Here is a 53,803-nt window from a genome sequence, read left to right as displayed (position 1 = left end):
GAACACTGACATCTTTTCAACAATTAAAAATAGTAATATGTTTGCATTTGCTCTCACTAATTTATGCATGCATGCATGCATGTATACTGAATCAAATGAAGCAACCTAGCAGGTATAAATCATTAAACAATCAATGATCTAAAAAGCTAGCAGGGCATGGTCTTGTACAGTGAATTTTCCACTTGTGCACGTGAGGACAACGTAGCTGATGACATGCGCACTCTTCTGATTTTCTTTTTCACACGTGTCCTTTAAATAATTTGCTGGAATACGTAACCGATTCTTTTCCTCCACTCATGATAAATATTGGTGCCAAGATTACTATAAAACCGACTTTTGAAAATATTATCATGTAAAATCAAAGTCAAACCCGTAAGATAACATTCCCCTTCTTTTTGTTTTTAACTTTTTAGTCAATTTAAACTGAAGAAAATAAAAAAATATTTAATTTGGTATTCGCAATACCTAACACATATAGCTCTCTAGCAACAAGCATCATTAAATTTATCTTGGATTTATACTGACTGTTTTGTTCGCATAAAACTTCATAGCTTTATAATTTAATAGTTTCGTATTCGTCTAAAACACTTTGTAAAATTATTGTTTCTCCAATTAATTAATATGATAAACAGAATTAAACATATATAATCATAAAAAATTCCGGCCATTTATGTCCCCCAGGGTCAAAAGGAATTTTTGTTTGAAGGTGAAGACGTCGTAATAAATTAAATAGAAAGTGTTTTCAGAAAGATCGAGCATACTTGTAAACAAATTAAATTTAAGTTACAAAATTTCCGACTTATTTTATATAATTTTTTAAGCCTCCAAATTCAAAGCATATATTAGAACTCACATTTTAATTTCGAGTTCGTTAATGAAAGCGAACGTAAATCAAATGTGGAAGCCTTGGGTCATCTAAATTATTGAAGTTTAACACATTCTGTTTGGAACTGACCACACAATTCGAAAGTAATGTTATACCAACCCAACATAGACATCACATATATTATGGTCCTTTATTTGTTTGTTAGGTAAGTATTGAGTTCTGATATATAACAATAAGAGTCTTAATTAAAGCTCATGGGTTTACTCATAAAAAAATAAATATTAAAAAGTTCATGTCATGGGTTTACTTTCATTTCATGTTTCTTTATTGGTTTATGTTAGGTATGCTTCTATCTCTTCGCTACTCTGACAAACTGATTAAAAAACAAAAAGGCATGTGTTGAGCTTTTTGTTTTAACTTTATTAGTTTAATTCTAAGTGGAACTGTTTAGTTTTAGTTAAAACCTTCTAAAAACATGGAGGCCAAAAGTAAAAGTTATATATATATATATATATATATATATATATATATATATATATATATATATATATATATATAAAGAAATTAAGCATATCCTTAAGCTTGACAAGTTAGTGGGATTTCTCGAGAATCCATGAGTTAAAAATGATTGATGATTCACACCTTAAAAACAAGGGTAAAAAAACCCCCCTTAAAATTAGCTCAATAACAGAAGAAGTATATTAGCTTTTCCAATTGACTCTAAAGGCTTAGGATTTTTCAGAGGATTTTGATAACTCTGAAGATGAAAATGGAAAAATTATTGAAGTTTTACGTATTATCAAACAAATTAACATACCAAGATGTGACAAAAAAAACAGAAAGAATGAAAAATAAGAATGACTCAAAAATATTTTTTTCATCCTTATAAAATAGGTAACATTTGAATTTTATTTATACAATTTTTTTTTTCATTTTCATAAAACTATAATGTGTCATATTTTGATATGAGATAAGATTTCAATAAATCTGAATCTACCTTGAGAATTTCTTGAAGATTAAAAATCACTCCAATGTATATATATATATATATATATATATATATATATATATAATTTATGATAATTTTTCTACCATTTGTGAAGAGGTTCTAATCTCAAAATTTACAGTCATCACAAATTGCAATAAGTAGGTCTGGATTTACTCAAACCTTACTCCCTACCAAACTATAACATATTCTGATTTTATGAGATCGAATAATGAATAATTTTTTTGCAAGGACAAAATATAAATTTTATCAATTTTATAAAAATGAATATTATATTTTAGTCCGTCAATATTATAATTAAACTGTGTATTTCCATTTTATTATTAAAATTATTTAATCTCTTAACGGAATTAATATTATCATAATTAAGTTTTTATAAGGATGTGGTAAGACTGACATAATTAGTTCATAACATATAAAATTATAATTTTTTTTGGATGTAAACTTACTCTACCTTTCAAAATGATTCATAATAGATTTTTTAAAATACTAGAAAAATATTTTTTTGACATTACTTATCAAAGGCATTTTCTGTAATCTTTTTAAGAATTCATAATTGAATGAAATACCACGTTAGCTCTATTAATAGAATTGAAATAATGCGATTTTATCCAATAAAAATTATTAAAATAATTGTAAAAAAATGTGTCACTAATTTGTTCACTGTCTTCAAACTAACTCCTATGTCGATTCTTAAACTACTAATTACAGCGTTCGTTTAGTCTAAAAATCCTGTTTTATTTCTGTATTTTTCTAATAAAAAATAAAAATCACTTTTATTTTTATTTTTTAAATATTTGCAAACAAAATTATTTTTTATTTCCTACTTTTAACTTTCAAAATCTCATGCATAATTTTTATTAAATTTTTTGATATTTTATGATTGTTTTTAAAAGTAAATGTAATATAAAAATGACAACTTTTTGCGTGCAGGCACAGGTCATGATGTACTTTTTCACAAACTACAAAATAATACAAATTTTGGGGTTGAAATGATAACACAAAATCATGTTTTAAAGTCTCTAAATAAAATATTTTTAACACGCAACTATCATTTTCCTAAACGGTTTACCGAAAGTTCGAAACAACTTGGTCATCTGTATCTTAATTGTGTTTGTTTTAACTGCTTTGTCTCTAGTGTATCTAGAATCTATGTCACACTATTATTATTAATTTTTTTTTACCAGCGTGTCACACTATTATTTGCTACTACTAAGTTCTTTGTACAACCTCACCGCTACCGCTAAATTCTCACCATTTTTTTTATTTTTTTAAAACTATTTTGTTTATCAGAGAAAAGAAAACTAATTTGGAATTTGATAAATAAATAAAAATTGATCATGAATTATTTCGGTTAAAAACTAGACTTATTAATTTAACATATTTGTCACACTTATGTCCCATCACTTTCATTTACTATTTTTCTTTAATCCCATTCCTACTATTTCAAACTTTTTTTTGTATATATAAATAAACTATTGGTCTCAGCATAACAACACTTGACACAAAAATCCTCTTACAGCAGCATTTGTAATTGTCTTGTTTTCCTACCCTCAAAATTCGTTCGTTCTTCTGTTTTTCCTTGTGTGTTTCTTTCAATCTTGTCTAAAGATAGTGTCCACTGTTTGTGTATCTCAGTGATTAAATGTAACTGCAATCTCTTCATCTTGTTCTTCTTCTTTGCTTTACTTGAATCTGTTCTTGTTCCTTTTTTAAGGTTCCTTGCAGAAAAATGTAATTTTGGTTTCAGATTAAGATACCCTTTTGCTTTTCAATCAATGCCCAAATCCTCAAAAGTCTTCTGAACATTCCCCACCATGTTCTCAGTGATGGAATCTCGTTAATCTATATGCCAGATTCCCATCGGGGTCCAGCTACCTCACCTTTTGACCTTTCTGTTCTGTTGATGAACATTCTTCTCAGTGCTTCTAAATTGTAGCAAATGCAGATTGTGATTATGGGTTTCCGTTAGTTAGTTGTGTTGGATTGCCCTCCATAGCTATACATTCAGAACTGAATTTTGATTAACCTTAGTTTTAAGTGTATTAATTAACTGTACCATGTAACTGAATGCTGCCAATCTGCTTCTACTGTGTTATTTCTGGGAGTTAGTTTGGCCTCTATGGATAGCATATGGAGGGTAAAGTAGAGAAAGGGGTGGTTTTGGATCTAGGATTTGTCATGGCTGAACGCTAGCCTTCTTGTGGAGAGTGTCTCTACTCTTCTTGTTCAAGTCTTGACTATAGCATAAATTCTCAAATATTCTTCGAGTTTCTCTTGAATATGTAAAGCCAAGTTCTTTTTGTTCAATTACTGACTTGTTCTTTTGTTACTCATAACAATACATCCAAAAGTTGTTCATAAATTATTTGAAATGTAAATTCTTTCCACTGGATTCATTTATTCAATTTTGCTTTGTCAAGGGCTAAAAAAAATGAGTATACCTTCTTCCACCTTTCTTGTTGTTTTGGATGATACGTAGGATTCTGGTGTCCCTGTCCGGAGTTATATTGATAGTTTCACATATGCATCTTTGATCACTATGTAAACCTCTAGAGCTCCTTCCACGTACATGTTTTTCTTTTTCTTGTTCCTTTCTGTTACCCTTTAGACCAAAATTTAAGATCAATATTAGTTCCGTATACCAAGACTTTCATGGAAGAAACATTTGTTCCCTTACGTGGGATCAAGAATGATCTCAAAGCAAGAATTCCATGCTACAGACAAGATTGGACCAGTGGATTCCAAGCTGGAATTAGGTTTGTGCTATCAATTTGCTGATTCTGATATCACATTTATAATCAAGGTTTTAAATTTTGGTCACAGTTTTGTCTTGATGACATTGTGGGAAATTGCAAATAAATGTAGTCTGGTTGCAGAAACAAAAAACCATCACATTGCAACCGAAATTATGGTGGTGGACTTTTTTAAAACCTTGGTTATAATATGACTTGTTGTAATTAGTTTTCAACCAAAAAGTCTCCTCAAACTTAATCATACCTTTTGCGTGCAAAGTTAAAGTTTTCCTTTTGGAACAACAGCTAGTAAGTTTGTCACTGAATTAATTTTAATTTTTATGTTGTCTTATATAGGATCCTTGCCCCAACTACATACATATTTTTTGCTTCTGCAATTCCTGTTATTTCTTTTGGGGAGCAACTGGAGAGAAACACTGGTACACATTTTTTTTTTTCAGGTTAAGTCTCCTGTATTTCAGTCATTGTTTGCTTGCTAAGTGATGTTTCTTTGGTTATATTAAACAGATGGAAGTCTCACTGCTGTGCAGACTCTTGCATCAACAGCACTCTGCGGTGTTATTCACTCAATCATTGGAGGACAACCTCTCCTCATACTGGGTGTAGCTGAGCCAACAGTCTTGATGTATACATTCATGTATAACTTTGCTAAGGATCGCAAGGATTTGGGACACAAACTATTCCTACCTTGGACTGGATGGTATCTTTAGAGCTCCTTGAGTGGCTTACTTTTTGTTTAAGGAATTACTGGTGAACTGAAGTAACTTGTCAAAAATTTATATATTTAATTTTATAAATTTAGGGTGTGTGTTTGGACTGCCCTGTTGCTGTTCTTGCTGGCCGTTCTTGGTGCATGTTCCATAATCAATAGATTCACACGCATCGCTGGTGAATTATTTGGTCTGCTAATTGCAATGCTCTTTATGCAGCAGGCTATAAAGGTGAGTAACTGAGCATGCATCAACGATGAACCATTTTTCTTTAGCAATCTGCAACTTGCATGTGTTTCCCCAATGGAAACCTTACATTGACAATTACCTAAAATGAAACTTATGTTTAAGAATCTCTATTTTAAAGGGTCTTGTGGAAGAGTTTGGTGCACCCAAGAACCAGAGAGAAGGTACCAATCAGGTTGCACTTCAGTCATCTTGGCTGTTTGGTAATGGAATGTTTGCTTTAGTTTTGTCATTTGGTCTTCTTTTTACTGGTCTACAAAGTCGCAAGGCTAGATCCTGGCGTTATGGCTCAGGTATTGATTATACTTCTGAATTATGCTTCTGAATTATGCTCTGAAAATCCAGTACGGAGTTTAAGTTACATTACAAGATTGACCACATGTTTGGGATTACTTTAGATAAACTGGTTTATATGTCCTCCAATGTTAACTCTAATGCATTCGTCTGATTTATTTTTGCAGTAAAATAACTTTGTCTTATCAAGATTTTCATTCTTATAAAATATTTTAGGTTGGCTACGAGGATTTATAGCTGATTACGGAGTCCCACTAATGGTCCTCGTATGGACTGCGGTGTCTTACATACCAGTCAATGAGGTTCCAAAGGGAATCCCTAGGCGACTTTTCAGTCCAAACCCATGGTCTCCTGGTGCATACTCGAATTGGACTGTTGTTAAGGTCACTCTGATTCTGATCATTATTTAATGTGCATATTTTTCTCATAGTACACAGTGGATAATGTCTCTATATAGAAAACAAGCATGGTTTGTTGCTCATTGTTATTACATTTTGCAGGAAATGTTGAATGTGCCCCCCTTATATATTGTTGGAGCATTTATACCAGCAACTATGATTGCAGTGCTTTACTACTTTGATCACAGTGTTGCATCACAACTTGCTCAGCAGAAGGAGTTCAATCTAAGAAAACCCTCATCTTATCATTATGACTTGCTGCTCTTAGGATTTTTGGTATGTAATTCATTAAAACTAAAATACTTGCCCATTCAATTGTAATACCAGTGCAGTCAATGACAATACATAACCTGTTTCTACTACACCTACCAAATATTTCCTTTTTAATTCTTATTCATTGCTGGCCAGACCATATTGTGTGGGCTTATTGGAATCCCTCCTTCCAATGGTGTAATTCCACAATCTCCAATGCATACGAAGAGCTTGGCTACTCTAAAACATCAGGTAATACAATTTTTACTGACCTTTAAATACAATATATTTCAACTGTTAATCATGGATCCTTCTCTCCTACATTTTTTTTAGTTTGAAAGAAAATAGTTTATGTTTCAGATTTCCCAGAATCTAACCATCTCATAGTTCTGCTTTGACTTCATTCAGATTTATTAATGAATGATTATGTCTATCTTCAGTATTGTGTTTGTATCTTTACCTTGTCTGATTATGCATGCCACACTAGTGGACAGTTATGTTTGGATAGAAGTGTTTGGAGGGGAACAGAGGAAAGTGGTAACATTTCATTTATAGAGATTAGAGAATCATAAAATGCTCATAAAAATAAATAAGGAATGATTGGAAGGTTACATATAATGTCTTCTTTTATTATCATTTTATAAAATTCTCAAATGACTTTTTGCTATCTATAGACAAATTGTCATCAGCCATTTTGTTTAGTCTTGTCTATATATAACCAAGCTAATTGACTTTCATATACATTTGTTTTGAATGGAATAGCTTTTACGGAATAAGCTCGTATCTACTGCACGAAAAAGCATGCGGAGAAATGTTAATTTGAGCCAGTTATACCAAAGTATGAAAGAAGCATATGATGAAATACAGACTCCATTGGTTCCCCAAATGCCACTTACCTTGGTAAATGTGCTTCCATGGTTTCCAATTTTGAAATTTGTGATATTCTTTCTCCTTATCCTTGGTTTGTTCATCCAGCAGGGGCTGAAAGAACTGAAGGAATCTACTATTGAACTGGCCTCGAGTCAAGGATATCTTGATGCCCCTGTTGATGAGCTTGTCTTTGATGTGAATAAGGATGTTGATGACCTGTTGCCAGTTGAAGTTAAAGAGCAGCGCCTCAGCAATCTACTGCAGGCATTGATGGTCGCAGCCTGTGTTGCTGCTATGCCTGTTTTGAAGAAGATACCAACTTCAGTGCTTTGGGGCTACTTTGCCTTCATGGCCATTGAAAGCTTGCCAGGAAATCAATTTTGGGAGAGAATATTGTATCTTTTCACTGCTCCAAGTCGAAGATACAAGTATATCAAAGTTCATTTTCAATTTTGTCATTGCCATAGTTCTAAGATTCATAGATTCAATTTATGTCCAAGCATTCTTCCTCTGTCTGCTTCTTAATTCTAGTGCACAAACAGCATGCATCATTTGTCTTTTCCTACTGATTCTTGGTCAAAATTTGTGAATGTTAAGTTGGTTATTAATTTCAGTTAAGCATGTGATGACCCTTTTTGCTTTCCTACTTTTCTAGGCTGTTGGAGGAATACCATGCCACCTTTGTTGAGACCGTGCCCTTCAAAACAATTGCCATGTTTACTGTGTTCCAGACACTATACCTGCTTCTCTGCTTCGGCATAACCTGGATACCAATTGCCGGGGTCCTTTTCCCATTGTTAATCATGCTTCTTGTCCCAGTACGGCAATATTTTCTTCCAAAGTTTTTCAAAGGTGCCCATCTTCAAGAGCTGGACGCAGCGGCATATGAGGAAGCACCTGCTATTGCTTTCAACATGTCCTTTGAAGTAAGTAGTTTGGACCATACTAGTTTAACTTTAGCCAATATCAGAATGAGAAATGCTAGTAAAATACTCTTTCCATCGCACAATCTCGTATTGGTTAAAATTTATTGAAAACTACAACAGGAATTTTGTGATTTACAACACGTTTCAACCAATAGTAGAGTGTTAATAAGTGTATTACTAACATTTCTCATATCAAATTAGTACAAAAATGAGGAGGCATATGTTTTTTTTGACTTATTTCAATAAGGTCATTTTAGTAAGCTTCAAAATCAAGCTTATTACTAAGTTTGCATTTGAATAGTAATTACTAACTACTAAATTAAGTTGCAGACAACACCTTTGAATACTTGCATCACATATATCTGGCAAAGCTCTTGTTCACAGTTTAACGTCTATAATCCTTGGCAGGGTCCAAGTAACCAGGCACCAACAGTCAATATCAGCGGTGGGGAAATTCTTGATGAAGTTATTACAAGGAGTCGTGGAGAGTTTCGCCACACTCAAAGCCCCAAAACAACAAGTTCAACTCCAACTTCAATGGGAGATATAAGACCAGCTAATAGCCCTCAATTAACAAGGAGGATTTCTAGCCCTCCAGTAACTGAATTGAGAGGGGAAAGCAGCCTCAGACCAACCAGGAAGGAGATCAAGTTAATGCAAACACCTAGTCCACGGTCACCAGGTCTTGGAAAAGTTACCAAAGATTCACCTTCAACCTAAAATATATTGTTAGAACCAAACTAAGTGGTGCTCTAGAGGTCATGAACTTGGTTTTGTAATAAATTGTTGTATTCTCAATGTCTCTTTTTTCTTCCTTTTTACCAGTGTTTGTTGTTTGATTGCAACATGCTTGGCAATATAAAATGGGCAGGGATACTATTGGATGTTTTAGTAATGTTGCTGTCTTTGAATTTTAGTTTTACGTGGTTCAGGTCATCTTTTAAAAATCAATAAAGGGGTTTCCATTTCCATCCTGGAAAAAGAATAGTTGATTTTGGTTACTAGTGAAATTGAGTGAATTGGTTCACGGTTAGAAGCATTTCGTATGATACAACTTAGGGTTAGATAAAATAAATCAGCGCAAGAAATCTTGTACTAGATAGATTTGCGCAAAGATTTCCGATGTTGGTATCAACATTTCGAATGATACACTTACATATTGGTATCAACTTCAATTCCTGACCCGTATAAAAAAAACATCTATCAAGATATATCAATCTTTTAAATGAATTTTAGTATCTCCGAGGATTAGGCTTTAATTTTAAGCTGAAAAAATACCTTCTCCCATCCCCCTCCAAAAATAAAAAGAGAATACACTTTCTATTATTTGTCCTTAGTGTTAGGAGTAGTCTCTCAACACGTGGGACCGTTATAAAGTTTTCATGAAACTTGTCGGTGTGACATTGGATTAAGTTCATGAAGGGTTTGTCAAGAAAAGTTCTAATTATAAATACACAAACAAACTTCATTTTACTCATTAAAATATTGCTTTTGCCTTTAGACAATTAGGTTCAAGTTTAAGTTAAACTTTGTTTCGCTTAAAAATGTTAATTTTTCACTTATTCATTTTTTTAGTATTTTAATTAGAGTTTTTTATTTCTTAATTAATGGATTCTGAGATTTTTTACAAGCTTCAGTTTTTGATTAACTAAAGATTAATTCTTAATTTAGGACTTAGTGATACCTAAGTAGAGAATATAATTTTAAATGAAATAAATACTATAGTTACCCTATAACTTTTCACAAAACAAAGCTTTTCATTTCATAAATGGATAGTGGCGTCAAGGGAGTCAGTCAAAAACTTAACTTGTCAGCTGCTCATTCATTGCCAAATTTAATGTATATGTCATGTGATACATACATAATCAAAAGTGCAAACTGACATTTTAAATTTGGGTCTTTGGTAATTAATATTATTAAAGTATTAATTAAAGAATTAAAATGAGAAAATATTTATTATAGAAATGATAGAAAAACATAAAAAAAGTTATAAACAGCATAATTTTATGCATTTTAATAATTTTCTCTCTTTTTAGTATCTTAACCTATGTCCTAAGACTACTGTTATCATTTGCCTTTTAATTTTAAAAGGATCTATTTTTTTATCCTCCTAATTATCTTCAATTTCAATTTTGATTTTCCTTTAAAATTATTGATACATTTAGTCATCCAATTATATTTGTAAATGTGGTGTCTAAGTTTAGATTTAGACGTTAACTGTCACAATGTTGAATGTCACGTGTCACGATTGATTGGACGATGACTGTCACATGTCACGTTCTGATTGGACGTTGACAACAACAATACATTTTCATAGTCTATAGAATCAACGTTCAATTAGAACGTGACACGTGGTAGTCAATGTTCCTGTGTAATAGTCACGTGGGATCACATTGAGATTGAACATAATTGGAGGACTAAATGCGTCAATAATTTTAAAGGGAAATTAAAATTGAAATTGGAGACAATTAGGGGACCAAAAATATAATTTTGCCTTCTTTTTATTATGTTCTTGTATAAGTAGGATGATGTTGGGATCTGGTGGTTCATAGTTTAAAGTGCTCGTTTATTCATTTTTATGATTGAGTTTTAAATAGATTCTTATATTTGAGTTTCTAAATTTATAATTAATTTATAATTGGATTTCTAATTTAGGGTTTTGTCATAATTAGATGAAATATTCTTATTTTTATTACTAATTCCAAACATAAATGTATCTATTTGATTTTTTTTAAATCACTTACCTTAAGGACCTATTACTAAATAATTAAACTTACTGAGATGATTCCTGAACTATTTGAGAATTTTTAAATAAGTTTTCATTTTATTTTGGTCTAATTATAACGGAACCCTAACCTATGAATTGAATAAAGAATAATTTATAAATTTGGAAATCTAATTACAACATTTTCAAGTATATAAATTTATTTTAAATTTTTTCAAAACAATTCAAGAACTAATTTAACCTCCTTTTTTTTTTTTTTACCGTATCTATTGGAAGTAGTAGTGGTAACATCAATGCCTATATAATGTACACATGCATTGGATTGTACATTTAATTGTGTAAAAAATTTCCATGAAGTACTGATTTCAATATAATGGCGATAAAGGCATACACGCAATGCCATGATATAATGGCTAGACATTTCGTTTTCCTGACTAGAGAACAAAAGTCTTGATATTTATGAATTGGATAGCTGACTGAACATCTGGTCCTACATCTTTCTTTCTCTTTTTTCTTTGAAAGAAAAATTCAAAATTAGATCTTGAGAGTTTATTTAGGACAAATCTTAAGATCTACAAGATTCATGCATTTAAAATAGTGGAATTTAAAGCGAGATCTTTATTAAGAAAATATTATACGTGAGTTATTATAAATTTTTTACATCAATACATGAGTTATTATATATTTTTTATATTAGAATTTGACTTTTTTCTTTGAAAAGAAAAAAAAAAACTCAGGTACGTGTGAAATAGTATTTGTCAAAGGTGGCTGCCCTACATCTTTCATCTCAACCTAAAACACTTAATAATAAGCGTTAAGAAGTTCAATCAGATACACCTGCATCTTTTCTGCTTTTCAATAATGGCTTGAGGATGGTACCTGAAAAGTTGAAAGGGGAACCTCGGCCGGGACCCTTCTATACCTGAACCCTTGTCCTATATATGGTTGCAGATGCCAGTAATTAAGAACTAATTCATGCTTTCGCCACTAGGACACTATTGAACTAAAAGGTTAATTAATATAAATGGGGGATTTGAGAGAAGGTTCATATATAATGATTACTAGCTAGTGATCCCGAACACTCTGGATGATAATTGAACATGTCAAACAGATACCAATATTCCTCAAAGTAACTACGTACATATATATTCCATAAAATTAATTAATTTTTTTACAATGATTTTTGTTAATTCGCATATAATTAAGTCGTTCCTAAAGTTCCATTTTAGAGTGTTGATTTTGATATATGATAATATCATCAAGTCTTAATCACCTGGTGGTTAGGAACTTGACCTTACCGACCATTATATTTGTCACAACTAACTAGAGTTGTAAGGGGCGGCAACTGATGAGTCTATCTTACCAAAAATTTTCTTTTTGTGCATATGTTTTTAGTAATGTTTTTACAACGAATTAATCTTGAGACCAATGATGGTTTATTCTTTTTACAACCGGATAAGTTATTCCACTGATAAAAGTTAATGATTTATAACTTATTGATTTAATCAATTGTAATTATATATTGTAGTTAAAACATAAGCCGATAATAATTAGATATTTACTTTATAATGTTATATTAATATTAAAGGAATCAATTTAGATTATTTTTTTATTCAAAAAGAGCAGTCAAATTCTGGTATTAAAAAATTTATAATAATTAACATGCACGTACACTGTTTTATTATTTGAGCTAGATCCTTAATATTTAGATTAAAATTTAAATCAATTCAAACAACTGTTATACACGTAAAGAAATATGCTACAATTTGTTACGAGGGAGTTGCTGTAGGAAAGACGTGAAAGCTTTTAAAGAAATGAAAAATAATTGAGTGTACCCTACACAGAATATAAGGATAATTGGGTATTTTAAAATGAGAAAAATACTTTTTTTTTTGTATTTTATATATTTTTCTTTAATTAAAATTTCAATTTTAATTAATTCATGTAATAAATGCTAGTATGATATATAAATATTGCTTATATTAAATATTAGTATGATATATAACTTAATTTAGTAAATTTCAATTTTGATTTGACAATAACACCAAAGATTTTTTTGTAAAGAATTACATATAAATTTTATCTTTTAAAAATGACTAATTACATTTTTTTTTGTGTTTCTTCGTGCAGTATTTTTTTTTGTAATACCAAACATTTTTCATATGTAAAAATTTGTGAAGTAAATTTTACATTTACTTATTTATATATGTCTTCTGAGATTAAAACATACAATTAAGAAATTTAATTAATATTCTCATTTATACACTGAAAATATTTTTTATTTTCTTATTACATTCTTTGTCTTTTATATATTCCTTCTTTTTATTATTTTCTTTATTTTCTTAAAACATACAATTAAGAAATTTAATTATTTTATCTCATTTATAAGTGATCTTGAAGTTTTTCTTTCTTTGCATGCTTTGAAGCATTCAAAACATAGAATTTGAAACAACTCCAAAAGAGACTTAATTAAAAGTGGCATATATTTTTTTGTGTATATAAAACTAATTAATAAACCTTAATAAAACTTGTGCCCTGTGAAGCCTTCAAAACCAACCAGCTCCAATATTCTATGTGCTAAGCTGATATAATCAAATGGATGATGATATCATGCATATTGCGTTTCCAAGCCAACAACATATATATCAAATATCAATAGGCTAGAAAAGTTGAACCTGAATTTAATTCATCCATAACTACCTTTAGGTATATGAATAAAACCACTAGACATTAATCACATTATAGCCTAATTTGGTCATCTCTGCTCTTCATTAATTAGGACACCCCTGCACGCAACGTAGAAAAGATTGAAAGGATAATTACCATCACACGTTTAGAGACCTATACTACTATAAACTCACTCAACATACTAATATTGTTTGCATGAGCAATTATTCTGATCAACGACCTGTATATCGATTATACGTAGATGCATTATCATGCATAAAGACCAAATGCAGCCGACACACGTAACCTCCCTCAACAGGTCACTACAGCAACCATCAATCTCCCAAATTAGGCAATTCCTGATATTTGACCTCTATGTATGATGATCAGAATGTTGGAGATCTCACGTTAATTAATGATATGATTAAAATAATATATATGAGTATTAGGAGACAATCCTTATTTTACAGGCTAAAATTTTGTGAGATTCAATTAGATTCAAATAAAAAATTCTAAGACGCAACGCCAACACCAATTCCCACTATATAGGCGTAGTTTGATGTACATCAAACTAAACACCTGGAAGAACTTTGAAAGAAACTCATCAACTGAAAACCTGAGAATGAATGAGGAATGCTAACTAAAGATAAACAAAATCAACTATATTTGGATTGAGCCATCAAAAACCAAAGTCTATCAATTAACAAACCCTTTTAAAAGACCCGGCCTCAAAACCAGAATGAAGAATCAATGCCTTCTAAGACACACTATACCTTAAAAATTCACATTTAGAATCAATGCCTTATAAGACACACTATACCTTAATAATAAGCAATAAAGGAAGAACATGACAGCAAATCTAACTAGTAGCACCTCCTCCAAAGCCAAAAACAAAGCCCATTTGTGTCTACACTAACGAAAAAAAGGTTGTTTAAAAGTCACCAAGTTATCAAGACTCAAACAATACATACAATAAAACATCTAACCATGGCAGCAGATCGAGAGGATTCTACCGTCACCAAATTTCCAAAACATTGTGTCTACTCTACTCATGCATTGGATCATCTGTACATTTACGTACGCAAAAAATTTCCATGAAGTATACTGTACTGATTTCAATATAATGAGTAATGATTAATAATGACAATGAAGGCATGCATACACAACATGACCATGATATGACATGTTAGTAGTAGGCATTTGGTTTTCCCTGGCCGGTTTGAAAACAAATTTTTGATACTATCAGTTTGAGAGCTGACAGAAAATGTGGCCCTACATTCTAATAAGCACTAATCATGTTCAATAAAAAAAGCTTTAGACACATGATCACTTGCATATTTCTCCTTTCAATTAATGGATTGAGGATTGAAAAGTTGAAAGGGGCGCCTCTGATCTATACCTGAACATTTGTCCTATATGCTGCCTCCCCCCTATGGTTGAGGAGGTCCAATTTCAAGGTTAATAAAAATGGGGAGGGTGGGGGTGTTGACATTAATTAAGAGTAGGTTCATAAGTAATGACAATCAAACAAGCTAGTGAACTGAACTTTAGATAATAGCTATATATAGCAAACAGATATTGAATAGATGTTCCTCAAAGTAACTATACATACTATGCCATAAATTAATTCTATGATGATGTTCAAGAGATATATAAAGTCGTTCTCAAACTTACATTTTCATGAGTGTTGATTTTAAGATGATAATAATTAACATCATCGAGTCTTCCTATCACACATGGTGGTTGGCAACTTGACCTTACCGATCGATATGCTTGTCACAATTAAATTAATCCATGTTGTACAGGGCGGTGTGATGAGTCCATATCTTACCGATCTATAAGTTTGTCACATAACAACAATAATAAGAATGATAAAGATAATCTATAACTATTAATAAAAGTATTTAATTTTATTTTGTGTATATATATTTTTAGAAATCAGCTTTGAATCAAACAGTTATTAGAAATTAAAAATAACTCATCAAATGTGACAGTTACAGGAAACCAATTTAGATCAAATAATTTAAAATAACTCAAAGAACCTCTCTCTCTCTCTCTCTCTCTCTCTCTATATATATATATATATATATATATATAAATATAAAGAATATTATTTTGAAAATCAGACCAATTCCGGCCAATTCGACTAATTGGACCGAGAATCAAATTGGTAACTAGTCCGTTAACTTAAAATCCAGGCATTTTTAGAACCGACAAAATCGGTCAAAAACCAGTCAAATAGGACTAAAACCGGTGTAGAGAATCGGTCTGAACAATTTTTATTTTTATTTTAAAAAATTCACATTTAATCTAAAACAATTTAAGATAGGTAAAAACACATATTTAGTATGGTTTACCAATTGGTATAAATTATTTTATCAATTATTATTAATTTTTTATTAATTATAAAACATATAATTTAGTCATGTGTATTAGATTATATTTTTCATATCTTAATTTCTTATAATTTTATATTATATTAATTTTTAATTGTTTTTATTCAATATGTAATCTTGTTATTGTTAATTGATATTGTTGTATTTTATTAAAATTTAAATCTAAGTATTATGATATATTTGATTTAAATTTTGATGTTTATTTTGAATGTTAAGAACCTATGAAATGACACTTTTATTTTTGTTAGTATTATCAAGTTATATTATTATTATCATTATTATTATTATTATTATTATTATTAATTTGATTACGATTAATCATTAAATCTTAAATTAGTTTCTTAACCGATTCAATAATCAATCTAATTTTAAAAATATTGGTAAAGAATGATGTTATTTATTAAGAGGGAGTTGTTGTAGGAAATACATGAAAAGACGATATAACTTTAAAATAAATGAAAAGTAATTGGTCCTACGTACCTGGTGACCGTGGATTATCTCTATATATAAAATCCGTTTTATATGGTGTGTTAATTTTTTTTATAATATTCTTAATTAATTGCAATATTCTTTATCTAAATATTAATTAATTGGATAAGAAACAACAAGTAAAAAGATAAATGAAGGATAATTTTTAAAAAGTGGTATAAATTTTTGATAAATTTAATGTGATTAATTTTTTAAAGAGTGTGAAATAATTAAAACTTAAAATAGTCTTGTATATAAATATTATCTTGTACAACCAGGTCGAATCTCCAATTTTATAAGGGCATGTGCAATCTTTTTTAGGGATTAGCTAGTGCCACAAATTAATAAGATAATAAACTCTTCCGATGAAATTCCTCTATCATATATAGAGCATGCACCTTCCTAATTTATTACCGTGGCACTATATCTATCGAAAAAGAGACGATAAGTCTTTCATTCTTTGCAGCTATCAAAGTTAGAAAGCTGACCCCATGCATCTAAGGTGGTCTCGTCCACTCTGATTCAAAAAAGTGCAGCTGAAAGTATGATGAACTAATTAATTCTTACGTAACATTAAACTTTAATTAGTTGCATGACAATGCACTGTGGATAAATAATAGATTGATATATGTTTGTCTACTTTGTAAAAAAGGCATGTATGATTGGGGACACATGAAAAGGTTGTTTCAATGGATTGGATGAGGATTCGTGATATTTTTTAGGATCATCTCTAGATAGATAGACATAACTTAGTGGAAAGCATACGATGTTGTCACTTCCACACGCACTATAACTTACAAATTATCTATACATTCTGAAAGTAGAAGTGTTCACATCCAATCTAAGTTGTTTCTAATTGCAAAATTGTTTTAAAAAATTTAAATATCGATCAAATCATTAACTAAAAAAATCACTCTTTCTTTGTTTATTTTTTTAACCACCATTAGAGTCTTTTTCTTTATTCAATTTGAATCAGTTTCGAATTTTTTTTTAAATTAAAACAAAATATATTATTGTACATTTTATATTTTATATATATCTAAGTAAAACTAAATAACTAATTAAAAATGGCCAAATACTTAAATCCTTTAAGCTGTTTTATTAGATACTAAAAGATCAAAATCTCACCACATTATTTAAAATAAGCAAACTCAACTTAATTTTTAAACGAATTCAACACCCCCCCCCCCCCCCCCCCCCACACGCACACATCTATTATATAAATCAAGTAATCTATAAAGTAAATAGCTAGCTAGTTCTTTGATTAAATTAAAGGCTAAAAAGGGGGGAATATAAACATGAAAATCTGCTATTTTAAAAAAACGGACGTGTTAATATAATGTTTTAAGTAACATTAGTCAAATAACAAAAATGAATCATTTAATTCAACTCAAACATTTTTTAATCATTTAGATTAAATTAAATTTTTATATTATATTCAAATTGATTCGAAACAAATTATAATATTATTTTTATATTTGAATTGGACAATTTTGTATCTACAAATACATTCAAATTGAACTGTAAAGACTTCACAAAAACGAAAAAGAGAACTTGGCACTACCAGAAGTGCTAATGGCTCTACCCGCATGCGTAGCTTTTTGCATTTTTTTGAAATTGTCCTTCCAACAAAAACATGATTAAGTTGGATACTTATATAATAAAATTGTGTTTGTGTTTATGTAACACATATGGAAGGTAAAAAAATTTAAAAAAAAATGGGAATATGATTCTGTTATACATGATACAATAATATAATCTTATTTTTATTGTTGGCTCAACATCAACACAGATTCACCACCATCCCAAATAGCTAAACCCACCATCCCAAACCCATTGACAACAACAATATATCTTGTGGGATCACCATCCCAAACACACAGATTCAACCTAAACCACCCCAACAATGCAAACCCCCAATCAGCATCCCAAACCCATTAATAGCCCTCATAGATTCCAAACCCAAATATCCCCCATCCCAGCCGAGGCCATCGTTGTGGTGAGGGAGGGAGGAGCAAATGGGTTGAGGAGAAAGAGTGCGAGACAGGGCTAGGGTGAGGTGGCACGACACAACGACTTGGGGTGGGTGACGTGGCTCGAAGGAAAGGACAAAATTTGATGGAAGGGGAGGGGGTGAGGTGGCGCGAGAGAGAAGTTTCAGGGGAAGGGTAGGGGGTGTAGGAATTTGGGCAAAAGAGGGATTTCGTATGTGTTGGTAGTGCCAATAGCACTTTTGGTAGTTGAAAGTTCTCAAACCAAAAAGATACACAATACCTAGCCCAATAATCATTTCCAACAAAGCTTTGTTTAATTTGGTCGACGTTAGTTGTAATATGAATTGGAGGACAACTTTTCTCTAGTGGAGGGACATTTGTGTTAGGGTGTTCAGATCTAATTCAATAATAATAATGAAAGAGTAATCCATTCCAAATAAGTTAAAACAGATTAAAACATTTTTTTAATTTATTTTTTGCACTATTTTTTCTATAACCGATCAATTTGGTTTAGTTTTTGATTGGTGTTTCTAAAACTGATTTGGTAATTTTTAATAAAACCCCTTTTTTTAAAAATAAAAATTGCACTATTTAATTCAACTTTCACATGTTTAAGATGCTTTCATCGCAAACATGAGTGAGTTGAAACTGGAAATGGAGATGGAGGAGAAACTTGTTTGTATGGGTGGAGAGCAATTTCACCAAGAACTATCAAAATCTTAACATCTCTTTCTTTAAGTATTGATGGATGCGATGAATGGATTTGGAAGCTTGACACCTCTCAAACTGTTACAATTATAACAACCTACTCCTCTTTCTTTAAGTATTTGATGGGTGCAATGAATGGATTTAGAAGCTTGACATCTTTCAAACTTTTACAATCAGAACAACCTACTCTTATTTATATAGCTTTAATATACCTAAAGGCGTGAATGGAAAGATTTAAGATCTTAAGTTGTCCGAATCATTCATGAGAGGCGGAGTCGACATTATGAAAGTACTAAATGTTTGAAAACTAATAGTTATGCTACTGCAAAATCTAAGACTACCACAAGAGAATTAAAAGAAGATAAAGTAATCAATGACTAAGATGTTTCATATCATTGAATGATGACTCTTCAAGTGTCCTTATCTAGCTTTAAGGATTAAAATAAAAATTATATAATATTACAAATAATAGACTAATTAAGTCCAAACTTTAAATTCTTTAACCATTTAACTTTATTATTTTTGGGCTTGGAGCCCATCCTATCATCCTACCTCAATTTTTACTCATATATATTGCACACAAGCCCAAGTAAATATTACATAAACCTAAGAAAATTTACATTTGATTCTTCAGAAGAACATTTTTTTTTTCATCAACAAATAACATAGTGTAAATTAAAAAATAGGTACCAAGGATACCTAAAGCCATATACAAAGAGTATCTGTGGTCTCATTTTGAATTCCTACCGCTCTCGATTTACCCTTGTAAATGAGTATGAATTACTATGCTTTCGAATTTACCGTATATAGCTCCACCAATTCAAAATATAAATATGATTATAATTAACATATAGTGACTACAATTAATTATTATATTTTATATGAGAGTGTATGTATGTTTTAAAAATAGATTAGCAAGCAAATCAAGTATACTTACATTTCCTGTATTAGTGTTTCGAATGCTTCTAGCTCGTTGTTTTAAAGAAAAATATTATTGATATAATAATTTATACAACAGTTTATACAATCCTTCCTTTTTTTTTTTATCGCTATCTCTCTACTATACATCATTTATTAATAAATGTTATAAAATATATTTTACAAATTCTTGTATAATTTGTTATATATATATATATATATATATATATATATATATATATATACATCTAGCTGTATTTTAAACGGCTGCAATATTTCATTTAATTCAGTTTTGAATTGTTAGGTGTTAGCAATACAATACAAATTTACCGCACTAAGTCTTAACAGAAGTAAACACATTAAAAATTTCAATTAAGACTTAAATATTAACGCATTCATTAAATGTTTAGTTTGGTTTACTTATAAAGGTCAAGATAATTATGATAATACGGTACTTTTCTCTATTTTAGTTTCTGTTAACATTTTGTTTTTGTTACATTCTGTTTTAACATATACCTTTCCTCTCCGTCTCATACTCTATATGTCGCCTTTGTTAAAAAATGTTTATATCTAAAAGTATTTATTATTCTAAAAAATTAATAAAGCATTAATTATTTTGCAGTAATTTATTCATCTATAATCTATTGATATTTCACTTAAATGTTTAAATAAATTTAAAACTCTAGAATTTCAAGCCAAAAGATAAAGTGCATCTATATTGAGAATTTGATTTTTATCACTAAGATTTAGGTGACTTAAATACAAAGTGAAAGATTATATTTTACTAGATGAAGATTATTTGAGTGGATGATTGGAAGTTATTTTTGTTTCAAGTTCCAAGAGAACTTATTTATTATAGTTAGTGACAATCTTCACTATAAATAGAGAAGAAAATTTGTGGAAAAACACAATACATAAAGAGAGTGTGTGAAAAGAGAAATTGTGAACCAAAGTCACTTTGTTGAAAAAAAAATATCTTTGTGTGAGACTGTGATCACTTCTTGTAACCATTGAGTGAGGTACTCGAGTTTGTAGAGTGATATACTATTTGAGGTGAGTTACAATCTTGTAATTATTTTTTATGATAGTAAAATACTTTTGAGACGATTTCATGGACGTAGGTCAAAGATGTTGAACCACATTAAATTATGTGTTTGTTATTATATTTCTAGGGTCTAATCTTTGTTGGTTTTTACGATCTTTTGTAAATGTGGGTAGAGCGTTGATTATCCAACAACAACAACATTCTAATTATTTTAATAAGGATTTTATTTTGAAGAAGGATATTTTTGTTAAAGGAAGGTTTATTCTCATAGTAATTGTGCAATTAATAGCTTTCTTAAGAAATTTACATCATTTTCTAATATAAATAATATAAGGTTGGTCAAATAATTGAGAAAGAATAAAGAAAGAAAAAGGAGGGAGAAATTATGAGTTTGAATTTTCTAATTGATATTTTTTAATAAAAATAATTAACTAACATTTACGGATAAAATTTAAGAAATTTTTTAAATACATTAATTAATTTAAGCATATATCATATATAATTACAAATTATTCATTTAATTTATCAATTTAGTTCATGCGTAAGAAATAAAAAAATAATTAAAAGTACTTCCAGTCTTGTGGATCATTTTAACTCAATGAACCTAGAAATTTAGTTAGTTTAACTAGTAATATGAAATCTATCAGCAATTTGTATAAATTTCTGAAAAATACTATTACCATTAAAATTATTTAATTATGTTTTTGTCCCTTAGAACTTATTTGACTTTTCACTTTTAGTCAAACAAAAAAAATCATCGGTCTTACTTGTGTAAAATATAATAAAAGTAAATAATTAAATTTGTACTAATGGTTAGTCAATTTTTCATCTCATCATGTGTTGACCTGTAGCATTTAACGATTATTTTCTTTCTTTTTTTTACAAAATTATTTTCTTCTTTTATTTGACTTTTCACTTTTGGCACATAATTAAGAGGTTTAAATAAAAATGACAATGGATAGGGTCAGGCATGGGTAAGGACTATCCACTACCCGCTTATTGGAGAAAACTCGTGTCCACTGTCCACCCATTACCTGTCGGATATTTATTTGGAAAATATTTGTTAATTTTTTATACTCACGGATATCCATGAATACTTCAAATTTAAAAAAAAAATAAAAAAGATGATTTTCAACATCAAGTAAAACTAGTAAATTAAAAACTTAGAGTATAAAAGAAATATTAATACAACAAAATTATAGATGAAATAAATATCTCTTAAGCATAAATAAACGTAAATTCAAAGTAAAAAAAATTACAATATTCAAAGAAAAACATATATATGAAGGTATTTTTGTAACTTCATTGGTAGAATATATCTGCAAGTATGAGTACTGTGATACCTGCACCCTATTCATTTATGAGCGGGTTCATTTATGAGCGGGTATAAAAATACTCGTATGTGTTGATAGCGGATATTCATTTAAAATATTCATCATCTATCCATGACGGATTTTATCTACGGATATATGTGGGTATGAATTTTTTTGTCATCCCTAGATTTAAATAGTAGGACCGAAAAATGAAAATGGAAGTAAACATTAAAGATCAAAATCGGTCAATTTTTTGTTCAAAAACTAAAAGTGAAAACTCAAAAAAGTTTAAGGACCAAAAATATAATTATGTTTCCTCCTAATTAATATGTTTTCACTTAAGTAACTTTTTACATTCTATAAGAGGTAGGGGGTAAAGTGAATAAGGGAGATATATAATTCTACCTATAGTGATCTTCCCTTATTAGTTATTGAGTGATTTAGGGTATTTTTATATAAAAAGCTAATATACAATAATTAATTTAGTTTAATTTTACAGAAAGGTTGATAAACTTTTTCCAAACAATTCTTATAAAAAGTACTAGAAGAGTACACTTTAAGATATAAATAATTTGTAATAAATTAAAACATTTAAAGTACCAAGTTCTTTTAAAATAGAGAGAATAACATAAATAAAAAACAATGACAACATGAAGTTTCATCTTCATCATTGCTTTTGTTAAAAAAAAATCCTCTCATCTTTATCCTCTAACTAATTTGTCCTTTCTACCACTTCATCGACCTAAATGGCATTTTTTTTAAATAATGACAATTATATGTTTGGTAGTGTGTCACATAATACATACAATCAAGGTTATCAAACTTGAAAGTCTACATAAATTAGTAGAAGTTTCATAAACTCGATTCATAGATTTATAAGAGTTTACTTTATATAAAATAATAATAAAATACCTATAAATAACATATCAATTCAACATTTCAATAACATAATAAAGCAAAATAATAAACCATAAATTCTATTACACTTAAATAACTAAATCTAGTAATGCATGATTACTAGATTATAACTTGCGAAGGTGATAGTAGTAGTAGAGACATAGAGTATTCCCATCAAGGATTTGATCTTGTTGGATAATGAGGATTTGATGTTGTTAGAGATAATGATGATTTGATTCAGGAACAATACACCAAATGGAGGTATGTTGAACCCTAAATGTGTAGGAAAAAAACCCAAAACGATATGTGTATTTTTGTCTAATTTTTTTAACTTGCTGAACTTAGAGGTTTATCGAGTTTACATAGAGTCTATCTCGAGTCTTCTAAGAAGAGAGTTTGCATATGAGACAACTAGTAGAGAATAAATAAAAACTCATAAACTTATAAGAGTTAATAAACTAATTCGAGAGTTTGATAACATGGATACACTTATCAATTTTTTAGAAAACTTATACTTTCAAAAAAAAAAAAACTTATACTACCTTTGATATAAGCATTTAAGAAAGAATTAAGGAATTTAGTCACAAATTAAATTTGTCATCAATTCACATAATTAACATTGAAGTTTCATTTTTGTAATCTCTTTCCAGTAAATTAATTAATACTTCTCAACTAAAGGATTTTCTTGGGAAAAAAATAAATATTGTAGATAATTTTGAAAGGTCTTATAAAAGGAAATAAAACAAATTAATCTTCCTAAAGATTCATATAAAACAGACTAGAAGTAGTAATTTCAAACATTGCCCCATTTTTTATTTTTTATTTTTACAGGAAGAGATCTATACCTACCATATCTCCTTAAACATTTGAAATCTAAAACTGCAAATATGTCACAGTACTAAGTTTTTTTTTTTTTTTTTTTTTGTGTAACCATATTGATTTACAGAATTTAAAAAATAAAAGCCACGAAAGTAAGATGCCATTTTATTTCCGTTTGCACAATGCTGGTAATTCGAAACATGAAATATACCCCATCCAACAGAACAGAAAATTAACGATATTTATAACAATATCTATAATGTGAGTATAGTATTACTATTATTTTTATTGATCGATGAGTATTAGTGTTTACATTTTTCCTAGTACAATATGCTCTTCTTTTCTAGATTGTAGCCATATTTGCCCCATGCTGGTAATTCAAAACATGAAATATACCCCCATCCAACAGAACAGAAAATTAACGATACTTATAACAATACCTATAATATGAGTATAGTATTACTATTATTTTTATTGATGAGTATCAGTGTTTACATTTTCCTTATTACAATATGCTCTTCTTTTCTGGATTGTAGCCATATTGTCCAATATTGTTGATTGTAGTGCTTCTGAAACATGTAATTAATGGACGAATACTCAGGGTCCAAGTTCCATATATCTCCTCATCATCCCTCTGAATTTTCTTCCACATTATTTATTTACTTGAAACAAATAAAAACCCTATATCTAGTGTGCATGCCAAGGACTCACACACGAAGAATTTCATTACTAATCTGAGACATCATCTCAACCAAATCCAGCTCCTTCTTTACTTCAACCCCCATCATCTCAAGTGGCATCTCTGTCTCAACATGATTCTCATCGATATTAACAAAAGGAACACACATTGTACGATCATCACATTGCAATTTTCCTTCAAAATCTTTCATATTATCCATAAGAGGAGCACAAGGCACACCATCCAGAAGAGAATCAATGCTACACCCTTCTTCAAAGAAATTCTCGCCAAAGAAGAAATCAGGGACCACATTAAAATCATAGTTTGGTGCCAAGCAATCAGTGGCAGCACAAAATTGAAATGCTGTCTGGGGCAAAGTTGGTGCAGTCGTAGTGACTTTGCTTGTGGTGGTTTCGTTGTTACTCATGATGGCACTAGAATAATTAGAAGAAGATTTTCTCCTATAATCTCTTGGGGGGTTCTTGTCTAAGTTCAAGCTCTTGATGTACTCTTGCAGAAGAGTGCCTCTAGGGTATTTTGAGCGACACTTTCTTCTGGAATATTGCCTTCTCTTGGTTGCATTCCAATGGTTCTTAATTGAGTTCTCAGTTCTTCCTGGCAACTTTTTAGCAATCTCTGCCCATTTATTTCCTACCTCAGCATGAGCTTCGATTAGTACTTTATCCTCTTCATCAGTCCATGTGTCCTTCTACATAAAGGCACAACAAGAATTCAAAACACATGGGCGCACGCATATATATATATATATAGGGGTGAAAAGAAGAGAGATAGAGAAAAAAAAAAAGTGAGAAAAACTGATAGATGAGATAAATAATATGATGAGAAATTACAAGAGAGGTAGAAAGAAAAATGAGATGAAAGTGAGATGGAAGAAAAATTGAGTGTTTGAATATAATAATTCATGCATAATATGATAAATAAATTGGTATATATATACCTTAATGTCAGGCCTTAGATGGTTATGCCATCTCTCTCTGCACTGTTTTCCAATTCTTCCGGGCAATATCTTAGCAATATGAGACCACTTCCTCAATCCATATTGTTCCACCAGTTGAATCAACAACCTGTTTGCGCAAAAACAAATGCATTTTTTTTTTAAAAATTGAAATATATAAAATTCCATATTGTAAACAAAGAATAAAGTATAAATGGAAAGGTTTTCAAAAATCATTTGCGACCGTAATTTTAGCTGTAATGTCAAAATTTTCGAGGTCTCCACAATCTCAATTTCAGCAATATTAGCTGTATGTTTCTGTAATATTGAGGATCATGACGAAATAACCGTAGTATAATTTAAAACCTTGGTAAATGGCCATAAGAAACAGAATTAATGGAAATTAATTATTACTATTTTATTTACCCATCTTCTTCTATTGTCCACTGGCCCTTTACTACGTTGGACTTCTTGCGAACTTTGTATGTTCTTCTAGTGGTTGGATAAGATTTGTCATTTTTGTTCTCGCCAACTCTTTTGTAATAATTCATCGGGGATATGCGTGAAACTTCATCCGGTACAACAAAATTGGAGGGCTTGATTTCTTGAGGATTAAAAGGCAAAAAACTTTGATTTGCAACCATCATATCTAGTTGATTCCTTGGAGGGAGGTTCAAGCTATAATTTCCATAAAGGAAATTGTCCATAACATGAGCATGCCCATGCCCATTACCACCATCCTCCACAAAAGGCTTAAACTCATAAAAATCGAAATCAGGTGATGAACCTGTAATGGTGAAATTGTCAAAAACATCAAAATTTGGAGTTTGGATGGATGAGGAGACATTCACGTGATGAAACTGATCAATATGGTGAAAATCTTGAAACAATCCATGAGATGGAAGATTCCCAAAAGGAAGCATATCTTTCATGCTAGGTTGCAAGCAGCTTTCTTGTAAGTCCATTGGCTGTGAGACATAGCTTTCTTTGAACATTGTCTCAAGATCCATGGACAGAGAATAGAAGAAAATGAAGGAGCAATTGTGTTTCAAAACACCTAGTTTGTACCCCTTAATAGGAGATAGAATGGATTAACTAGAGGGGTAATTGATTTCAAGGGATCCAATGGCAAGTATTGATTCACATCTTGAACAAAGGTTTAACCCTAGTGATCCAGCATTATTTTCTTATTTAGATTTCATTTTGACATTTAACTACGTTGGTAACAGTCACCCTTGTTAATAAAGACAAAATTTATAACTTTGCCGTTATATTATTTACTTAACCATTATTGTAGTCAAATTTACCTTCCTAAGCAATTAAGCAGAATTAGAATTCATCTAGTGAGTGTAAGTCTGTCAGTATATAAGAGAAGAAAATAATTTTGTTAAAAAAAGAAAGAAAATAATCGTTAAATGCTACAAGTCAACACATGATGAGATGAAAAATTGACTAACCATTAGTACAAATTTAATTATTTACTTTTATTATATTTTACATATTAGCATGCAATTGGTTTTACTGATGAAAAGGTAACAATTGCAAGCAACTAGTTTGTGGCCAAAAACGCCCCAAAAAGGGGAGACAAGCTTTTAGTACCCATGGTAAAAGAGAAAAGGTTTGCATGTGTTTGAGTGCATTATGTATTAAACGAAAACGTAACATATCATTTATTTTGGTCAAAGTGTAACTCTCACTTAAGAGAAAAAACTAATTACTCTGTTGCATATGGTTCGAAAATAGGGGGCCCTTCTCCTTTATTTGCTTGATGATCAAAATATTGGTTGTAAGTTTTTTTTTACCATATTGCTTTAGAGTGGAGCTACGCATTTGGTTTGTTAATGAACCGTTGTTTGGTTGTGCGCGCGTAAGATACACACGTTATCCACTTAACTAAATCACGTTTGCAAGTAAAAAAGTGATGCAGAAGCTATATAAGATTACTTCTGGGGTGAAACAATCAGAGAAATAATAATAATAATAATAATAATAATAATAATAATAATAATAATTAGACATACCTTAAAATGCAATGTCATATGAAAAAAAAGTATTGCATGTAATATATATACATTATTATATAATGAATATAGGATACAAAATTAAAGTTTAAAAAACAATAAAAATAAGATGATAACAAGACTTTAGATGGAGTTTAAAGATCACTAAGATGAAAATAAGACTAATAAATATGAGGTATTAAGTGTTTATTTTTCTAATATAAAAAATGTCTTTCCTGAATTATATATATTTATTTTGAAAACGTATTTTTGAAACTCTATCATAGATTTATAAATATATTTCTTAAATAGGTTTATATTATTCCGGATATTTCCGAAAAAGAGAATGACTTTTCAAGCAGTGTATTTCTTTGAGGAAAAAAGATATATTAGACAATTAAAATATAAAAAGGGTAATGGAGGTGTACTTAACAAAATTGGAAAGTGTAATTAGCAAGTGATTTTAATTTTTTTCGTACAATGTCATCCAATCCAAAATTCAATCCCATCCAAACTTAATTGAGTTGGTTTGGGTTGAATAATTAAAAAAAATATTGCAACCTATGCAACTTTTAGCATAAAACATCCTCAAAACCAATCATTCAACATTGTTTTATTGTTTCTTAGTTCTTTCAATATGAATCTCTCTCTTGCTATCAATTAAACATGGTGGGAATGTTGGAGTCATTGAAGGGAAGGTGGTCAGCGAGGAGGTGAAGGTTGGCGTGTTGTAGGCAATGTAGAGGAGTCCATTGTGCAAGACGGAGAGGCCGAAGTCAAAGACCTTGAGGTCGTTGACGGCATCCAGAAGGATGTTCATGGGCTTGAGGTCGTAGAGGGCGTCATCATGGCAGTGGCAGAAGGAGGATGAAGATGGAGTGGAGGGAGGATTGAAGAGAGATGAGGAAGTAGAAGGAAGAATAAAAGAAGGAGGTTGATGAAGAGAAAAAAAACTTAATTATATTTTGTGACGGATTTTTAGTTATTAATACTTTTATTTTATTAATTAATGATATCAACTTTAAATAAATGAAAAAACTATTTTGAATCAATCTAAAAAAATAAAGAATCAAAATAAATTTTTTAAAAAATAAAATACTGAACAAAAAGATAAGATAAAAATCAAAGTCATTTGGCCGATAATAAAATATGAAACATAAAAGACCTTTCTCCACAACATATTAAAAGAAGAGTGTTATATCCCGAGTTGCTGGTTTAATGAACCGATGATGTGCAGTAATTCTATTTAATGATTTAGATTGTGCATGGGTGGGTTACTGGCTCAGGGGTATTATATGCTTTGAGGTATTGCTCCCTGTTTATTTTCTTTTGTAATAGCTGGATGGATTTGATGGATGTTGGCAGAATAACTTTTGTGTTCTGCCTTTTTTGTTCCAGGATGGTTTTAGATTTTCACTTCTGGAAATGCTATAACCTTTGTTAATTTAATGAAGCATTTATAATCAATGCTTATAAATGATAAATAACCCAATGATAACAAAATCCACCACTATACCTATCCGGCTATATCTGAAAGCAAATACTAATAACAACCCATCCAACGTGGCCTACCTAGATAATAGCCACCAAAACCAACCACCAACAAACAAAAGAAACCCACCATGCGTCTGCCACGGGTACTAGTCCTTAACCGATTCACACACATAAAGAGCGTGAACAGACTAAATCTCTTTCCTCCATATGTACGTTTTATCTTTTCAATAATATTCTCCTCCATGCCGGAAACACCTACACTATTTTTTTTTAGATTTAAATATGTAAATGATTCTTAATATATATTTAAACTTTGTTTTTTATCATATTTAAATTTTTTTTATTTATATCTCTATCATTAGTAAAGTTTATTAATTATTGATGTATTCATTAATTTGACACATTGGTTACTCAGGTGTTATATGTTATATTATGTTAGTTATATTATGTTAGATTAAATGTGACATGTGAACGATGATGATTTATCTAAAACATATAAAAACTTAAAAAAGAAAATTATTTTCTCTACGTCCCTTTATGTGGCGACCACAAAGAAAATGGCAAGTCACTGAGATTGGCTATGCTTTAATAAAAACTATGAAAATTCAATTTAGATATGCAAATAACACGTGATAGATTGAAAAGAATGAACAATTAATATTTCATAATAAAAACAATCAAGAAGATTAATTAAAGAGTGTTTTGCTCAAGATTTGGTGGTATATGCATGAACATGGAAAATGAATGTTGTCATTGTGATGACCTTGTGACAAGTAGTGCATAAATTGATGTTGGATTGCTGGTGGGACATGAGTTGAATGAGAATTTCTTTGCTATTAAAAAAATATGTTTAGATGATCTTATGTATTATTTTTTTCAACAAAAGAGGAGATTATCATTAAGGAAGAGGAGCATACAAATATAAGGGGTATCCACCTTTACACTGCATGTCAATGCTTCGGGATGAGGGCACAGACAGTTCACCATTCATGGTCTATGGCCGTACGTCAACCTATGTCTCGCGACATCCATCCAATTGCCTAGGAACACCTTCATATAATCAACACGTAAGTTGCTCATCACTTGATCATTACTTTTTTTATACAATATTCAGAAAATGTTTTTTTTTTCCATTTGATTAGATGACTGCATTGATGAATCAAATGAATATGTAGATTGCCCAGATTTACTCCTATGCTATGTTATCACAAAAAAAATGTGAACTAATTATCACTTGCAGCCAAGTATCATGCCTAAAGATAGAACCAAAGATACCCATCCCCTATAAATTCAGACACTTGAGACTTGCAGCCAAGTATCATGCCTAAAGATAGAACCAAAGATACCCATCCCCTATAAATTCAGACACTTCAGACTTGATCAATACACATAAAATATCATCATGAATGATCTCATTCTTTCTTTTACACTCTTCTTCTTCCATGTACCCTCTTCTACCATGGGGTTTGACGAGTAGAAGTTGGCACAAACATGGCTAATAGTACAATGGATTGGTGGAAATAAGACTTTGTATTGACATGAATGTCCAAACCAAAACTTATAGGCAATCAAGTGGGAACGCTAAACCACATGCAACTTACATGTACATCTCAGGATTTAGAGAAATATGACTTTGTATTGACATGAATGTCCAAACCAGAACTTATATGTACATCTCATAGTTTAGTGAAATACGACTTTTCATTGACATGAATGTCCAAACCTAAATCGACTGTATTTTTTGGTCGTCCACGATACTTTGTTAAATAATATAAAATGGGTGTGGACTTTAGTTGATTTTGTCTATTACAACTGATTAAAAGAGAAAAAAGGAGAGCTCCACCCCTATTTACCTCAGAAACGCCATTGAGTTTGTGATGCAAACATTTGGAATGGTCCTAATATGGAAGGTCTATCAAGGCGAAAAAGCAAAGAAATTTGACCAAGAGTTTGAAAAAGGAGTTTGTTCTTCTAAGCCCACGGGCAAACCACCCGGTGAATAGAGTTCGTATCTCTTCTCAAAGATGCGCAGTTCGATATTGGGCTATTACAATTATTATATTGAAAAACCTATATATTAAAGAATTTCTTTTTCTACATGTATCTTCTTACCTAGCGCACCAAATCGCACAAATAACACAATAAATAAGTTTAAGTATCGATTTTCAAGAAACTTGTGTAATATTAAACAACTTTTACAAGAAAGCGGATAAAACACAAAAATATTTTAAGAAATGAAATGTAAAAAAAACATAAAATGAAAAATACAAAGTAGAGATTTTTCATCTTTGTTTTTATGTTACAATATTAGTATCAAAATTATTATGGATAAATATTTTAATAAAAGAACTTATCAATATAGAATTGTTATTATAAAATCATTTTTTTTATTAATTTTTAATTGGGATATATATATATATATATATATATATATATATATATATATATATATATATATATATATATATATATATATATATATATATAAGTTTGTGGTTAAATTTAAGCCTGTGAATGCATGACCCGAGTTACACACATTAGTTGAAGGAAAATTTTAGATTTAAATATGTTTTTGATTTAAGTTTATTTTTTTAATTTTAGTTTCCTGTGTTTTTTTAATTTTGATTTCTATAAGATATTTTATTTATTTTTAATCCTCATAAATTTACATTTTTTTAATTTTGGTCTCTATAATATTTTAATTTTTTTTCATTTATATTTCCTATGAGTTTGTGCTTATAGGAATCAAAATTAAAAAACACAAAATTTACATAAATTAAAAATGAGTAAAATATAAAAATCAAAATTAAAAATACATAAACTTATCATGACTAAAATTAGAAAAATTGAACTGACAAGACGATCAAAATTAAAAAAATGTTAATTTAGAGAGATAAAAATATATTTAAATCAAATTTTTAATGTTTGATATGCATATGTACAATTATTTAAACCTTTACATCAGTATAATATATCTTGAATACAAAATCTTTTTTTATCCATTTGTACGTGTTATCAGCACTGAATTTTCTTTCAATATAGATCTCTCTCTTGCCATCTTTATTGCGTGTTTGGTATATTTTTTATTAAGTCCAACGTGCATCAGAATGAATGCTTCCATGAATAACTTCCACTTTTTTTTTAAATAATAATAATAATAACGTGATTTCAACTGTATACTCACGTTTTCAAGACAAAACCAAACACACAATTGGAAGATACATAGTGTTTTTGTTGAACAAAGACACAAATTTATTTGTGAATAAAATGGACCTAATGACTTTGCTATGTAATGGATGCCGAGAGAGCATATAGCCTTATTTGGTTTATCCTACAAAGCCTTGTTAGATATCCACCTACTATACATGGCAAAGCATTCTTCAGGCTTGAACTCCGGAACTGGGTGGCCTCCACCCTGAAAGTAAAAAAAAATAATAGAATAAAGAACCAGCAAAGATTTGGCATATACATATACCTCATTCTCAGTGCATGATTGTAACAGTTTTAAAAGAAAGAGTTCCATCATTCAGTCTAGATTCTAGAGTTCACGAACCATAATAATCAGCAAGTTCTGTTGAGCTAATTACTAAATTTTTTGGTAAAACGTGTCTATTAATGATAGGTGGACTCAACCATTCAAAATTATTGTGTAAATAAGATCAAATAAATCCAAGGCCTAATTACCAATCTTGAATATTCTCTTATAAGTGGAATCTATGTGTGACCCAGAAGGGCAGCAAGGAGAATATGAGAGACTTGCCTTCACAGTTGCAAATGTCATACGATTGGAGTAAGTCCTTGTGTATCTGAATACATAAAAACAAATATTAAGTACATAATTTGATAAGCTTTTAAATAAATTAAGCCCGGTTGCTATATAACTAGAGTTAGAGGAATACCCTGCAACTTGGCCATTTGTAAGCCATGGCCTCCAATCATCCACAATGGAGTAGTTTAAAGATCTTATCCATGCTTCAGTTCCCAAGAAAAGAACATTCAGGCCATGATCGCCACTGTTAGCATTATACAAAATTTATTTGCGTGTGAAATTCAAATTTTGCTTGTACTACTCCTTCCCTACTAATTTTTTTATCAGCAAATGTTAGTTTTTGTTAGCTTTTAGATATTGTATACTGCTTCCCTACTTGGTCGGCAATATAGTACAATATCCTTGTGCAGCATATGAACATAGGCAAAGAACATAGACCTGTATATCAGTGAACGATAGCCTTTTCTACTAAGATTGACATGATACTCAAAGCTGATTGGGATATCCTCCTTGTTAGGTATATATGGAAGGTACATCGATACCATTTTCCTATACTTCCCTGTAGCACAAGAAGACAAGGTTTATGTTATATGAGTTAAATATGCTTTTAGCGTCTGCAAATAGGACAACATTCATTTTTAGTCTCTCAAAATATAAATTGTCTAATTTTGGTTCCACATTTATGAAAATGTGTCATTTGTGATCCTTATTTTCATAAAACAAAAGACCTAAATTATCAGATAATTTTTGTTTTTGTAAAGGACAAGGATCATATCTGACTTGTTCTCATAAATGAGGGACCAACATCAGACAATTTATTTGAGAGAATAAAAATAAAAATTTACTTATTTGCAAGGACTAAAAACATAATTACTCTTATTTATGAAGTTTTATTGCTAAGTGCTAACTAACTACATGTGGGGAAAAAAATACTATCACTTGTATCAACTACAACTTCCGAATATGAAGTGCACTGCGAACACTATCATCATTTGCCCAAAATCCGCACAGGAAGTTCACATAAGTCTAATGTTGGAAATGAAACAGACATCAACTTAACTCAAATAGTTTGGAGAATTCGGCTGCAAATGCAACTAAGAGATGACTGAATAGTTACTTTCAAGATGGTATAAGGTATAGCAAGATTCTCATCGTATAAATATATGGAAAAGAAGCACTAAGTGAACATCTATGATTCAATTAAGGCATGAAGATTACCCGACAGCTTAAGGGTGGCAATTTGAGATGAGCATTTAGGAAACTCTTCCAAAGATCTCCTAGAAGATGTTTCACTATCATCCCACTCACAAGATGAGTCCAAAATATAGGCCAAATCATGTCCTGACGTAGCCTGCGGCAAGGGAACATTGGTTGACTTTGTAATTGCCAATTTGACTAGAAATTCTATTAATGAAAATAACAGAGGTTATAGAAAATTAGTCAGTTAGGAAGTTAGTTAAAAATAGTTAACACAATCAGCTCGATAAATAAGAGCCTCCAATGTGTAATTCTTATCTTTTTCAATCAATTCAATATGTTGCCTCATGAGTATCAATATGCTCTTTACCTCTCTTATGATCTTCATCGCTTTGATCAATGGATTTGTAACAGAAAACTTGGCAAGGAAAGAAGGGATGGGATAAAAAAGGTTGCATACCTCATGGAATGACTCCATATCTCTAGAACACAATGCATTTCTCGTGTCTACATTTATGTACTCTCCTTTACAATTTTTTTGTAGTGACTGTTTATTGAAATAAGATGTGTTAGAATTTGACTTTTGTTTCTTGAATACACTTTTTAAGAATAGCTATTGATGAATTATAATGAAATTAAAGTACCTCGTATAGCTCATCAGAAATAAGTGTCATTCCATGAGCAAAGGGAATTTTATAGTTATCTTCCCTTCGAGTTGTTGATGGATTCCCCAGCAGGTATCCCTGAAGAAAAAGAACAATTCATAATCAATCTGATAATACCATGACAGCTTCTCTAACTAGTGGAATAGCCAACCGATGAACATAATTTGGCCATTCAATTTGGGAAGGGGTTTGCTTGATTTTGTTAAAGGAAATTTCACATAATTAGTTGTTCAAAAGATTATCATATAATCAAAATTCGCTATATAAAGCCTCTTGTTTCTAGTTTTCCCTTAAACAAACAATGAAGAACTTCTTGTTTTGTATCAATGTACATCTTAGGCAATTGATAAATGCTCCAAGGGTGCTGTACTCAACCGTTCGAATCTCAGATTAAATTGAACAATTTATGTTTTTTGTTTGGCATTGCAAACTGTTTGGTCAAACCAATCGAACAATTTGTGTTTAATAATTAAATATTAGACACATGTTAACAAATGTTCTGAAGACATTGTTTAAGAAAGTAAAACTGGAAATATGTTTTTCAGTCCTAGACTTCCATTTTTCATGCAGCAGTAGCGTACAAGATATATTTCCTCATTTAACTCTTCCCACACACATTATTTTTAATACTAATTCTTAGATTTTTAGGTTTAAATCTAGCTCAGTCCTACTAAACCAATTATAGTAAGATAAGATTTACTCCCACTTATATACTTCAATTTAATCATATCACTAGTCAATGTGTGATTTTCAACACTAATTAAAAAAAGATCCGAACATAAAGTAGACATTGTAAAATACTAACCTGGAGATTTATCCATGGTTTGACCCCTTTTTCATTTCCTGAAAACAATGGAATTTGCCAATACACAAACTTTCAACATAGTTATTATAAGTGACCTATAGTAATCCAAAGAGTAAGGACGCTATGGTATACATATCAGCCATCGCCATCACTAAATTGACAGCCAAATGAAGATTACCTTGTGAAATTTCTTGAACAATTACTGGAATAGAAATGCCAGAGTATGAATCGCCACCAATGTAAACTTCATTTGACAAAATCTGTTGATGATCAATCAACCACTACAAACATTTAAGCATGATTGTCACAATTTAATAGACTAACAGATTTAACTGCAAACAAAATAAAAACTAAAACAAAGAAAAATGCTATGATTAATAAAAAAAACATTAAAATTTGGATGAATACCTTCCTAAGAAATTGATGGACTTGATGAACTAACATCCAATCACTTCGTTGTGCCGCATGCTCTATTCTGGCATAAGTGAAGCCGGAGGAAACAGGCAAGCCTACAAATATAATGCTACTAACCTACCATGAATAGCTATAAAAAAATATTATATAGCAGTAAATAAGCATAACAGAATTAGGTCCTGTTTGCATAAATTTTTCCATAGGCACTTACAGGAAAACTAAATAAGAAAGAAAAATGAAACAAGTTTCTTCCATAAGCTAAAATTTGTTTACGCACAAGTTAAAATCAACTTTAAGAAAAACTAAACCAAAAAGTTTCTACAAATTAGCTTATATATAAGCTAATGTTAGTTCATGGAAAAAGCTTATTTCATATACCTTCTTGTTTTTTTCTCCTATAAAAGGTGTATGGAAAAATTTATTCAAACAAGACCTTTAGTAAATTAATATATATATATATATATATATATATATATATATATATATATATATATATATATGTATATCCAAAAGGATCTGATGAAACAAATACAATAAAAGCTAAAATATATATCTATTCTAGGCAACAAAACTGTGGATGCATGCACTTACCTTTGTCCATGATTGTGGCCTCAAGATCAAAGTGGGAAGGCTCCCATTATATTCCTCATGATTAAATGCAAGGGGACCTGCAACACGCACATAGAGTAAACATAAAAATCTAAGGGTCAGCTCTTGTTACCTACTACATAGGTACACAGTATGGCAAAAAAGTAAAGAAAAACGTTTGAAATACACTCTTCTAACTCTTATTAGTTGGATCTCATATCAAATTTAATGAATCTTCTGATTTCCAAGTTTTCAATAAGTTTAATCAATAAAAAATAGTGTATCAGTAATTGTTTTCCTAACAATCCTCAAAAGTAAAAATTAGTAAACAAAGATGGTAATGCTATTACCAATTTCAAGGACAATTCGAGAAAACCATGAGCAACCAGGGCCACAGTAAGCCAAAGCATGAGAGGATCCTCCTTGGGATTGTTCTCTGACTCAATTGAATAGTAGAAGGCCTGCACATCCTCTGATTCACCAACCCCCACATACCTGATCAACAAATGTAACATCTCTAAGAGTTAAAAGCAAATTTTTATCTCATAAATTAAAATCTTATTGGTAGTTGAGTAGTGTAACTGACCCGGTTTCAAGAACAAAAGGAAGAGGTCCCTGGAATCAAGGAAGGAACTTCACTATGGAGCCACACAATCCAAGTTGAAAAGAGAAATGTGATAACAGAAGAAAGACAAGTAGAACCCCATAATCAAAAGTACTGTAACTTGAACTAAACTTTCCCATTTTTTATGTTCTCACCCTTTTTTGTCTCTGAACATTTTCCATGGTTTTTAATTGGAACTTTTAGTCCTTTTCAGCAATAACAGTGAGTCGGTGACCCTTAGATTAATCTAATGAGTGAAACTCAAGAAATCAAAGTGCTCACTGCTCATTCATTTTCTGTCCAAAATTACAATGTCAGACTCTGGCCCGTTCCCTGAGGAGAAATTTCCATTTGTACCCTCCTATTATTGCATTCGGCTCCATGGAACAGCCTTAACTGTGCGCATTGCGTGATCCATATGCCATATTACTTTGAACAGAGATACTGTTTTGTTGTCATTGTTTTTTTGGTATATGATGACAGAAACAAAGTTTGAAGCTAAGGCCTTGATAAAACTATCTAAACTGGTGTATGTATCTCTCTCCATTTTACTTTGAACAGAAGATGTTCTGTTTAATAAATTTGGGTCATTCATTACATATAAAAAGTGTAGAAGCCGTGACAATTGGAATGTGACCTTGGTGGGTGGCTATTGATTTTTTGTTTTCAACAATCTCTAATTATCTATTGTAAATAGAGCTGATGAACTATTAATTAATTGTTTCTAAGGTGCATAGTAGCATTAAAGTGAAAGTCCTTGTCCAAGGAAAAGATAAGAACACACACGCACATATATATATATATATATATATATATATATATATATATATATATATATATATATGGGATTCCCCCTGATGAAGAGTTTTATAAAATTATGAAGGATGGTGCAGCCTCCAGTGGTAGAATTTTTGTTGTGCCTCCAATGTGGGGTGGAGATTTCGTGGAGCATAAGAAACGATATTTGCTGCTACCCAATATGAAGTTTCATATAGAATAAATAGCTCAGATTTATTGAACTCTCATGTCAAAAATAAAAAGGAGGATCCAAATCCTCTCATACATAATATGCTGATTGAGTTATGCAGATTGAAGGGTTAAATTACCAAACCTATTTTGGCAAATGACAGGCTACATATCTTATCCTTCTTTTTCATAAACCAAGGTATTCTCCACGGAAAACAATCCTATTGGAGGCTTGTGGGATCACTATGGACGACAAACTTTTCCTCCAAGTTTTAATCCAATTGCATATCAAAAACTTGAACTTGAAAATTTTTGATTAAGTTATAACAATTTTGTACCAATTAATCTACTCTACTTACTCGTGGCATCTTATCCTTCTTTTGTTCTATATTTTGAATATTTTCTATAAAAGAAATTATAATTAAAATAATATATGTATTATTTATCATAAATCTAAAATATAATTTTTATATTAAAAAATTATTTATTACATATTTTAATTATAATGTAATTTATACATTTAAAAGCTATCTATTTATTATAAAATAAATTTTAGTTGTATAAAATATATATTTATTATATGTAATGCATAGGTTAACAATTAACACACCCAGTACAAGTATTTTGACTATTATAGTGGATTTGTTACCGTGAGCTATGAGTTTGTCACTAATATAAACAAATTATATTGAGTTTATCTGTCGGTAAATTACACACGACTTTTCTGTCAGTAATAACAACGAAATACAATAGGTCTATCTGTCAATATACTACAGTGGACTTTGCTGTCTTAATTTTATCAATTAAGAAAAATATAAATTAATTTTTCTGGTTGTCAAAGTTGTTATCAATGGCTTTTCAGACAATAATATGATAAAAATTGTAGTGGGCCTAGTTAAGCCCACTGTAATTAAAATAAAGGTATATTGGGTTAAACCTAGGAAAATGCTATGCGCACCATTCATTTTGCTGGTACATCCAGCACAACAAATGTAATTCTCATATTGTCCTTCCATAATTGGTTTATGGATTCACACTCCATAAGTCAATTATGTTATAAAATAATTAATGTCGATATATATAAGACTAAAACTTCTAATATATATTTAATGCACATGTAAATTTACATAATAAATTTTGTGACAATTAATTTTAATCTAATAATTAATTTATTTACATATATAAATTATAAACATAAATCATAGGTTTAATAAAAATGTATATATGTAAAAAAATATATTATTAACATAAATATACTAATGTATTTTTTGATCTTATTGTAATTAATTTTGATCTAATAATGTATTTTTTATATAAATTTTAAATAAAAATCATAGGTTTCATTTACAATTCATATATGTAAACAGATTAATTATTTGATCAAAATTAATTGTCACAAAATTTATTATGTATATTTAGATGTGCATTAAATATACATTAAAAATTTTAGTGTTATATATATTGACATTAATTATTTTATAACATTATTAATCTATTAGCTCAGTTGGTTAGAGTATTGTGCTAATAACTTGAAAGTCACATGTTTGATTCCCCTAAACCTATTGTAACCATTAAGGAACATACATACAATTGTGAGTGACCTCACCCAGCGTACTCAATTTAGTCGTTGTCACCATCCATATTATGAAGAATACTCTGATAACGATGAATACATAACTAGTCATTTGAGACATGGCCCTTATATTTTCAATTTTCAAATTATTGAACCCTCTATATTTTCTTAATTGTAGTGAGTTTAGCCTCTGTAATTAAAATAAGGGTTATAGTGGGTAAAATCCACTGTAACAAACCAAAAACCTAAAAGCATATCACTCCTTCATGACTCAATCACCTACACACAATTTTCATGGACAAATGAAAGATATTAGAGAATTGAGCAACAAATGAAAGAAACAAAAACAAAATCAAAAGACATAAGAGGAGATGATTAACTCCATTAAGAAACATACAACTATGAGTGACCTCACTCAACATATTCGATTTAGTTGATAACTAGTCATTTGAAACATGACCCTTATGATTTTTTGCTTTATAAATTAGTAGTATTATGTTTTTTTATACTTCATAATACTTTTATGATCTTTTGATATGGCTTAGTAACACTTATATGAATTTGTATTGACTTAGTAGCTCTACAATGAAATGCATATTATGACTCGTGGTCATATGTAAACGAAATATTTTGTTATGGATTAATTTTATGGTTAAATAGGTATTGTTTTTAAATTAGTTTTGCTTGAAATTATATATATATATATATATATATATATATATATATATATATATATATATATAGGTTTTGATATTTTCATAAAAATAAAATAATTTTTTTTTATCGAAGGCTAAATCCTTTGTATTACAATGGATTTCTAACAGTGGAGAAAACCCACTGTATTACAGACGAATCTTTTTTGTCTATTTTTCTGTTAACTTTCTATCTCGATGATTATTGGAAACTTTAATGGTAAACTTTCTATCTCTATTAATACCGAACAAAATATGTATCCCAAAATTAAGCTTTTCTCTATTATTAATAATGAAATAACATAGATATCTTTCTTGCCAAGGAGCAATTTCCAACCAATAACGGAAAAATAATATCAAGACAGAAGTCACCAAAATAAACATAAACATAGTCAACATACTTAAGAAGCGTCATTATTTATTAATTATGTCAGAGTTGTTAGTTGTACACAAAATGTTGAACTCAGCATCGCCACTCCCTAATAAGAATAAGTTTTAAAAAAATTGAATACTATCCTCGCGAATTTATTTTGTTAAAAACGCCAGAACCATCCACCAAAGCGAGAAAAAGTAGGCTCAACAAGCATGCTAACTTAATATGATAATTTTTTTTGTTGTTAATAGCAGACATATGTTAATTGCATACCAGAAAACATAATGCTAATGGTGTTGCTTGCAGAAGCCATAATGCAGAGAATTTGTACATAAAAATATTGATGCAGTTGCATCGCAATCAAACAATTCAAGATGATCAAAACTCAGATGCAGCTACGTTCAGTCGTTCACAATTAAGGCACAAGTCGATTTGTGGAAAAAAAAAATTGATACGTAATATACTGAAAGATTAACGATGGCCCAAAACTTGCACATCATTTAAAAAATCTATGGCTGATTACATATATGCTTGTACGAAAATGATAATTAAAAACACACCTATTTAAGCAAAATTCAGAAGAGGATAATTTTTTCATGGAGCAGAACCATTAGGCACTTACTCAAACATAAATAATGAAATCCACAAGGTACTTAAGGAGAAGAAATAAAAAGGAAATGTGAGGACTGAGGATCAATAAAGATAATCCTCATTCCCTATCTCACCTACAAAGAAATTCAGAATTGCAGATTGCAACTATTTGGCTTCCTCAATGGAACTAACAAAATTTTACCATTGAAAATTAAGCTGTTTTTGGCTTTGCCTTAATACGCTTCACCCTTGAATAGAGGAAAACTCCAGCAAGAGCTATAGCAGTCCCTGTAGAAAAATAATATAAAAATATCAGCAACAAGTGTGAAGAGAGATATTCAATGGTTAAGAGAATTCCAAAACAAAATTCTTCAAATGTTTTCCAGTTCAAACCAGAAAGAAGCAACTTTACCAAAAGCATTCACAGGTGAGACAGGAGTTTGGAAGAAGATGACAGAGCTCACAATGACCACAACCCGCTTCACACAATTACCCACAGAGTGGGTAACAGGTGATACCCTTTGCAATATCATATACGAAACCTGCAGGCCCATTCACAGAAAACCATCACTATATCATTCAGGAATACAACATCATTTAACTATTACAAAAGAGAGCCATGTTATATAAGGCCTAGGAAGAAAGTAGCAACGAGTAGAATCCCTACTTATAACTTTTCTTTTTCTTTTTCTTCAATGATTGATCAAATGTTAAAAAGTCTCCATTATCCTTGCCCCTTCATGACGGCTTCATTTTAGTTCAGGTAGCCTACAATGACTATTTCTTATGTGTTGGAAAGTCACCTTAATTGTGGTCACTCCTAGCCCACCTTAGTTGTGGCAGGTAGCCGTGGGCAAAGAGGAATGTGTTGAAGTCCCACATCATGGCAGGTAGCCTTGGGCAAAATAGGGGCATATTAAAGTCCCACATGGCTAGAGATAGTGCCAGAACAAAGTATATATGTGGGGAGCAATCAATTCCTCACCTTACAAATCAGTTTCCTAGGGTTGAGTTAGATCCAAACCCAAATTGTAACATGGTATCACAATCTGTCTTAGATTCATTAAGGCATTAAGTGGGAGAAATCATCACCTTAAAAACCGATTTTGTAGGATTGAGTTAGGCCGAAACCCAAATTGTAACATTAAGCACACAATTCTTTGGATAAAAGAAGACATCTTTCTAAATCAATTTAAATAGTCAACAGCATGTTGATAAGTAAACACTACTGCAATTATCAATATTATTTTAGCAACAAATAGAGCCCCACTTCCAAAGCTACATGCTCTCTACAAGCAAAATACCATTTTTCAGCAACATGCAGAGAATACAAGCACAAACAATTTAGTGCACTGTCGCTTTGTTAAAATATTCTTAACCATCTAAGTACATCATGAGAGAAATACCAGAGAGTTTACACTATGGCGTTAGACATTTCACATCAAACAATTTAGTGCTTTCCAACAAGTAACAGTCAATTATGTTTAATCTTGCAGTCAAATGATAAAATGCTTAGGAATCATATATAAAAACACTCTTGAATAGAAGTTGATGTTGGAAGATTAAATCTCCAGTTCTCCACTAGAGCAACTATCCCCCTCCCTTACCATATGATAGCAAGTTGCTGCTTCAAAGCATCCCCAAAAAATAATAAAATATATAAACAGGCACAATAATGCATAGAACAGAAAAACTCACTTGTTGATACGCATGGAAACAGAGAGCAGCAAGAAGAGATCTGATGTAAAGTTGTCTAACATTCACCCCCTGTCAAGAAAGATAAGATAACATTAGCAAACTCAACAAAATTATATATTTTGATTGCACTGTTACAGCTATGATAATGGCAATCCTATTTTAACCATCAAGATACTCACAGCAGATTGCAAGTAAGCAGGGGTAAATTTGACACCCTCCATGAAGATAGCCACAGGTGCTAACAAGAAGAAGGACATTACAGTTATTATAGAGAAGAGAGTAATGTTGTCCATAGAATCCTGAAAAGAAAAAAAAAAAAACTCTTTATTTCTTGTTATAACTTAAGAGATTCGCCAATGACTTTTGAAATGCAAAGATCAATATCAACAATGAAATATATCCAAAACATTTGGAAGTGCTCACAGATAATATTACCTCTTTCTTAACCATGGCCTTTTTGCTAAGAACATTACGAGATTGATTTGTCACATTAGATGCCATTGCACTCCAAAATCCAGCCCTGTTCACCATTCCGCCAAAGCATATTACAATTTACATTACCAAAACTCCTCTTTTCAAAACCCACCAATTCACCTATCCTCCTCTAGAAGGAACAAGACAAGGAGCAGACATCTCACCAATTGAAAGAGGCCTCGGTAACAGACGCCAGTGCAACTCCACCAACAATAGGCACAAGGGAACCAACCACCCACGGTGTAGGAAACTGTAAGAGAATGAAACAAAGAATTAACATAAAAATAAATTCTCTCAATGTGTCAAATATTTCTATTTTTCCTTCAAAGGAAACACTTAGAATACATAGCAATTCACAGACATCTATATGAGAAGAGGAGTGCTAGCAACACAAGCTTTCTCTAAGACTCATTCTTCTGCTGGTTAAAATTTATTGAAAACTATAAAATCAAGATAGATATTTATTAAATGAGAAGTGGGACCCACCAAATTTTTTTATTTTTCATAAATTTCAACCAATAATAAAGAGTGTGTCAGAGAGTCTGTTGCTAGCATATGAGAAGACGAGTACTAGCAACACACTCTTTCTAAGACTCATTCTTCTGTTGGTTAAATTTTATTGAAAACTATAAAATCAAGATAGATATACATTAAATGAGAAGTGAGACCCAGCAAAATTTGTGAATAAATTTCAACCAATAGTAAAGAGTGTGTCAAAGAGTGTGTTGCTAGCATATGAGAAATGTACCAGCATGATGATTAACCACATTAAGCAAACACAGTTTGAATGATATATCTAACCTCTCCAAGGAACATGGCAGAAAGGATGACTGAAAAGAAAGGCTCCATGGCTTTGATAGTGTGAGTGAAAGACACGGCCACCTTCCCAAGACTCATATTAGTGAAAAGGTTCCCCAAAGTATGCACTGCAGCCAGCGGCAAAATCGCTCCAAGCTGCCACACATAATAATCAACATTAACACCACAAAACACAACATAACAACACAACAATTCAACACAGCAGAGACCAAATTACCATAGCACCACTGAGTTTCGGCCTCTTATAGAGATTCAAACCCCACATAAATGCCACTAGCACAGTCCCAACGGCAAACTGAACAACAGTCACAGTTACCGGATAATGAAACGCCTTCAACACCTGCAAACAACACAGAGAAAACAACAAAAATGCACCAGGTTAAACTTAAATTCAAATCCAAATCCTCGTCAAACTAGCATCGCCTATTACAATTTCTTTCACATAACGAAGAACGCTGTTGCGGAATCAGAATCCATAATTCAAATCTCCACGTGCAGGATTCAGCAATTAACAAATAGATAAAACTTAGATATAGTTCCGATCAGAGTTAACTTAGTAAAACTCCAATTCTAACACAAAAATTAGAGTCTCACCTCAGTAATCCACGTCACGTAGTAATAAACATTTCTATTAAACATCAATGCAGATTAGTGCGAACTACTGAAGTGAAACTGCGGTTCTAATCAAAGAACTACATGAAAAGCACCTATGAAACTGCTCTCCAAGTTTTGTCATTATCAATTAACACAAATCTAAGGGCGTGTTAGGTAAATTATTATGGTTCACCAACAAAACTCCAAAATTCTGACTGAAGAACAACACCAAAAATAGAGTTTCACCTCAGTAATCCATGTAATTCCCCGCTAATAAAAAACTAACAATTAACAACTAACATTTGCCGATCAAAAAATAATTAAAGGTTTCTATGAAATACCAATGCAAATTAATACGAATTACCGAAGCAAAACTCCAATTCTAATAAAAGAACTACACGAAAAGCAGCTAGCTAAGACACTGCTCACTAAGTTTAGTAATTATCAAGTAACACAAATCTAAGTGCGTGTTAGGTAAAATAAAATGATCGTCGTTCAGCAAATAATCGTTTTTTTTTCTCATTTGTTTCTAAATAAGATCTGATGAGAGAGCGGGGAGAATTAGGACCTGTTTGTTGTAGATGTTGAAGTAGATGTTGAAGAGGTACCATAAGCCAAACAAGGCGCCGAGTTCGAGAGTTTTGAAGAGCGGGTTTTCGACGGGTGCTGCTGCGCTTTCGGGAACGGCGTTTTCGGCGGCGCGAGGAGGTGAAGAAGGAAGAGGCCTGAATTTGAAAGAAGAAGAAGGAAGAAGAGTCCAAGATCGGCGAGTGAAGGAAGTGGAAGAGACGCCATTGGAGTTAACGCCTTCGGTGCTGTTACTGTTGTTGTTGTTGTTGCTGTGTTTGGCGTGGAGACGGAGAGAAAGAGAGGGTCTCCTCCAAGAGTTAGGGGAAGGGTTGCGGAGAGGGAGAGAGGGAGAGAAAGTGAAAGCCGCGCTCTGCATTTTTCGAGATCTGAAAAAAAAACAGAGAACGGAGAAACAGAGAGAAACAGAACACGAGCGAGCAGTGCGCTTTTTCTCTTGTGTTGTGGGTCGGGTTGTGTGAGTTTTTTGGGTTTTATTGTGGAGAGGGAGAGGAGAGAGAGGCCCCTCGGAGTGTCCGCCACCAGCAAGGCTTTGTTTGGTGGTGTTGGTGAGTGAGTGAATGAATGAATGGGGGTTGTTTTCAAATGGAAGATACTTTACACGCCCACATGAAAATGAAATTGTACTAATTTAATAATGTACAAGAAAAACAGGAAGGCAAAGAAACAAAATGAATCTGGATACTATAATGTCGGATACACTTATGCTCGTGAGTGATTCGCGTTTGGGAGGAAAAAGTGTGAAATTTGAGTTTTTGAAGAACAAAAAAAAAAAAAAAGTGAGCAATAGGGATTGAAAGAGGGATGACTATCGGTAACAAACATTTTGAAGAATTAATTTAAATATATGGTACCAGATTAGATCGTTGTTTGATTTGAGCAACTAAACCTTTTATGCACTTTGTACTTGAGGTTTTGGGAATGTAAATCCTCAAGGTTAGATCATAGTTCCACTTCAGCAATTCAGCATCTGCGCACTTTGTGTTTGAGTTTTCAGGATTGTGTATCTTGTCTAATCAGAGTATTACACACTTTATGAGTTGGATCGTAGTTTTATCATCTTCAAATTGTCAAACATGTCAAAAGATTGGAGTGATTGCAATCACGTATCGAGATCTTTGGGAATATGGTGTAACATTTTGATACACCATAATGTTTCAAGCCTCGAATATCGTGAAGATACCGACAATAGCCTAGGTTAAAAAGCCCAAAAAGCCCCTCACATTGACGGGTCGGCAGGTAAAGCATTACATTTCACTTAAATGCTTTGGACTAGGTTGTCTCTAGTACGAGGAAACCTTTTCTAGAACATATACTAATAGTATAAATATTTTTTTATATTGTCATTGAAGATATTGGAGCAAATATTACTTTTTATTTTTGTTGAATTACAAAGAAAATTAAAAACTTATAGGAAAAATAATAGAAGTTTAATTAACTAATAAAGCACTCTAGACAAGACTAGGTGCAACCTCATACACTTAATTACTATTGTGTAGCTCTAAACCATGCTTAGAATGTTTTCTATTTGATCAATCTCATCCAAAACATTCACCTAAACTACTTGTTTATTCTTTGTGTGGAAGGTTTGTCGAGTTTGATCTCTAAAGTTGTACAACACAAAGTCATTTGTGGTATAAAGATCTGTCCTAGAGCCCCAGAGACATCTCACTTGTTGTTCACCGACGATAATATCATTTTTGGGCGAGCCACGGTGGAAGAAGCAACCTTTTTATCTCATATTCTCAAATTTTATCAGAAGGCATTCGATCAAGTGATTAATTTTGACAAGATTGGGCTTTCTTGAAGTCATAATGTTCAAAGTACCAGAATCAATACCCTCAAAGGGAATTTCGAAGTGAAGGCATTAAAGAGCCACCAATTATTTAAGTCTACCCACTTTAGTAGGAAGTTCTGAAAAAAAAATATTTGTCAGTATGTCAAGCACCGAGTCTAGAAAAAATGAAGGGGTGGAAAGAAAAAGTTTTTTCCAGGGCTAGCTTTGAAGTGCCCATTAAAGCGGTCGTTCTATCCATCCCCTCATATGCCATGGGGTTTTTTTTCTCCCAGTTTCCTTATGCAAAACGCTTGAAAGCACGACGGCAAGGTTCTTCTGGGGTGGCAATGTTGATGGGAAAAGTATGCACTAGTTGAGCGGGGCAAATTTGATAGCAATACAACCTAGGACAATAGTTCAACCCAAAGAACTAGGCTCATATAGATCACTAGGAGACCTTCACATTTGAATAATTACGTCTAAGAAAGGTGCAAACGTCATGTGCAGAAAATGAATATGTTAGGAAGAAATATAAGTTTGTTACAACTGTCATTTACCTTTATTCCTTTTTCTATTATTCTTTATTTTTGTTACCACCAATTGCAAACAACTAATGATTAGAGATTGTAATTGGCTATATAAACCCATGGATTGATGAATAAAGGCAGCGAATGATAATTTTACTATTTTTCTCTTATTGTATTTGGGAGGCCTCATTCTCCTCAAATTCAAGGACTATCTCTGCTCTAACAATTGGTTTAACCTACCCTTTCCATGGCCAACAATAACACACGCAAAGCTGCCACTAACCGCCTGGAGGAAGTAGTCCTTCATTTCACCCAAGGCCAAACCACCCTCACCACCAACCACCAAGATCTCTCCGTCAAGGTTGACGCGATCCTCAAATGTTTATCTGCTATGACTATCCCTAGCCTAACACCAACATGCACACTCATGTCCCCTACTTTCCCTCATCCACACATCACATTAGACGTTCCCCGTTTTGACAGTCACAACCCATTGGGCTGGATTTTTAAGATCTCTCAATTCTTCGACTATCAAGGAACCCCAAATGAAGAACGTATTACAGTACCTTTGTTCTATATGGATGATGCCACTTTAAGCTAGTATCAATGGATGTTCTACAACGGCTTCATCACTTTGTGGCCCTGCCTCCTTCAAGCTTTGGAGACCCATTTTGCTCTGTAATTTTATGATGACCCAAAGGGAGCTCTATTCAAGCTCGCACAATCCAGGTCAGTCAATTACTACCTCACGAAGTTTGAGCGCCAAATTAATCAAATTGTAGGTCTTGCACCGTTCTTCCTATTGAGTTATTTTTTTTCTAGCCTCGCCCCAAATCTCCACAGAGAAGTTCAGGTTATACACCGCAGGCAGCCAACCTTGCCAAGTTGCAGGAGGACAAGCTCCTCGACTATCATCGTAGATTTAAAGGTCCCACTACCCATTTGACACCCATTGTCACTCATCACTTCAACTCTAAACAACACCACGCTCCTAACTCAAAGGTGCAGTTAAAGTACCTCACACCCGAGGAACTTGCTTCTCGTTGTGAGAAAGGGCTTTGCTACCATTGAGATGAGAAATAGCGATAATATCTCCATTGCTTTCTTCAGGCAGACCTTTTATCCCTATCTCCAATGGCTTCAACTTACCTCCATGAGCTTCAAGCCATTACTTTTGCAATGCAAAAAAATGGCAATAATATCTCATAGGTCAACCTCACAGACAATCCAAGTCTCAAGGGTCTCATGTCCTAAGTAACCCAGACACTTGAGCAACAGGTGTACCTCTTTAAATTACTTGGATATGACTACACCATCCAGTATAAATCTGGTTCTGCTAATGTTGTCACCAACACATTATCATGACTACCAAATTCCATCGAGGGATGGTATTTTGTTTTGGTCATGCCCAACTTTGTGTTCTTGGATCAGTTTGCACACAACTTTTTTAGGAAGTCCAACTTTCTACTCCGTATATGCTCTTATTAGTTAGGATCCTGGTAGTCATGTTGATTACCAACTCCACAATGGACTTATTTTGTACAAAAACAAATTTGGTTGGACACAAATAAACCCTTTAAGTTCCATAAAAATCTTTTGGGAGCCTACATGGGAGTTACCAAAACTTTACATCTTCTAACTGCCAATTTTTTTTTTTTGTCTAGCATGCACTTGGATGTTTGTAACTTTGTTGCTCAATGTCTCACATGTCAGCAACTTACGCATGAGACTAAGCGACTTGTCACCCTCCTTCAACCATTACTTATTCCTTCAGCCATTTGGGAGGATTTGTCTTTGGATTTCATCATCAGACTTCTGCCCTCCTAGGGGTACACTGTGACACTTGCAGTGGTGGATCGTTTCTCCAAAATGGCTCATTTCGGCGCCCTTCCTTCCCACTAGACAACCTTTAAGGTTGCTTCCTTGTTTATGGACATGGTCTATAAGCTTCATGGCTTCCCTCATAGCCTTTTTTATGATAGGGATCCCATATTCATCAGCCATTTTTTGCTCGACTTATTTAAAATATGTGGTACTATGTTGCACATGAGCACCTCCTACCATCTTGAGTTTGATGGACAAATTAGGGTTCTTAATTAAGTACTACAACATTATTTATGTTCCTTTGTTCATCAAAAGTCTTCTCAGGGATTCAAATTTTTTAGTTTTGGCAGAATGGTCATACAACACTTTTGTTCACTCAAGCACGAGTTTGACTTTTTATGAGGTTACTTATGGTAAGGCCCTTCCATCTCTACCTTAGTATTTATAAGGGACTTCCCCTATTAAGGCTGTTGACAACCTCTTCGCTACTCGTGAGGCCATTCATGCTCACCTCATCCATAAGCTTACTAAAGCCCAGACTACCATGAAGCTTCTGTTGATGCTAAGCGTATAGACATTCAATTCTCAATTAGGGATTTGGTTTGTGTGAATTTTGTGAATCATGCAAGTTTTGATGATGACAAAAGAATTTACTTGATGATGGTTGTCATCATCAAAAAGAGGGAGAATGTGAATCATGCAGGTTTTGATGATGTCAAAAGAATTTACTTGATGAAAGCACACGTTGTTTCAAGTCAACAAACAAGATCAAGAAAAACACAGATAAGGACTTAGTCAATTTGTTAAAAGAATCTCATTTTTTATTGCAATAGTATTGGGCTCGAAGTCTTTTATCAAAATTTCTTTATCAAGTTTAATTAGTTCAAAAGTAAGATATTTTTGAACTGGGAATCGATTACCAGAACCTGTAATCGATTACCAGAGAGATCATGAACATGACTTGTTTTAAATTTTGAATTCATTTGAATTTGAAAACTGTGTAATCAATTACCAGCGAAGAGATTTTAGAAAAGCTTTGAAAAGACATGACTCTTCAGAAATATAATTGTGTAATCGATTACAAGAAAACTGCAATCGATTACCAAGGAGAAAATTTCAGAAAAACTTTTTGAAAAGACACATATCTTCAAACTATTTTGAAAAGACATAATGGGCCTACATATGTTGTGTGTGTGTGTGTGTGACTTCTAAAAGTAAAAAAAGAGAGATTATTTAGAGAACTTAATTGTCAAATTCTCTCTAAACAATTATTGACCAAAATTTTGCAAATTGATTAAGAATTCTTCTAGGAACTTCAATTTGTATCATCTACTCCAAAGGAGAGAAATCTTTCTGTATATCTCATAAACTCAGTTGTAATCAAAAAACTGTTTGTCTCTTGGCTTGTGAGAATCTTGAACACAAGGGTGAGGGATCGCAAGGTGTGTTCAAAGACTTTAAAGGATTTACAGACATAGTGAAAAATCTCAAATGGGTTGCTTGAAGACTGGACGTAGCCACAGGAAGTAACCGAACCAATATAAATTGAGTTTGTAATTCTCTCTTCCCTTATTTCATTTATTTTATTCCAACTGATTTTGTCTTGCACGTTTAAAGAATATTTATTATCTTAATTGTTGCTTCTTCTTCTTCATTTTGAGCCTATCATATGTCATTTAAAAGGGGATTAAAATTTATTAGTGGGAAAATTTTAAAACTTAATTCACCCCCCTCTTAAGTTATTGAGGCCACTTGTCCAACAACTTTGTCCTTATCGCCAATGTTCCCTAATAAGTTCTTCCCATCACAAGTTATACAAAAGGTTCTATGGCCCATTTTAGGTTATTGAATGTATTGGTGTTGCTACTTATAAACTACAATTACTTGCTTCTTTTTCCATTCATCCTGTATTTCATTGTTCCTTACTAAAGCTACACCAAGGTCCCTTGGATGCCACCCCTGCACCTCTATCACCTCACGCTTTGTGCAGTCACCCAATTGTGGAACCATTGTCTATTTTGGACACCAAATGGGATACTTTTGTTGATCCTCCAATGTGCTTGGTTTTGGTTTAGTGATCGGGTCTCTCTCTTGAAGATACTAGTTAGGAACAATGGGACGAACTTTGTTTTTCATATCACCTTGAGGACAAGGTGATTTTCCCAGAGGTGGGTATTGATAGCAATACAGCCCAGGACAACAGCTCAACCCAAATAACTATGCACATACAAATTGTTAGGAGACCTTCACGGCTGGATAATTATGTTTAAGAAATGTGCAAACGTCACATGCAGAAAATGAATTCATTAGGAAAGAATATAAGTTTGTTACAATGGTCATTTATCTTTATTCCTTTTTTTGTTATTCTCTATTTCTGTTACAACCAACTTGGGGCAGCCAATGATTAGAGATTGTAATCGGTTATATAAACCCATGGATTAATGAATGAGGACAGTGAATGATAATTTTACTATTTTTCTCTTATTTCATTTGGGAGGCCTCATTGTCCTCGAATTTAAGAACTATCTCTACTCTAACAAAATCTCTTTAAGTTGAAGATTGAAGGAGGATTAGGGTTCAAGTCCATGCAATCTTTTAAAGTGGCACTTCTATCCAGGTAATGGTGGTAGATCCTTAACCATTCAGATTCTTTGTTAACTCAGGTGCTTAGAGCAAAGTATTTCCTTCATGGAAAGCCTCTTAAAGCTTCTCCATCTCCTACACAAAGCTCCATTTGGTCCATTATTGTGGATGCCTTACCCCTTGATATGAGGGGATTTATTTGGAGCATTGGAGATAGGAGTAAGGTCCATGTTTTTTATGACAGGTGGATTCTAAATCTGGCGAGGTACTCTCTCGATCCTCCAAATGGTTCTACAATGGATCCTATTTTGAAGGTTAAGGACCTTATTGAGCCAGGGTCCAAATCTTGGAACAACACTTCCATAAACTCTTTATTCCTATAACATATCTCTCAAATTATTCAAAATATCTAGTTGAGTTGGACCAAGACTAGTAATGATTTGATCTCGAAGCATTCACAACATGGAAGGTATGTTGTCAAATCTGGGTATAAAAGGGCTTTGTTGATGGATAATTCTTCCTATGCCTTGTCCAATGGAAATTCCAGGAGCTTTTGAAAGGTGATGTGGAAAACAAAAGCAATCCCCTAGGCCAAAAACATGATTTGGAAAGCGTGTAAAGACACCCTTCCTGTCAGGGCTATCCTTCGCTAGTGTGAAATGAATGTAGATCTGAGTTTCCCTTGGTGCAATTGTGATTCTGAAATAGCTAACCATGCTTTTGTCTCTTTCCCCCTAACCCAGAAAGTTTGGTTTGCATCACCTCTCAATCTCAGAAACCCCCCTAGATCTTTTTCCTTACCAAATTGGCTTGAGCCTTAGCTATCCTACCAGGACAAGAAAACAACAAATTACATCTTTAATTTGTTGTGATCAATTTGGAAAGCAAGAAATCAATTGGTTTTTTTAGAAGAGGAAGCTGTCAATTATGGAAATTATTGCTAAGGCAGCCTCCCTGCGTGCCCCTCTTTTGGACCAGACTAGTCAGCCACTAAGCTTTCCATGTGGTTAGCCCCCCCTTCCAACTATTGTTAAATGTAACTTTTATGCATTGGTGCATGAGAGGGCATGGGTGGGTATAGGTTTTGTTGTTCATAACCATTTTGGTTTTATGCTAGTGGTGGGATCTAAGTCTCTACAGAAGTGTGTGCAAGCAACAAAAGGATAAGCTATTTGTTTTCAATAAGCTCTTGAAAATGTCAAATCCCTCCTCTTCAAGAAAGTCATTTTTGAAATGGATTGTCTGTGTATTAAGTAAGCTTGGGTTGCCTTTTCTCAATCAGACTTAAGTTATTTTAATGGGATTATCAAAGATTGCAAG

The 53,803-nt window shown here is 31.8% G+C and overlaps 3 protein-coding genes and 1 pseudogene across 4 annotated transcripts; 1 reads left to right on the top strand and 3 right to left on the bottom strand.

Annotated features, from left to right (window-relative positions):
• The first annotated feature begins 3,331 nt into the window (after positions 1–3,331).
• LOC114416444 (boron transporter 1-like) lies at positions 3,332–9,253 on the top strand. 2 transcript variants are annotated; one of them, XM_028381311.1, is made up of 12 exons: positions 3,332–4,591; positions 4,925–5,007; positions 5,096–5,288; positions 5,391–5,529; positions 5,666–5,837; positions 6,055–6,221; positions 6,339–6,512; positions 6,645–6,740; positions 7,251–7,388; positions 7,467–7,786; positions 8,014–8,284; positions 8,693–9,253. In XM_028381311.1, exons 1-12 carry the CDS (start codon positions 4,488–4,490, stop codon positions 9,002–9,004), a joined length of 2,169 nt encoding a protein of 722 aa, XP_028237112.1. In that variant the 5' UTR covers positions 3,332–4,487; the 3' UTR covers positions 9,005–9,253. The 2 variants fall into 2 exon arrangements, with proteins under 2 accessions (XP_028237112.1, XP_028237111.1); XM_028381310.1 differs by having other exon boundaries at positions 7,464–7,786.
• A 15,688-nt stretch (positions 9,254–24,941) lies between these two features.
• Positions 24,942–26,878, bottom strand: LOC114415854 (transcription factor MYB98-like). The gene is made up of 3 exons (XM_028380713.1): positions 26,295–26,878; positions 25,872–25,998; positions 24,942–25,622 (listed from the first exon to the last, which is right to left on the bottom strand). The coding sequence occupies exons 1-3, from the start codon at positions 26,876–26,878 to the stop codon at positions 24,942–24,944; spliced, it is 1,392 nt and encodes a 463-aa protein (XP_028236514.1).
• A 5,631-nt stretch (positions 26,879–32,509) lies between these two features.
• On the bottom strand, positions 32,510–37,571 carry LOC114416443 (annotated as a pseudogene).
• Positions 37,572–41,472: 3,901 nt separating this feature from the next.
• On the bottom strand, positions 41,473–46,457 carry LOC114416442 (triose phosphate/phosphate translocator, non-green plastid, chloroplastic-like). The gene is made up of 9 exons (XM_028381309.1): positions 45,753–46,457; positions 44,808–44,930; positions 44,573–44,725; positions 43,936–44,021; positions 43,733–43,817; positions 43,477–43,596; positions 43,298–43,366; positions 42,012–42,141; positions 41,473–41,887 (listed from the first exon to the last, which is right to left on the bottom strand). The coding sequence occupies exons 1-9, from the start codon at positions 46,128–46,130 to the stop codon at positions 41,811–41,813; spliced, it is 1,221 nt and encodes a 406-aa protein (XP_028237110.1). The 5' UTR covers positions 46,131–46,457; the 3' UTR covers positions 41,473–41,810.
• Between the last annotated feature and the right edge of the window lie 7,346 nt (positions 46,458–53,803).

Source organism: Glycine soja, chromosome 6 (assembly GCF_004193775.1).
Source record: "Glycine soja cultivar W05 chromosome 6, ASM419377v2, whole genome shotgun sequence".
Classification (NCBI taxonomy): domain Eukaryota; kingdom Viridiplantae; phylum Streptophyta; class Magnoliopsida; order Fabales; family Fabaceae; genus Glycine; species Glycine soja.
Note: the sequence above shows the minus strand (reverse complement) of the source record. Positions and strands in the feature narration are given on the sequence as shown.

Bases quoted from the DNA above. Each gene is read 5' to 3' on its own strand.
- LOC114416444 (XM_028381310.1), top strand. From the start codon at position 4,488: ATGGAAGAAACATTTGTTCCCTTACGTGGGATCAAGAATGATCTCAAA. The intron at 6,222-6,338 runs GTCACTCTGATT...TACATTTTGCAG, and splicing joins CGAATTGGACTGTTGTTAAG to GAAATGTTGAATGTGCCCCC. The intron at 7,787-8,013 runs GTATATCAAAGT...CTACTTTTCTAG, and splicing joins GCTCCAAGTCGAAGATACAA to GCTGTTGGAGGAATACCATG.
- LOC114415854 (XM_028380713.1), bottom strand. From the start codon at position 26,878: ATGGATCTTGAGACAATGTTCAAAGAAAGCTATGTCTCACAGCCAATG. The intron at 25,999-26,294 runs GTAAATAAAATA...TTGCGCAAACAG, and splicing joins TGGACAATAGAAGAAGATGG to GTTGTTGATTCAACTGGTGG. The intron at 25,623-25,871 runs GTATATATATAC...GCCTTTATGTAG, and splicing joins ATCTAAGGCCTGACATTAAG to AAGGACACATGGACTGATGA.
- LOC114416442 (XM_028381309.1), bottom strand. From the start codon at position 46,130: ATGCAGAGCGCGGCTTTCACTTTCTCTCCCTCTCTCCCTCTCCGCAAC. The intron at 43,597-43,732 runs GTAATATTATCT...TTTTCTTTTCAG, and splicing joins AGGCCATGGTTAAGAAAGAG to GATTCTATGGACAACATTAC. The intron at 43,367-43,476 runs GTGAGTATCTTG...CTTTCTTGACAG, and splicing joins CTGCTTACTTGCAATCTGCT to GGGGTGAATGTTAGACAACT.